The 72,089-nt window shown below is 31.0% G+C and overlaps 4 protein-coding genes across 6 annotated transcripts; 1 reads left to right on the forward strand and 3 right to left on the reverse strand.

The window, feature by feature from the left end:
* Positions 1-8,089: 8,089 nt before the first annotated feature.
* Positions 8,090-9,818, reverse strand: LOC123197298 (protein C2-DOMAIN ABA-RELATED 2). Its single transcript, XM_044611521.1, has 3 exons — positions 9,461-9,818; positions 9,149-9,244; positions 8,090-8,768 (listed from the first exon to the last, which is right to left on the reverse strand). The coding sequence occupies exons 1-3, from the start codon at positions 9,569-9,571 to the stop codon at positions 8,478-8,480; spliced, it is 498 nt and encodes a 165-aa protein (XP_044467456.1). The 5' UTR covers positions 9,572-9,818; the 3' UTR covers positions 8,090-8,477.
* A 20,394-nt stretch (positions 9,819-30,212) lies between these two features.
* On the reverse strand, positions 30,213-32,359 carry LOC123198343 (DELLA protein GAI). The gene has a single exon (XM_044613035.1). It carries the CDS (start codon positions 32,140-32,142, stop codon positions 30,424-30,426), a length of 1,719 nt encoding a protein of 572 aa, XP_044468970.1. The 5' UTR covers positions 32,143-32,359; the 3' UTR covers positions 30,213-30,423.
* Positions 32,360-41,831: 9,472 nt separating this feature from the next.
* Positions 41,832-42,305, forward strand: LOC123198410 (polcalcin Ole e 3-like). Its single transcript, XM_044613116.1, has one exon. The coding sequence runs from the start codon at positions 41,971-41,973 to the stop codon at positions 42,223-42,225; it is 255 nt and encodes an 84-aa protein (XP_044469051.1). The 5' UTR covers positions 41,832-41,970; the 3' UTR covers positions 42,226-42,305.
* A 3,437-nt stretch (positions 42,306-45,742) lies between these two features.
* On the reverse strand, positions 45,743-48,719 carry LOC123198340 (probable serine/threonine-protein kinase PBL7). 3 transcript variants are annotated; one of them, XM_044613031.1, is made up of 6 exons: positions 47,875-48,706; positions 47,542-47,799; positions 47,286-47,458; positions 47,084-47,163; positions 46,840-46,987; positions 45,743-46,324 (listed from the first exon to the last, which is right to left on the reverse strand). In XM_044613031.1, the coding sequence occupies exons 1-6, from the start codon at positions 48,452-48,454 to the stop codon at positions 45,965-45,967; spliced, it is 1,599 nt and encodes a 532-aa protein (XP_044468966.1). In that variant the 5' UTR covers positions 48,455-48,706; the 3' UTR covers positions 45,743-45,964. The 3 variants fall into 3 exon arrangements, with proteins under 3 accessions (XP_044468966.1, XP_044468967.1, XP_044468968.1); XM_044613032.1 differs by having other exon boundaries at positions 47,902-48,701; XM_044613033.1 differs by having other exon boundaries at positions 46,255-46,324; positions 46,836-46,987; positions 47,875-48,719.
* Positions 48,720-72,089: the final 23,370 nt, after the last annotated feature.

Consider the following 72,089-nt stretch of genomic DNA (forward strand, 5'->3'; position numbering starts at 1 on the left):
GGATGTTGTTGTCATCACCTTTTGTGTAACATGCGGGTAAAGTATAAATGAAACTCAAAAGTAAAGTGTTTAAACAAGTATTAAAATTTTAAAATGTTTATCTTTTTTATACATTTTGATTATAAAGTTCTCATATTTTTTACCACCTTACAGGTTGCAGGTGCATATTGGAAAGCCTTAGAATGTCAATAATCAAAAAATAGTTTAAAAATCTAGAAAATATGAGTCGATATATCTTAAAAGAGCATAAATCAAAAAAACGAAACTGAAATTTGAATTCTAAACATTGAAATACCCTAGAATGTCAATAATCAAAAAATCATTCAAAAATCTGGAAAATACGAGTCGATATATCCTAAAACTGTGAAATTCAAAAAAACGAAAATGAAATTCGAATTCTATATGTTAAAATACCCTAAAATGTTAACAATCGAAAAATCAGTCGAAAATCTGAAAATATGAATCGATATATCTTGAAATGATGAAAATAAAAAAAACAAAACTGAAATTTGAATTCTATACTTCGAAATACCTTAAAATGTCAATAATCAAAAAATCGTTTGGAAATCTTTAAAATACGAGTCAATATATCATAAAATGGTGAAATTCGAAAAAAACATAACTGAAATTCGAACTCTAAACGTTGAAATACCCTAAAAAGTCAATAATCAAAAAATTGTTCGATCGGGGCTGGAAAATACGAGTCGATATACCTGAAAGAGCGCAAATCAAAAAAATAAAACTGAAATTCGAATGCTAAACGTTGAAATACCCTAGAATGTCAACGACCAAAAAATCGTTCGAAATTCTGAAAAATACTAGTCGATATATCTTAAAACGGTGAAATTCAAAAAAACAAAAATAAAATTCGAATTCTATACATTGAAATACCCTAGAATGTTAACAATCAAAAAATCAGTCGAAAATATGAAAATATGAATCGATATATCTTGAAAGGATGAAAATTGAAAAAACAAAACTGAAATTTCAATTCTATACGTTGAAATACCCTAGACTGTTAACAATAAAAAAATCAGTCGAAAATCTGAAAATATGATTTGATATATCTTGAAAGGATGAAAATTGCAAAAACAAAACAGAAATTTGAATTATATACTTTGAAATACCTTAAAATGTCAATAATCGAAAAATCATTCGAAAATCTTCAAAATACGAGTTGATATATCATAAAACGGTGAAATTCAAAAAAACGAAACTGAAATTTGAATTCTAAACATTGAAATACCCTAGAATGTTAACAATCGAAAAATCATTTGAAAATTTGAAAGATATGTGTCGATATATCATAAAACGACGAAATTTAAAAAAACGAATATGAAATTCGAATTTTATACGTTGAAATATCATAGAATGTGAACAATAAAAAATCGTTAGAAAATCTGAAAAAAAATACTCGATTTATCCTAAAACTGTGAAAATCGAAAAAATGAAATTGAAATTCGAACTCTATCAGTTGAAATACGTAAGAATGTCACTAATTGAAAAATTGTTCGAAAATCTGAAAAATACGAGTTGATATATCATAAAACGGCGAAATTCAAAAATACGAATCGATATATCCTATAAACAAAAAAACCAAAATATTGAGCTGAAATTGCGTCATCACATCGTAAAATATACCAAAAAAGCACAAAAATTGAAAAATCGAATCTCAAATTCAAAAACTACATATTGAAAACCCCTAAAACAGAAAAAACGGATATAAAATTCGAAAACTACATATCGAGAAACCCTAGATATGAAAAATATCAATTTACCCCCTGAGAAATTTTTCACTACAAACAGGTCTAATATTTACCCTTACCCCCTCAGTAATTTTCTAATCTATTGGCACCCCTACAGTTTCAAAAAAGTAAATTTTCCCCCCAACCCACAGTATTCACGGCATCAGTCCACTGTCACATGACAAATTTTAGAAACACCCACCGTGGACTAACCGCTCTTAGCCAACGCCCAAATGTTTTGAAAACACTACTTAACCCCTTAACCCACGGTCAATCTCTCCTGACCGTGGGATACACTGTTCCCACAGTCAAACTGTCGATCGCTTCAGATGCATTTTTCGTCCAAAAATTCGTTGTTTCGGCCTTCAATTTCAACACAAATCAAATCTACATAAACTATAATACAAAACCCCTCAACAAAAACAACCAAGAATCAAAACATTTTAAGAATTGTTCAAAATCGAAACTCTAAAGTTTCAAACTGCAAAATCTCACTCAAATCTCAATAATATGAATAATAACTTGATTCAAACAAGATTTGAAAAGATATACTAACTTTCTTTGCCATTTTCGATCATCGAAAAGCACTAAAATTGTCGAAAATCTCTTCAACCATGGGATGATTGTGGAGCGTGATTTTTCTTTAAATTTGCATAGTGAAATCGTGGAAGATTACCGTAGGAAATAAGAAAATTTTCTTTGTTTATATATAGGGGTAGTTTGGTCATTTCACAAAAATTAGGTATTTTTGTTTTAACTTGATTATTTTGGATAATTTTGTTTAAACCTCTTAATTTTGGCCATTTATTATAATTTTCCTTAAAGAAATATATTAAGGGGATTTAGAGGGTATTAATAAGACAAGCCATCTAATCTACAGACCACTATTACGCACTTGCCAATCAGATGCATTATTATCAGAGTATTGTTTTATATATATATATATATATATATATATATATATATATATATATATATATATATATATATTTCAATATATAAATAAATATATAGGTGATATATTATTTTATATTTAGATATTATTTTATATTTAATTTAAAATCACTTAATCACAAATTATATATTTTTTGTGTATTTAATTATATATTTAAAAATATATATATATAATTTTATTGTTATACTTAATAATAGATTTAAACTGAATTAAACTTAAATTGGACCAATATTTTAAGCTTATTAAAATCCAGAAGCTCTGCTTAGCGGTGTTTAGAACTTTTTTTTTTTGGTAAGTAGCGGTTAAAACTTTTCGTTGCCCTCTAAATTTAAAAAACTAACTTTTCTCCCCTAAGCCAAGTTTGAAAAGGTCACATTTCCCCCCTTAGGGTTTAGTTTCCAAACCCCTTTACTTTCTCCGGTGTCATCGTCGGCCGTCTCTCCCTCCCGACGGTTTCTCTTCCACTCACGACCCTTCTCAACTCCACCCCAATCCATCAGGCATTGAGAGATGTCGTCTGAGAAGAGAAATCGCCTTCCCAGACTACGAAGACGAGATCGATTGATCTCGTCTTCGTAGTGTGGGAAGACGATTTCTCTTCCTAGACGTCTTTTAACGCCTGATGGGTTGGGGTGGAGTTGAGGAGGGTCGTCGGTGGAAGAGAAACCTTCGGGAGGGAGAGACGGTCGACGATGGTGCCGGAGAAAGTGAAAGGAGTTTGGAAACTAAACCCTAGGGGGGAAATGTGATCTTTTCAAACTTGGCTTAGGGGAGAAAAGTTAGTTTTTAAACTTTTAGGGGGAGAAATAAGATTAAATTTTCAGGGGTTAAGGTTCCATTAAATTTAACTTGTCATGAGTGGGTAAACGATATTTCCATAGTTAATGAGGGGAACTTTGAGAATTCAGCATAGTTTAGGTGAGATATAGTCCTTTGACCTTAAAATTAACGAAACCCTGACCCCTGAAAAATTTATCTCATTTTCCCCCCGAAACCCTAAAAACTAACAATTTCTCTTAACCCAAGTTTTAAAAAATACATTTCCCCCCTAGGGTTTTCAATTTTTCAGAGTTAGTTTTTCGACGTCGTTTCTTCCTCTCCGATGACCTCCAGGTGACGCTTCTTCCTCTCCGATACAACCTCCTTTCGATGGTTGTCCTAGGCACGATCATCGAGTCTCGACTTCTCATCTTCGTCAAGATGAAGACAGGTCTTCATTAAGACAAAGACGCGTCTTCGTCTCTAAAGAAGACGAGGTCTTCATTGACGATGAAGAGTCTTCATCAACAAGGAGTCTTCGTCGTCGATGAAGACCTCGTCTTTGTCCAGAGATGAAGACGAGGAGTCTTCATCTCGACGACCGTGCCCAAGACAACTATCAAAAGGAAGTTGTGTTGGAGACGAAGAAGTGTCACCTGGAGGTCACTAGAGAGGAAGAAACAATGCCGAAAAACTAACTCCCAAAAATTGAAAATCCTAGGGGGAAAAATGCTATTTTTTAAAACTTGGGTTAAGAAAAATTATTAGTTTTGAGGGTTTAAGGGAGAAAATAAAATAAAATTTTATTTTTAATAATACAGAAAAAAATGATGATTTTACCCTTGAAACTATTAATTTTAACCAATCACGAATGGATAAATAATATTTTCAAAGTTAACAGAGAAAATTTTGAGAAAACAGGATACCTTTGGTGGGAAATAGTCCTTCGGCCGCTAAAAATTAACTCTGTATAAAACTTGAAAGAAAATTATTGATCTGCACTCGTGGCTTGCTGGACTAGGTGGTTAATGGACAATGAGCCCATTAGGTTGGCATTTGGGTCGACCATCATCAGAGTGGTTCAGTTTTTACATAGTAGGACAAGGGCCAAGTAGTCCATGAGTTATAGAAATTGGATTGCCAATTGAAGACAATCATCAAATGTACACAATTAAAGAAGTCTAATTGGTTATGTCCAACTCAACTTTGGTGAAAGAACAAATTTTCACCTTTTAAGTTTTATAAAACTAAATTCTTATTTGTTATCTATTTTTTTAGTAAATTTTATTTGATTTTCTTAGAAATTATTATTTTACTCTTTTATTATAATTACAAAATTGTCATTAGTATTTTATATAAATATCAAATTGCAAACATATTTTCAACTGTCCTAAAAGATTAAAACTCAAATCAATTTTAAATTTGTTTATTTTTTCCAGTTTTTTAAAGTTATAATTATCATTTTTTAAACTATTAAGGGCATGTTAAAACTTTAGAAATTTTAAACACCTCTGAACTTTTCTTGAAATTCAAAAAACTATAAAATTTTTCATTAACACCCCTAACATTTCCAAAATTATAGTTCATCCTCCAAACTTTTGAAAAAGGAAAATTGAAAAAATATGGGAGAATGGAAAAATATAAAGAAAAGGGAAAATTGAAAAAAAAAATTAGAGAAAAGAAAAATATAATGAATAAGGGAGAAAAGAAAAGGAGAAATAGAATAATCTATACAAAATAATCTTTCTATCATTTTATTTAATGAAATTCACTAATGGAAGTGGATGATAAATGAGATTCTGACTTTCTGAAACTTAAAATATGAGAATTTGTCATTTTAGCAAACCTTGGGTGGGAAATAGTTTTTTGGCTGTTAAAGAAATATGGTAATTGGATTGGAGTCTTATATAAATACTATTGTCTAAAAAAGATATTGTAAATAGTACCTTCTATAGGAATTAGTGAGTTAGAACTATCTATTCAAAAACCACCATTACACATTTACTAATATGATGCATTATAATCAAGGGTAAATTCAAGTTAAATTGAAATAAAGGTTAGTTTGAACTTAGTTAGAATCCAAAATGAGCAGCTCGAGTGTGAGCTTGGCCCACTCAGGTTGGTTGTTTAATGATATCAAAAATTTAAAAAAAACTTTACCGAAAAAAAAAATTATCAAAGAAGAAGGAAAATAGTTTGAGGAAAAAAGGAAAAATCTTCAGTGAAGTGAAATCAAATATGTGTTGGTGAGATGTTAATCTCAAGGCAAGTTTGAATTTGATTCATTTGAGTCAAATAACATTTGAGCCTAAGATTGAGCATACTCGAATCATATCCCCCAAAGATAATGTATATGCTCTTTTTCATGGGCATATATATATATATACTTATTTTAGATACATAAATATATGTTATCATTTGATTATATGATTTTAAATTAAAAATAAAATAACATCTAATCATGTAATAACATATAAATATGTATATATATTTATATACTCAAAATAGATTTATATAGTATTACTCTATATATATTGCATGTAAGATTAACAAGTGGAAGAAACGAATTCACATATTTTTTTTAGTTTTATTATTTCCAAAAAAAATAAAAATTCTAGAGGCATGAAACTTCCAATATTTTACTTTTATGCGTGCATTGCGAGTCTCGATCCTCTGGATACACAAATGGCTGATTTCAGACTTTGATTATGATTTACTAATTAAGACAATTTCTATAAATATTATTATTAAGAAGGTTGATGTTGAAAGCCACCTCTAGAGGAAGACTAGGGCGACTTTGGAGGTTGATATCTAGAAGAGAAGACTCTATATATCTCCTTGGAATTTAAGAAATGATAACAATTTTTTAGTTATTATTTATAAAATACAAAATTGAAAGGTGTCATATGATTTTTAAATTGAAAAATGATCCCAAACAATTTGTTAAATCCAAAAATAATAAAAAAAAAAACTTCATATATGGTAAAAAATGTGTTAATGTATAATTCAGAAAAATTTTACATGGGCATAATGTCATTATATTGTAAAGGTCCAATACACTTCATATATGGTTAATTAATTAGGGTTTGTAAGTATGAGTTTACTAAAATTTAAAATTTATTAGGCTTGTTATTGGAGGATTTAAATAAAGTTACTATAAATTAAGGGTTAGGTTTCATTTCCATAACATATAAGCGATAACAACTCTATCCCAAAAGGTCACCCTATTTTAGTGAATAATATTGGAAAAGGGGACTGGTTCTCCAAATTGACAATGGATCAATTCCAATGGTGAATTATGTATCAAATGACTAAATCTCTAAAGTTTATATTACAGTATTTTGTAATCGTATGTATGTGGATGTAAGGATTTGTTTTGAGATTAATTGAATAGATAATTGTGTGATTGTGTTAGTAAATTATTTAACAGAGTGAATTACATTTATTTCCCACCCAAAGTTTAACCTTAAAACACCTTTTCATCCTTAATTGACATAAATAATATTTTTTTTATTTAAAATTAAGTGTAAATAACACTTTCATATTCAAAATTAAACTCTATTAACGAAACAATAGTGTAAGGAAGTGAAATTACAATTTTATTCTTACTATTTTTTTTCAAAATTATTATATAATCCTAAATTAACAAAAATTAAAAATAACATTTGGAATATCCAAATTATATTTAAAAAAAAAAAAACCTTTTATTTTCCTTTCTTTTCACCTTCACCTATTTTTCCTCTCTTCTTATAGATAAAGGTGTTTTTATTGTATAATCATGTATTAGGGGTAAACTGTAATTTTTTAAATTATTGGGGCTCTTTATGAATTTTTAGGGGTTTTATTGGAAATTTAGAAAATTTGGAGATCTTCTGGAAACTTTTGAAATTAAAAAATGACAATTATGCCTGCCCCAAAAAAATTGAATAAAATACAACAAATTATAAGTATAAATATCATATTATAACAATTAAGACCATATAGTAGTTTCAAAATATTTGGAGTGTATGAAAAGATTTCAAAGATTGATTATTAAATTTTTAAACCTTTTTAAGGATTAAATTGTCATGTTCAAAATATTTGAGTTTGATTGAAAGTTGTTGTATTTTTTATTTTTTATTTTCAAAATTAATGAATGATAAAATTGTTATTTTGCTTTTGCACCGTTAGGATTTTTACGTAAAGTTTGATTTTATGTGATAAAGTATTATCTATGTCAATTAAGGGTGGAAAAGTGTTTTTAGACCAAACCTTGCTAACATAATCATGTTCAACGTTTGTATACAAAGAAACACTTAGCTATAACTACCCCTAGCACCTCCTTTTAGACTAGAAAGCTCCATTTTTTATTTTAACAACCATTCCTTAATCCATGTTTTGGCATTGCATCAAGAGTTAAGGTTTTCCAATCGTGATAGAAATCAAACCCGTGTTTTCACTATAAAAGCTCTAATACTTTACCAGTTCTGTTAATCTTTGAGTTCTATATACCTATAATTTCCCTTTCAAATAGATTTCTACTAGACAGTATACCATATTTGCGTTATGTCATATTCAAACTAGATTTTCGCAATGCATTATAGCTCCTCATCTTTTGAATTGAAAACATTATCTTCTATCTTCATACACATCACTTAATTATCAGCCTTCCTATTAATCAAGCTCTGAAAGTAGAGGACATTGCAAAGTCACTGATCAATAACAAGAAGCCTTAATTTATTCACCGATCAGTTATGGTGGTCGCTGGGGGAGCCCAGCGCTAATACACCTATATAACCACCATGTTTGAGCATCTAAAAACTAGTTCAAAACCTTGCATTGCTCAAAACCTTCTATAAACTCAGCTTCTAACCAAATCAAATTATATAAACTTATATATAAAAACTGAAGTGATAACATCTTATCAGGTGATTTTGAAGAGAGAAAAAAAGTTGATAATCTTATCAACAATTACAAGATGTTACTTCAGTTTTTATAGATAAATTTGTACAATTTGTTTTCACGCATAGTTTTATTCATTATAAACCCCTGGAACCAGGTATGTCAATCCACTGCAACTGAATTTCTATTTCACCACGCTCGACATTTCGCAGTCTAAGAAACATGTTTTGCACAACTTTCCCATTATCCCAGACAATGCGACTCTCTTCGGCTAAGCAGTTTTCCCTGCTTGGCTGAACTTTTGTGATTATGGTTCCACTTGGGAGGCCTTCCAAACGCATCCTTAGAGCTTGTAAAAAATCAGTGATATGAAATTCTGCATCCCCCATTTTGTCATCTAAACTGAACGTGTCTTTATCATACACTAACTGCATATAACAATGAGCAAGAATTTTCATGAGAACAGTTTGGTTCAACAAATCAGGAGACTCATTGTAGAAATCTCTCTAACATATGCAATATATTAAGTTTTCATCACTAACACATCCTTTATGGAACTCCACAGCAAAATCTATAGTGTTAAAAGTTTGAATGCAATTCTCTACAAGCAAAATTCTATAATGTGAATTAAGTAGCTTGATTCCACGATCCTGGGCTAAAACGCCCAGCAACCTTCTTAGCAATAACTACAGATTTCTATCAAGCCAAAAGAAGCAGAGAGCCATGGTTGAAAAGCATAAAAACACATCATAATTTCATTCCTTTTGTGATATTATAACAGTATTCAAGTGGGAATTCCAGTACTTACAAGCTTGATTGGGAGATGAGGGTCTGCAATAGATAGGGTCAAATCTTCATCCCACTGGGGATTCACATTCTGCTCCACTACACGAGTCTTCAACTTCTGCATCAGATAACTTTCATATTAAACCCATCAATAACATGAAAGAGAATGAGTTCTTTCGAATATCGTTCACACATACAGCACAAAGTCAACAAAGAGAGAAGCAACTAAACACAATCAATATACAAAATCCATCAAAGATCAACACACCCAGAAACCAAACTGCAACAAGAACCGGAAAAACTTAACAGAAAACACAAATAGCAATGAAATTACCTGTCTGCCCATCCTGATAATAACATAAGGATCACTGCTTCTGATATCTCTGATCGCAAGATTAACCCCTTTGATCACATGAATTCTGAGCAAGCCCATCAAATTCTCCATTGGAAATGAGCTTTCAAAGTTGAAAAATTCTTGCTTGGATGTCTTTCAAGTAGAGAGTTGAAGTTGTCGAGTGGGTAACGATGCCTTTTTTCTGACAAGGCCAGTGCGACTGTCCTATCTATATACCCCCAACTGACAAAAGGTCAAAGAGAAAGAAAATTTAAACTGAAATGTATTTCTTTATCAAAATTCCTCTCTGTAAAACGCAAAAAGTGAATGAGAACAATTAAGCCGGCGGCGATGGAGAGAAGAGGTAAAAGGGTGGGATGTTTCGAGGTAGTTGGGCGGCGGCTGGGTATTTATGAAGTTGGCGAGAACGTTGACGTTGACTGGGAGGTGACCTGTGGCCTGCCATTAATTGTTTAAGAAAAGGCCAAACGACTATGTCCCATCCAAGGTTTAACGTTTTCTCAAATGTCTCCCCTTTAACTATAGAAACATCAAACACTTACCCATGATCAGTTAAATTTAACAAAATACTAACGGTGATAAGGGTGAAATCGTCATTTTTGCTATAATATTAAAAATAAACTAAAATAGATTATTTTTGCCCCCCCTAAACTTTAAAAACTAAAATTTTCTCCCAGCCTAAGTTTTAAAAAATTACAGTTTCACCCTAGGGTTTGGTTTTGAAATCTCCGATGACCTCTCCGGCTCCGTTGCCGACGGCCTCTCCCTCCCGAAGCAACCTCTCTTTTCAGCGATCTCTTTCCTCCCATTTGAAGGTCCGATCGGCGTCGGAGACTCCTTAGGGAGACGAAGACGAAGTCGTCGTCTTCCCAGAAGAAGACCTCTGGGAAGACAACCGTCTTCCCAAACGAAGACGACGGCTTCGTCTTCGTCTGGGAAGACGAAGAACTTTGTCTCATCTCCCAAGACGTCTCCGACGTCGATCGGACCTCCAAATGGGAGGAAAGAGATCGCCAAAAGGAGAGGTTGCTTCGAGAGGGAGAGGTCGTCAGAGATTTCAAAACCAAACCCTAGGGTAAAATTGCGATTTTTTAAAACTTAGGCTAAGGGAAAATGTTAGTTTTTAAAATTTAGGGGGGCAAAAAGAGATAAAATTTTTAGGCGTTAGGGTTCTGTTAAATCTAATCGGTTATAGATGGGTATTTGGTATTTCTATAGTTAAATGGGGGATATTTGAGAAAACGCTAAACCTTGGGTCGGAAATAGTTGTTTGGCCTTAAGAAAATGGCATTTTGAAGCTTCAACGAAGCAATCAGCAAAGGATCCATTTTAAAAGTTTTTTTTTTTCACTTCTTCTGAAAACAACCAATAAACGTCACTGATAAGCACTTCCTAATTAGTAAAAGTAAAATAAAACTGCCAAAAAGTTAGATCCAAAAGACTGATTGATTATTGGTCAATTAAAAAGCAACGTACAATATTCCTAACTATCAAAATATATATTATATTCATTTCGGACCTTTGGTTAGCTCTTTAATAGGCAATTTGAATTGGTTAACCCTATGCTATATGGTTTAATCAATTCAATCGATTAAATTTAATTTAAGCTTTTATAATTAAATAAATAATGATAAGAGATTAAATTAACAATTCATAATAATATACAATTATTAAATTAATTAATATGAGTATCATCTCGCAAAGATTCTCAAATTTATTAGAACCAAAATAGATTTGAATCTGTTTATTAATTTAGAATATAAATAATTCACATATTTTATATTTGATCCATCATGAATACTTAACTCCAAATTTTAATAACATAAACTCTTTGGTATTTAGAGTTAACTATGTATAACAATTCTCGTATATTAAAGTATCTATACAAATTTTGATTAGGCTTGATCAATTTTTTAATTGATCTATGATTACATGAAAATCAGATCAGATTATAGATTGGTTTTTGGTTTAACAACTCAAACCAATCAATTTAGTTCAATTTTTAAAACAATGTTAAAACGTCATCTGAATGAATTGGTCACCTGGATGAATTGGTGTATAGGTTGTTCTAATTTTTAATTCAATCTGTTTTGACCATGTGATCTTATCAGTTGAAATAAATTACTCAAACTAATTGCTTGATTTAGTAAAGGTCTAATCTGATTCTAGAAATATTTAGTAAATGAAGAGTTTGGCTACCAAACATATTTTTATAAACCAATTCAAGTATCCATTTGATTAATTATTAATTTCTGAATTATTAACAAAATGAGGAAAATTAAAAAATACAACGGAAGTCAAACTTGAATAGGTTAGTTTACTAAGATTATTGATCGTTGTAAATATGATTGAATGAATCGGAAAGAGAGAAATTTAAATGTATCAAAGGAAACAGAAGCCTAAAGGCTTTATAAATACAAAGCAAGAAGCAAAATTACTTGGTAGAAGAACATGCAAAGTTTCAGTAAGGAGTGGTGTATCAACAAATGAAATGGGGGTTAGTATTTACAATAAAATTATGTGCACTAACAATGTGTATAATTTTATACACAAACAATGATATATCATCATGTGATTGAATGTTGTTTTATCTATAATGTAAAACTACATAATCATATAGTGACATGTCATTATTTATATACAAAGTTATGTACATAGCACTACTTTAGTATTTATAGTATTCCATGGATAACGAGGTTTGCCTACAACTTCAAGGATTACTCTCCTTGACACCAAATTCCCAAATTTTGAGCATGCTAATCTTGGAACAGCCCAAATGACACTTAATGTTGGAACTGTGATGGTAACATTATTCCTAAATTTTTGCATGTCTCTAAGAGATCGATAATTGTGCACAACTCTCAAGTTCCAGGTATAAGTTATTGGTGTGGTCCCACAAGGCCAAACTCTCATGGCTACAACTCATTATCAACTGGCCCACCGAGTTCAGAATCATGCTCTTGATATGGCCACTCCTCAAGGAACACATGATACAATATTTCTTAATATAGAGTCTAATCAAGTTCCTAGTTGTATTCTTGTACCAAAACAAATGGCAAAAGATAAGGTAGATGAGCTTATTCCAAAAAGATAGCACACAACATATGAATAGCTCTATGAAGCATCATCTTCAGCACAACCTATCCAATCAACAGGGCCACTTTATGCAAGGACAAATAGTGGAAGATTATCCATTTCTTTATAGTCTTTAAATGAAGCTTCAACTCCTTCATGCTTTCCTACAAAATTCACTTATGAAAAGGTTTTCCAAAAAGAAGACATTCCTCAAAAAGAAGTATGTGGTTTCACACTTGAAAGACAGACCATCTATCTATTCCAGCCCCATGATCCAAATAATCCAAAGTGAAAATGTGTCTTTTGCACAGCAGAATCTAATGCTTTTAGAGAAGACATAAAAGATATTGTTTCTCCCTTACAAAAAAGAAACAAAAAAATTTGCAACATGTTTTCTATGAACGATATAAGGTAAAAGTTCTCGGTTACGATTTGCTAGGAGAACCTTCTAGCAAATATGACTTTGTTGTTTATTATGGTAAAAGGGATCCACTTGTTGATCTTTTTATTACTCCCCCAATTGGACGACCAAATGATTATAACAGGTCAGATGACTATGATGATCCTCCCACTCCCAAAAGACAAACACTAATCATCAAAATTCAAACGCCAAGGTCCAAAATTCCAAGAAAATGTTCATTACAATGGCAGAAAAAACAACTCGGGGAACTTATAAAGTTTCCTATGATAGCCATGTTTCAACCCATGGATTTCCCTCCACTAGAACAAACACTTAATCTAGTGACAAAAGCAAGACAAGTATGGAAAATCAAACCACAAGCAATTAGACCTAATGGAACTCAAGAGCCCGTCAGTTCAATAGAAACAATCTTAAATTGGCAATCCCAGAATGTCGTTGTTCAAAATCAAGTCCTTATGAATATTGACCAAGCAGCAAAAAAGATAAAGCAAAGGCTTGAACCTCAGACACAAGCCATTATACAGCTAATAGACACTCTTAGAGTCAGAATACATCAAGTTCATAATGATATTATGACTTGTATTTCAATGCAACTTCCTTTTTAGTCTCAAGAAAAGGAAAATAAATTTCTTGAGGCCCAACTTCAAAGCCTAAAGTATATGATGAAAAAAATGCCAACTATGCAATCAAACCATGCATTTCCTTTTGGCCCATACTATTCCACACCTCCGTCTCTTCTGCCAAAAGAAATACAAAATTTGCCAACATCCTAGTTTGAAGATTACCAACGTCTCGTTGGTAATTCTTAGCTTTTCACCACAATGGAAACCACTCAACAAATAAAAAACAACACTCAAAAACCCAAAAAGATAAAGGAAATACAATCATAGTTTCATCTACTTTTATTATAACATCAATCCTTGAGTCCCCTATTTTTTAACCATCGAAAACTCAATATGTTCCATCAGAACCCTATCCTACCCAACATGTTATTTTTTATAATCTTTTTAGCGATTATCTTACCTCTCAAGTCACACAACCTAGATCTAAAGACTCAGACAATTCTGATAGTGAAAAGGATTTTGACAACATCTTTGATAAAACAAGTGTTTAGAATTTTCCTCAACATCTTCGGTAAATTCTCTCCAACATCCTAGATCACTTGAAGAATTTCATCACACTCCACCCTAGTTTTTATGAAGAAAGTAATTTTGATCCATTATCTGACGTTTATGGGTCAATACCATAACAATATTTTACCAGGCATTATCCAAGTGAAACGTTAGACAAAGTCTTAAAAAATGCCCCTTAAAACCTTTTGAAGAAGAAGTTTATTCTAACATGGACCAAGAACCTTACCATAACAACCCTTGAAGAAATAGGCCTACATCTGTTCCAAATAGGAGTTCAAAATTTCAATACTTCACTTTTGATGAAGTTTCTATAGCTTAACAAAGAAACCACATTCACAAGATAATAGCTTAGCTTAATGTAAACATGTTTAAGCCTAATATTACCATCTGCCAAGTTTTATGCAATTTTGTTGTCCATTTTATGAGTGACTTACGAGAATGGTGGATCACTCTCAATGAATATTGACAGTTACAACTATTAGGAATCCTTGATATGGACTAATTCATGTTCCATATCTACACTGAATTTTTGGGAAGCCCAAAACATATAATAGATCAAGCTCGAGAAGAATTCTTTACGTTGAAATGTCACTCTTTCAAGCCCAAAAACTTAGAAAGACATTTCAAGAAAGTTTGAGCTTGATTTTACATACTCAAAAGAGTCAATGATCCAAATTTAAAGCAAGCATATCTTAACCAACTTCCAAATCCTTTTGGTAGTGAAGCACTCAAATATCTTGAATTTTTGGGTAAATCTTTAGCCCAAACCTTTCTTGAAGATCTATAACAGCTTAGTCTTGGGTAACTATAGACATTATGCAACAAGTCCAAATTCTTACAGAATATAGAAAAATTGGGAAAAACTTGTGATCACCTAGATTTACGAATCAAATGCTCTCACAAAGACTCATACTATGATTGCACATTTAAGAAAAGAAAACACCATCGAAGATATAGACCTAGAGTTTCACACCATAAGTGAAAGCCCTATAGGTCTCACTAAAAAAGATTTTGCAGAAGAAAGAGATAGACGCATATACACAGTAGATGTTTTATCTACAATAAGAAGGGTTATTTTTTCAAAAAATTGCCCATAAAAGAAAAGGAAGAATATGGTAAACCAGATTTTAGAAATTGTTGATTTAAAATCTCATGATGTGAAATCTCTCTTTTTTGAAACTGAATCAAAACATTTGATCTTGATTTTACTCTATAAGAATTAGATTCAAACACTAATCCAAAAAAGTCATATAGAGTTACAAAACTCCCTATTCCATATAGATAACCTGACCTTTGGTTGAGTTAAAGCTTTTTGCACACTAATATGATTGACCAATCAAAGTTGTAACACTTATTGACACTGGTGTTGCCTCATCAATCCCTACACTCACATCAACATGCTAGAAACTTTATAAGAAATTCTTCAAAGCTGCTAATAGAGAAATATTTTCTATCAATGCAATCAACAAAACAATCAAGATCCAAGTCTTTTCTAATGTGTTTTTATCATACAAATTTCTTACCTCAAATTTGACAAGAGAAGATGTTATTATGGGATTCAGTCTGATCCAAATATTTTTGGAGAAAAAGATTTTCTTACAATCAGACAGTCTACAATATTCTCACACTTCCTTTCATAAAGCCAAATACCAAATTATTTTGTGATTTCTCTAATCTAGGTTATCTAGTAACAGATCATTGAAGAATCATATACCCAATCGCATTTAGAATTTCTACTCAATTATTCACAACCATTGTGAACCAGACCAAAATTTTTTGTGACTCCCATTCAAAAGAAATGAATATGTCAATCGTACCAAAGCTAGTCACAAAGGATTAAATCCTGACCTATTCAAATAAGTTGAAGCAGAACTACGTTAGCTTTAAGATAAGAAACTTATTGAGCATACCCAATCCCATTAGGCATGTACTATTTTTTATGTCAACAAAAGAGCTGAATAGATCAGAAGAAAAATGAGGCTTGTTATCAATTACAAACCTCTAAATTTTGTCTTGTAAGATGACAAGTTTCCCCTTCAAAATAAGCAATTGTTCTTTGCTAACCTCGAAAACGCAAAGGTCTTATCAAAATTTGACCTTAAGGCAAGATTTTAGCAACTACAGGTCTATCCTCAAACCAGGACATCATTATCAATGGACAATAATGTCATTTGGACTCAAAATTGCTCCATCTTTGTTTCAGAAAGTAACGACTAAAGTTTTCCAACCCATTCTTGATAATGTTTTAATCTTCATTGATGACATTTTCTTATTCTCAAACAAAGAAGTAAAACATTTGCATCATCTCTAACAATTCCATCAGATTGTCAAAAATCATGGAATTATGCTTTTTGAGAAAAAGATGATAATTGGAATAAATTCCATTGAATTTCTTAGAACGAAGATTTTACAAGAAACTTATGTTCCCTAGCCTCACATTGCTATTCATTTGCTCAAGTTTCCTGATTCAAACATTTCCCACAAACAATTCTTAAAAATAGTAAATTATGTCTCTGAATTTGTTCAAAATCTTAGTGATATCACTAAACCCCTTTATCATATGCTAAAGAAAAATCCCCCAGTTTGGTTAAAGTCATAGACCAATGTTGTAACAACTTAATCCCAAAAATACCTCCCCTTTATAGTCCATCTATAGGAACAAGAATTTTATAAACTAATGTAATTAAAGAATTTTGGTCAGTAGTATTAATTGAAGATCTTAGTGGAATGACAAAAATTTGTCTATAAAAGTGGACAATTTAAACCATCGGAAAAAAATTACCATTTCACTTTCAAGGAAATTTTGGTAGGAAAAAGAATAATTGAAATTTTCAATTTTCATTTGGTTGGTCATCATTTCATTGTAGAAATAGATATGACGACGTTCCCAAATATGCTAGAACCAAAATCCATGAGTCTTTCTAATTCTCAATTGATTGGGTGAAGTCAGTGGCTCCCTCAATACTCATTCCACGTCTAACACATTAAAGGATGAAATAACATCATCCCTGACTTTCTCTCTTAACCACCAAAACTCTTTGTGAATACTAGCCAAAAACCTCCCAAGTTAATCACCTTCTCATTCTTTATTATTTTTATAATGGGTGAAACTCCCCCTCCTTTTTACTTGACACTACTGCCTACAACTCCAAAATTACCCCCCCCCCCCCAAGTTCCTAGCCTTTGTCAGCAACTTCTTCATGATGACACAAACATTTCACCAATTAATGCTCTAGTACCAAAAAAAACTATTGAAGAGCATGGAATGTTTTATGGTTTTTATGGTATTTACTGTCAAATTATACTATTGTCATAGAATTTTTGTCCCAGACATGATCAAATAAATGGCTTAGACAAGTTGGAACAAGTCCATACTCCTTAGTGTTGCTTCTATTCTAGGTATTTAGCAATGTCAGTTAAAACATCAATACCTTTGAAGAACTCAAAAGGAACTATATTTAATTTTGTTTTTTACCAAAAAGGTATGAGTTCTCATATCTCATTACAAGATCCTGTTCGAGACAAATGTACAAAGATATGCTCATTTTCCTTACAATCTTTAAAAGTCTAGAGCAACTTTTTCTTCGAAATATCAAAATTTTGAAAAAAAAAAATCTTAAAAGTGAATGCAATTATTCCTCCACAAATATGGCAAGCTTTAAAAGATGACACCTTATGAGAAGTTTATCCATCAAATACAATCAAAATATCAATTCTATAAAAAACAAGTTTTTTAAGAAAATCAATATGTAGAATAGACCTAAAGGACAAGTTTTTCAAACCAATGAAGATAAGGATGTTATACTTCAAAAGAAGATAAGCTCCTCATTTTCCTCATGGTTATCTTAAGGATCAACTAGTCAGCAGACCCAAGATCATCCTTCCACTATTGAAGATTCTAATTTCCCTGCTTTTTCTACATATGAGGCCCCTTAAACTCCATAGTTGTACAATTTCTTTCAAGAGTCCTAAGACCTGTACTCTCTAGACCTAGATTTTGAAAAAAATCTTAATGAAATCCTCTAGCAAGCTAAAATAGACGAATATTATGCAGAGCGTAGATCTCATAGTGGAGGATCCAATGCATTATCGCCCTTATCACTTTAAGCATTCTGTCTGCCAACTTCACTACGCAGTTAGAAATAATTGTCCTTTAAAATTATATAATTGTCTTATTTATCTGTATGATTATCCTCTAGTTTGTATTATTGTCCCCTATGTTTTAAAGTTTGTATAATTATGTTTGTAAATGATGATTGTGATGGTGTGATTAGATGAGATATGTTTTGTATCTATAAATGTGGCCTTCCCTTCCATAAGAAGGCAAATCGAGAAAAAATCAATAAAGTACCACTTCAAAAATGTCTCTCTCCTTGTATAAGTATATCTTCATTATTTGGCAGAATAAACTATGTCCTAGCAATGGTTAACCATCTAATATAATCTCTGATTCAGAAGTATGCTTTGTGTTTGCCTTAAATGTCTACCAAACTTATTAAATACAAATAGAGGAAAGTCCAAATTTCACTGTTTAGGGTTGAGGGTTAATTCTCTATAAAGTGGCGTTGGACGTGCTTAAATTGTCTTATTAAAAACTTTTCTAAGAAAACTTAGTGGGACAAAATCTAGTGAAAGGAAAAATAATACAACACACATTTTATCCAATAATGCTACATGTTTTACAAATTTTCTCCCCTTTCTGTAGTGAGATTAATTTTGTTACTTGTTGAGTTAGTGCATATTGATGTCATATATTAACTTTTCAAATATTAATCTTAGTGAATAAGTCTGCAAGGTTGTCATTAGTTCTTATTTGTTTGACATCAATTTTTTAACTTTGTTAAAGCTCATGAGTGTGAAAGAACTTCAATGAAGTATATTTGGTTTTGTGTCTTTTAATGTGTCCTCCTCTAATTTGGGAAATATATATTGCATTATTCTCATAAAATATGGAAGGAGTGTATATAGTGGAAAGAAGTTTACATGTATTTCGTATGTGATAAATGAAAAACTGTAACCATATGCATTCTTGCGTCACTTTATAGAAAGCTAAAATCTTTGAATGATTTAAAGATATTGCAACCAAAGTCTACTTAGTGGTGCGTTATGATATTGTTGTGTCATTATAAGTAAAAATATATCAACAAATGAAAGAGGGTTAGTATTTATAATTTAAAAGTCCAAATTACACACACACACAGAGGTCTTTTGATAGAAATTGATCATCTTCTACTAAAGATATTCAACACAAACACACACACACAGAGGCCTTTTGATAGAAATTGATCATCTTCTACTGAAGATATTCAACGCACACACAAAAACACACAACACACACAAAAGCCTTTTAATAGAAATTGATCATCTTCTACTAAAGATTTTCAACACAGACAGAGAGATAGACATTTTGATAGAAATTGATCATCTTTTACTAAAGATATTCAATCTAATATAATAACTCTTTGTGGAAACACATACACACATACACACATAGGCCTTTTGATGGAAATTGATATCTTCCACTAAAGATATTCAATCTAATATAATAACTCTTTTTGGATGACTTATAAAAAACTATTTGTAGTTTATTTATTTTTTTTCGTTAGTGTGTTATAAGTACTACTAATAGGGATGTTTAAAAATATCCGATAAACTGAATTGAATTGATTTTTTAATTGAAAACAAAACTAAAAATAGGTTATTTAAAAAACTAGTTCAAGAATATTTAAAAAATTGATTTTTTAATTTGATTACCGGCTTATCAATGTTTTGAAACCAATTAACCAAATCGAACTAATTTAAAAAGGTTGAATAAGAAGCTAATAAAATATTGAACCTATTTCAAAAAAGATTGGAAAAAAAAACAATAAAATAAGACAATTCATTACAATTCAATTCAAAACTGATTAATCAAAAATTTAATTCGGTTCAAAATAGGTTAATATTTAAATCAGTTCAGTTTCAGTTTATGATTTTTTCCAAGCCAAAAGTTTGGTTCAATTTGAAAAATTGTAAAACCAATTTGGTTAACTGGTTTTGAACACTTCTAACTACTAATTTGAACTTATTATGTTTGGTGTGTCATATTCATATACTTGTTAATAGTTTTAGTATTTATGACAATAACATTCATAATATGGATTGAAAATTGAATTTCTTAAATATTTGACAAGTTAATCTCATTGATTATCGATAACATTATTTTAAAGTTGAAGTTGTAGACTTATTCGAGTTCTTAATTGTGATTTTTTTTTGTCCTTCTAATTGATCATATAAAGAAACAATAAACAAACTATTAATATTACCCTAAAATAGGGCAAATTTGATTAGACAAAATGTCATTTTATGTTAAGATGTTTTTTTATGTTTTTTTTTTTTTTTTTTTTGGTGAGAATCCTATCATTCCATGACATATTATAAAGTATATTGTTGTATAAGAAATTATATTGTTACATATTGTATTCTGACACAACTTTTTCTATTACATAGTTTGAGTTAATTCAGGTTGGATCAAGGTTTAAAGTCTTCAACCCAAAATCTAAATTGACACGATATAAACACAATCTGATAATATGAACTACCAAGTCTTACATCTAATGTAAAGTGCAAGGGACAAGTGCAATATATGTCATATATCCAACGTCCGATAAGATGTTTCAACTAGGCATGTATTCACCATTGGATCATGGCCTTCACCTCTTGATTGTACGAACAAAGGGAAGGAGAAAGGCAAGGGATCCATTTTTTATCATCGAAACTTATTTTAATCTTCTCCTAGATCTTTTTCATAACCTTTTTGCCTCACCAACTATTGGAAAGATAGAATGATAACAAAAAAGTCGTAGGTTTTGTTTTGATAATTGAATTATCTAAAAACATTTCATCTAGCTGCATTGCATTATACTTCCATAGACATTTATTCAATGTTTCATTTTACCCATGTTTCTTACCAGTGTCAGACCTAGTGATACAATATAGAGATTAAAATTGAATAAAAGTAAAATAAAGAGGATTAATGTAACATCCCAGGTCCAATAACCCGGCCCACTCTCAAGATATTGTCCACTTTGGACACACAGTCCATCATGGGTTTGCTAATGGGCTTTGCAACCCAAAACGCGTCTTAACAATTAAGGAGCTTACAGACTATTTAACCAATCAAATTCTCCTACCATTAACCAATGTGGGATACATAGACAGACCCAGTATCTCTCCCGTGCTTTGTCGATGTGGGATTCACCTAAGGGTATCACATACACCCCCCCTTACGGGACTCAGCGTCATCGCTGAGGTTTGCCCCATCATCGTTCAAGAGGATGCGCGGAGTTGCTCTGATACCATTTGTAACATCTCAGGTCCAATAACCCGGCCCACTTTTAAGATATTGTCCACTTTGGACACACAGTCCATCATGGGTTTGCTAATAGGCTTTACAACCCAAAACGCGTCTTGACAGTTAAGGAGCTCACAAGCTATTTAACCACTCAAATTCTCTCACCACTAACCAATATGGGATACATAGACAGACCCAACATCTCTCTCGTATTGTCGATATGGGATTTGCCTAAAGGCATCACATACACCCCCCCTTACGGGACTCAGCATCCTCGCTGAGGTTTGCCCTACCATCATTCAAGAGGACATGTGGAGTTGCTCTGATACCATTTGTAACAACTCTGGTCCAATAACCCGGTCCACTGTCAAGATATTATCCACTTTGAACACACAGTCCATCATGGGTTTGCTAATGGGCTTTGCAACCCAAAACGCGTCTTGACAGTTAATGAGCTCACAGGCTATTTAACCACTCAAATTCTCCCACCACTAACCAATGTGGGATACATAGACAGACCCAGCATCTCTCCCATGCTTTGTCGATGTGGGATTCGCCTAAGGGTATCACATACACCCCCCCTTATGGGATTTAGGGTCCTCGCTGAAGTTTTCCCCACCATCATTCAAGAGGACACGCGGAGTTGCTCTAATACCATTTGTAACATCCCAGGTCCAATAACCCGACCTACTCTCAAGATATTGTCTACTTTAGACGCACAATCTATCATGGGTTTGCTAATGGGCTTTGCAACCCAAAACGCGTCTTAATAGTTAAGGAGCTCACAGACTATTTAACCAATCAAATTCTCCCACCACTAACCAATGTGGGATACATAGACAGACCCAGTATCTCTCATGTGCTTTGTCGATGTGGGATTCGCCTAAGGGTATCACAATTAATTAAAAAAGATGAAATATAAGAAGGGTTAGTGAGAAATTTTAATATTTTAAATATATTAAACTAGTAATTTTTCAAGTCTAAATATATATTAAATACTTATTTTAATACCAAATAAAGGTAATTTACATTTTTTAAACCCAAGGGGTCAGTCGCCCCTATTTCCTACATAATATCCTCAAATTATTAGGCCATATTTGTCATCCAAAATTTCACATCAACACCAATCTTTATTAACATATCGCAACAAATTATATTCAACTTTCATATTTCCATTTCACGGTCTTCAATTGAAATCAAGGCTTAGAAAGTGCAAGTAATTAGTAAACTAAATAAAAACAATTAGTTGAATTGATCAATGAAACTTTAATTTCACGTTGCCAACAATAATAAACAAAAAAAATTTCAATATATAGTTAACAGTAATTGGAAAGATTAGAAAGGACAAAGGACTATCTCCCAAGTTTTAAACTCAATCTCAAAATTATATTTACGACAGTTGAAAAACTCAAACTCTCACCCATGACCCAACTGTCTTTAAATTTTTCTGTTAGAAGTAAGGGTAAAATCGTTATTTTATTATTAATATTAAAAAGATATAAAATTCATTATATTTTCTTTCTAGGTTTTAAAAACTAACAATTTCAACTCTACCTAAAGTTTTTAAACTTTGAAAAGTAAGATTCCCCCCCCCCCCCCTCCCCCCCAAACCTAGGGTTTTTATATTTTTTAAATTGTAGTTGCCCCCAGAACTTTCAAAAACAACAGTTTCACCCCACTCTTGAACTTTACTTTTGGCATTCTTCTAATATCCTCTCTGACATTCACTGATGCCTGAGTCAATGGTAAACACTAGTGTGACGAAAAGACAAAGATCTCTTCGTTGCACGATGGTGCGACGAAGAGATGTCTCTTCATCTCATGGTGGTGTTACAAAAAGACTCTTTGTCGCACAATGTGATGAAGACATATTTGCCTCTTCATCGCATGGTGGTGTGATGAAGAAATCTATGTTTCTTCATCGTACATCTTTTTCCGTCAGCTCAAGCGAAGAAGGAGGCCAAAGATGACATTAGAAGGGATGTCAAAAGTTAAAGTTGAAGAGTGAGGGTGAAACTACTATTTTTGAAAGTTCTAGGGGTTGGTTGCAATTTGAAAAAGATGAAAACCCTAGGTTTGGTGCAGGGGGGGGGGAGGGAATGTTACTTTTCGAAGTTTGAAAAATTTAAGCTTGGATGAAATTGTTGGTTTTTAAAACCTTGGGGGGAATGTAAAGAATTTTATATATTTTTAATATTAACAATAAAATAACAATTTTACCATTATCTCTAACAGAAAAATTTAACAGCAATTGAGTCATGGGTGAGTGTTTGGATTTTTCAACTGTCATGGGTGTATTTTTTAGATTAAGCTAAAACTTGGGTGGAAAATTGTCCTTTGCCCAATCAAAAAACTATCAATAAAAGATGAGCAATGTTACTTGCATTCAATTTTAAGTACTCAAATAAGATATCATCATATAATTTAGGAGTGTACGTAGTCCGATTTATTGTGGTTTGAGAGTTTTTTAAAAGCCGAACTAAAAAGTAATTTGAAAAATTTTCAAACCAAACTAGAAAAATATAATTTGGTTTAATTTAGATTACGGTTTGACCTTATTAAAATTATTCACTTCTAAATATATATTATTTAATAAAATTAATTAAATTATAATTTTCAATAATATAATATAAACAGGTAAAATAAATATAAAATATATATAAATTATACATGTGAAAAAACAAAATAAATATGAATAGAACAAGTTATATACGTAATTGCTTCTTGAAGAATTGTGTCAAATATAATTTTATATATATATATATATATATATATATATATATATATATATATATATATTAAAAGAAATACATTTATGATTTGATTCAGTTTAACGTTTACCCAAATCACAACCCAAACTAAAAATAATTTTTAAAAAATTTATTAACTTAAAATAAATTATTTTACAAACAAAACCGTAATTATTAAATAATTTAGTCTTTTTTTTACGGTTTAAACCAAATTATGTACCCCTAATATAATTATTATCTAATCACATAATAACATATCATCTAAACATTTAATTGGATGTCCAAAACTGTGTGAACATAATTTTTCATGGATAAAAGATGGGCAGTGCTGATCTTCAAAATCACCTGCCTTTAATCTTTGGCACCTCGAGGCTCATTGGGCTTGTTTGTTTTTGTTTTTTTTAAGTTGTACAGTGTAAATAAGAATAGTGCAACTAAGATGCAATGTTTTTATAAATTGATAGAAAAAAGGGTACAAAGTTTCAAATTTATCGCCACCATGGCGTTCTTGCCTTTGTGGCTTTTCGGAGCCTTGACGCACCGTTGCAACGGTCTTGCATTTTCTTGGGGCGGTTGGGTTTTTTTCTCTTATCTGGTTCTTTTTGGGTTTGCTTGAGTTTCTTTTTTATTTTGATAAAAATTGGTTAGTATTTAGATTCAATTTAACTTTGAAGCATTGTTTCATACCCTAACTTGGTGTTCATCTAGTGAAAATACTAGTTTGGGTCAGCCGATGATCATACCAATTAGCTGATGGTTGACTGACATGCTATTTTGGGGTGATTTTGTAATTTTCTTTTATATAAGGACCACAATAATATTTGTTGGAAGGGTTATAAAATAAAGGTGAAATGTCTTATAAAAACCAAATCTTAGTCGTTAGTCTCCTCCTCCTAACATCAATCTTGTCATTTCCGAACTCCTTTTGGCTTCGATTTTGTCATTTCCAACGTCCTCCTTGCATGGATCTCCTCATCCTTTTGACATTTTTCTTCTCATTTCCAACTTCATTCTTATCAATCTCTTCTCTAACAACATCGATCTTATCATTTTCAACTTCTTTTAACTTGTTACATTCAAAGATTTTATTATTGTAATTTATACAGTAGTTTAATTCGTGACCTAACGTGCTTTCCTAAATGAACCATGGTTCACACCAGCCTAATGGCTTTAGCCATTGAGTCATCACTCAAAGTTGTTATTATCTACGCATCATAGTCATATAGGTTAAATTGGACTATTCAATAATCTACTAATTGTGGAGTAGCTCCGACTCTGCTATTCCAGTTATACTTATAAGTATAGAGCAACCTGCATTTTCAGTATGAGCTTCTTTCACTTAAACTATTCCTCCTATTTTCTTTCTAATCTGCTTAATCCCCATTACAGTGTTGCCGGTTTTGTTCCATACACGTCTCACCTTGACTTTGTATTATAACTTTCATAGGGATTTCCACTGCATAGCTTGCAAACATAGATAGCATCTTCCAAATGGTGTCCATCTAGGTTTTGATTTTTCTAAAACTATATATAAACACTTTTGAGTTACAACTAAATACACAGATGATATATCATCAAATGATTAGATAATTTTAAATTAAAGATAAAATAACATTCAATTACATATTGACAAATTATTTATTTAACTAACTGTATAGTTAAAAGTATGTACATATAGTATTGCTCCTAATTTTTATATTGTTCTCCAACTTGTGATGTTTTTGTGAGTACTTGAAATTCAAGGTTGATCCTATCCTACTTGAAATTTTATGGGGCAAATGAGGGTCCATATATGGAGTCCTTGTTAATCCATTTTTCCTATCCTATGTTCCCTCGCGAAAAGAGAAAAATAATGAGTCATCTCAATAACTTATTAAATTTTTTTGCCAACAGCACAACGTTTTGAAACTTGGATCGGTCAGTTTAACTGAAACTTGGGGGCTAGCTTGGCAGGGAAATTTGGGATTGGTAGTTTGATCACCATGGGCCATAGTCAAACTGGGTGAATTAGACGTGTAGACCCCCTTTTTTGGCCCAGCCTATGGGGCACGATCTATATTGTAGCGGGCATGCCTGAGCTGTGAAGTTTGGCCTAGTATGGTACTGTTTGCAATTTTTTAAAAAATTTTATTAATTATTTATTTTTACATTGGAAATTCAAAAATATTTATTAATATTAAAGAGAATTAAAAAGTAATAATAAATTATTATTAATGTTATGGAAAAACCAAAATATTAATGTGGAGAATCTAAACTTATTAATTATTTATTATTAATGTTATAAGGAAAACCAAAAAATTAGTTTGAGAAATCCAAAAGATATAATAAAAAAAATAAAAATTTGAAAATATATATGAAATTAAGGGGCAGCTTGTTAAGGGCACGGCATAACCCACTTTAGCATGGGTTGTGTTGCGAGCTATACTTTTTGTATGGGTCTGTTTGAACTATAAGTAGGGGGGATTTGGGCCGAGTCAAGCCCAAACACCCCTTGGCTCTAATGTAGCTTGCATTAAAGAACAAGTCAAATCTTTCAACCTTAATTCGATTCGAATTTTAATCAAACGAATTTGAGTCAAATTAAATCGAGCTAAATCAACTTTCAAGACCAAGTCGACTTATTTTATGTCTAGACCATATTAAAAATTAAAAATCATCTCATCTTTACGTCTACTTGGAACATTCCAAAAAAGATTTCCCTATTAGAGAATGGTAAGACATAAATAAACTCTAGATAATATGAAAATGTGAAAAACATGTTTGAAAATAATTTGATGAAGTTTTTACTGTGGTGATAACTGAGTCTCTTACCACTAGAGCAAGAGTATCTGCACAAGAAACTACACCAAGATATTTTTCAATCGAGCTAAATTCGAACTGAATCGAGTCAAACATCCTTTGGCTTAAGTTCAACTCTAATTAAAAAACGAACCAAATCTTTTGACTCAAGTTTGATTTGAATTTTAATCAAATAAATTTGATTCGAGTTAAATCAAGCTAAATTGACTTTCAAGATCGAATCGACTCAGGTCATATCCAAGCCTTACTCTAGGGCTCATTATTATGTAGGTTTTAGCTTGAGACAACCTACAAGTAGAGTGAGCCACATCAAAGGCTGTCTGACCTGACCCATCACAACCCATTACCACATCTAAATCATCCCAACTCAACCATCAAGCTAATTTCAACAGAAAAATATTGCAAGGCATGCAATGCCTCTCTCTCTCTCTCTCTCTCCCTGTATATATATATATTAACCTGCTTGTAAAGTTTTTTCTTTCAAATTTTTCAATTGTTGAAACTCGAATTTGGCATGGTCTAGTCTTTTTAATTTTAAAAAATTATCAAAAACATACGGATGGCCAATGCTTCTCCAATGGTCAAGTAATCATTGCCAACGACAACTTCAATTTTTTTATATTACTTCTAAACTTTTTCTATAAATACTGCTTTAATTTTATTTAATTCTTTAAATAATCATTCAACTCTCAATCAAGTCCATATAAAGGTGACAATTTCAATCTAAACTTAAGGTCTCTAACCTATCCTTACTCTAACAAAAAAGGGATTTCTTGATAGAAATATGGAAGAAGATGAGACAAGATGAAAAAATGTTCTTGGAATTAGGGATAGAGATACATATGTTCCCTCCTTGGCTCACTATGCCCTGCCCTATCATGCCTCATCTTTGTCAATTTATATTAATATATTTACTTAAAATATTAACATATTTTTATAATTTTAAATCATTTATATATTTCAAATTTATTTTTTTTTACATATTAAGATGATTAGTATATATTATTTGTAGCATTTAAAATAGTATGTTAGTTTTAGTTTTAGTTATTTTTATTATTTGATATGTTTATATTATGTTTAAAGGATACGGATAAAGGATTTTTTTCTACAAGTACATGGATAGAGAGGAGATTTTTTCCTATGAGAAAGGGACAGGAAAAAGATTTTTTTCCCACGGTTAAGGAATAGAGAAAAGATTTTTTCCTCCGGATAAAAGACATTGAATTTTTGTCATCCTCGTAACGGGTCTAGGATTGATACCCCTATAAGGACAAGGACGAAAAATACGGTCTTCAGCCCAGCTCCTCCCCATTGTCATCCCTAAGCTCACATAATCTCTCAATTTCTCTATTGTTTTTATTTTATTTTTTAATCAATTTAGTCAATTATATTTCTTTTTTTTCAAATTCATTTCAAAATAAATTTAAATTCAAATGAATGTAATCCTTTAAATTATTTTGATAGAAAATTCATATGCTCATAAAGAATCATATTCACAATTCTCATCGTTAGAAAAAAACAAAAGTCAACTGTTTGAGAGTATTTTAGTTATATGAAAAAAAAATTATTGACGACAAAATGGTTCAACACCCATTGTGGAAATATTATAGTTCTAGATTAATATGTGTGAATTTAGGTGGCATTACACATATTTGTAAGTATATCAACGAGCATTGCCCAAAAAAAAAGCAAAAAATCACAACACATACAAAGGACAATAAGAAATTTTGTTCATAAGGTCAAAGTCACTATACAAGTCCTCTTATGTTGGCTCCTCCACTTTTGTAACAGGTCAGATATTTAACTTCCAAAGCCACGAGGAAATAAGCTAATTAGCCCCACAACCTATTAGTTTTTTAATAAAATTATATATATCTATTTTACGTATATAAATAAATATATATTTATATATGTTATTATATTACATTTTGAGATTTTGATTGACGTATCAATTTATAAAGTTAGTTGAAAGTATTTACAAAGTCACAAAGAAATAAGCTAATTAGTCTTATAACCCATTAGTCTTTTAATAAAATTATGTATATTCACTTTAACTATATAAACAAATATTATCCTTCGTCTTCTCCCATAAGTCAACTCTTTGTAAACATTTTGTTGTTGAACAGTAAATCCTGTCACGTGCATTTGATAGCCAAATTAGGAAAATAAACATTCAAAGCTTAGAAATAGAGTTTGAATTTGCTACGAGCAGTATAAACGTGTTGAATAAATAAAAAATTAGATAAAGGAAAAGGGACAGCTATGCGATGTGATGCGATGCGAGTGAGTCCATGAAATAATCTTAGCCACTGAAACTTGCTTGCAAGATAAAACTAGGCTTTTTATTTTTCCAATGCCTAGATACTACTAGGGAAGGGAGGGTGTCGGCAAAACTTTGGCATTTGAAAAACGGATGAATTGAAATGATTAAAAACTTTCCAATATCAGAGGAAATGAAGATTAATTATAGACTGCCACTCGTTGATCAAAGGTGGTGGTGAAGGAAGGGAGAAAGTGCTTTTGAAAAGTACGTCCACTTGAATGTGTCTTTGCCAAGAAGCTCTCATCTCATTGCCACTGCTTCCTTTCCTAGTGGGCATTTTCAACATCATCAATTATCTTTTTCTATTACATACATCATTACGCGTATACAGAATCACGATTTTAAGAATATATTAAATATATAAATATTTATGATGTTATCTTTATTATTACTAATATAATATGATCTATTTTTATAAATGACAAGAAGATATGTCAAACGTGTTCAAGATCCGTTTGGAAATAGAAAATTCTAGAGGCGATAGTCAATTCTTTAGTTTATCAGACAAATGGTGATGGCCTGGCCAATGAATTAGTGGGAAGGAAGATTAAGATCAGATTAAGAAAAAATTAAATAAATAAATGAAAATGACGTTTATTTATTTATTTATTTATTTATTTATTTTTGGTTGGAAAGAAAATGGTTATTGTCAGTCATAGAAGAGAGTAATAACTTTTGTTACTTATCAAAATCCACCTTTGAGACTTGGTTAATAATCATAAGTAGGAGTGAAGTGGGTTCAGGTAATCTTTAATATCTATCGCTAAAATATTATTTATAATTATTATATTTAATTAAATATAAGATTAGATTAAGGTAAAATTAAATAATTGATAGATAAATATTTAAATTTGAGAATAGATTAAACCTGAGTGGGAATAAGTATTTTGGCCAAAATAAAACTAATGAAACCTTTATTCTCAACTGAACTCATCCTATTTATTGAAAATAGATTCTCAATCCATCGGATTTTAAAAATAAAAAAAAAAAAATACCGAAATTACACACTACGATCGGTTCTTCAGTTCAGGTCAATTCAACCTCCATTATCACTCGCTCACTTACACTAAACAGTACTAAACATTCCATTCCTGATTGGACTCGGACTTTAACGCTGTACCCACTCACTAGAACTCAGTTTCCACGCCGACGTGGCGATGAGTGGCCGAGTGTGCCACGCCAGCAGTAAACAACCGTTGTTCTCCTCCACCCTGTACCCGTCGCCACCTGCAAACAACGCCAACAACATGCTCGCCTGTTTGAACGCATTAGAACCCAGATGAACCGGGTCAAACCCAGCTGAAGTCAACCGAGTTCGCCACTGAGTCAACGTCTCGTGTCTCTCTGTTCTATCACAGCCTTCACACGCCACAATATTGCAAATTTGTCTCCCTAAATACACCTCCGACATCAACAAATCTTGACTCGCCAGGGCCACGGAAGACCCTTCCAACGAGTCAAACAAACTCGAGTAATAATGTAAAGCTTCAGTGAACCGATCCAAAAAAAGGGGACTGTTGTGATTAGCTTCCTGTTCAACAATTGTGATAATGTTAGGCTTCATCGCTTTAATCGATGACACAACCTTTTCGATCCCACCGGGACGAGCCAAAAGACGGTGAAGTTCAAAGACGGAATTAACAGCAATGGTTTCAACTTCAGGCCGAATATCGAGCATTTCAGGTTCAAGATCGGCAAGGCTATTGGTAACGAATCCGCGGAATTCAAATTCAACACCAACGGTTTCAGCTAATTGGGCTAATTTCCAGCCGACCTCTCGCAAAGCGTCGGTGTTGTCGGGCTGAGGCGGGCCGATGCCGGTTAAACGGAAGGCGGGGGGGCCACCGGGCCTTAATGCAAGAGCTTGTATTAAAGCGGGCCATTGCATACCTTGCTTAAGACTGAAATCAATGACGTGCACTCGATTAGCAGTGGCAAAGGCTTCAAGAATAGCTTGATTAGCGGTGAAATGAGCAAACTTTAGATACGGGCAAGTCTCATAGAAGTGCATCTGAAGGATGTCGTTGTAAGACGATTCAAGAGCCTCTTTAGGGTATATTCGATAGATTCTTCTTGCTAAACCTTGGGCGAAATAAGTGGCAACTTTTCTCATGGCACCCGCTTGCGATGCAGCAAGTATACCTATGTGCTTCACCAGCGCATCAGCCAGTTTCAAATTATCTTGCTGAATTGCTTCTGCACAAGCCAAAAGTGTGTGGACGAGTTGAATCCCCGCTTCTTGCGAATCAACCACCACCACGGGACGTGTTGACTCAGTAATTGAACCAGTTCCTCCGCTACCTGATGCCCCACTAGGACTAATCTCAGTTTTAATCTTTTTGCGGTTGTTTTCAGCCTCTGTATCCGGTTGCGGGTACGCTGCAACGCCGGGGATTGCTCTGAGATCATACTCGGAATCATCGTTGAAAATTCTTGACGGCTTGAAGGAGGAAGATTCGGCAGGATGTTGAATTGGGCGAGGTTGAGTATCGAAAGTGTTGTTGTTGTTCAATTCGGAAAGCATACTCTCGACCCAAGCAGAGAGATCAGAGGGATTGTAGTGAACAGTGTCAGTGGCGAGATGCGAAATCCCATCTTCTTGAGCAGTACCCATAACCATCTCCAACTGTTCCAGCTTCTGAGCCACATCAGCCATGTCTGAAGTCCGTACCTTGTAACCCAAAACCTCCATTAACTCATCCATGCCGCCTGCATCTTGCTCATCTTCCCGCATCTTCGCCTTCGATAGATTTTCACATTTCATATCGCTTTCCCCAGCACCGCAGCCCGCGCCGCCACCACAATTTTCTTGACGATTCCTCTTCATGATTATCCAAGATTCTTGATTCTAAGAGGAACTGGTTAGGTTTTGGACATAGAAGTTGATGATTAAGGTTGAATTGGTAGAAATTTGAGTATATTATTCTTGGGAGAAATTGTGATAAAGAAATAGAGAAGCCATGGTTGGAAGGTCCAATGAAGGAATAGGTAGATATGAGAATGGCAGAGATAAGGAACATTGGAGGCCATAATAATGGAACATTTTAATTTTTTTCCTACGCTTTAAAAAATAAATAAATAAATGAAAATTTGTTTTAATGAAAGATAAAAAAATAATAATAATAAATATAAATCTGATCCGCTAAGTATTTAAAAGCGTCAAAAGAGAGAATCGTAGCAGCACCGCAATGCTACGCTAAAAAAGATGCCGTTGCTGCAGAAGTTGATTATGTACAGTGCAGCTGCAGCTACAGCTTGTGCAGATCAATGACTTACATCTCATATTACAAAATCGGACGGTGAGTATGAACCGTGGGCTCCATCTGTCAATCACATTTACAACTTTCTAATTCACTCGCTCTTTCTGCCTCTGTCCTTACACGCTCTCCTCTGTCCCTTTATTTTACTAGGGTTATTTTAATTTATTAATCCAATGAATTCATTTTATATAATATAAATTTTGATTTTTATATTTATAAATTTAACATATTTTTATATTAAAATTATATAATAGATAAATATTTTAAATTAATTTATTTTATATAATTTTGATTATATAATTAAATATATAAAATATATATTATTTAATTTTATTTAATTTTTAATTTAAAATTATTCTATTAAATATTAATTATATATTTAAAATTATATAAATATAATTTTATTGTTCCCTGTACATATAATTTCGCAACTGTCACTGATGCTCGTACGATTCAAGTGGGCTTAACTGTTTTGCTTCTTACATGGCCACATGGTGCAAGATCATGGTCAACTTTAGATTTGAACGCGCGACGATGGATGTAAAAATCCGACGCCACAGTGATGAAGCTTGGTGTCCGTCAGAAGACATGTGGTTCCTTTATCAAAGCGTCTGTCCTTCACGCGCTACAGAGTCAGAACAGAGAAACCTGAAAACTCAAGGAACTGGGACCCACCCAATGGGTGAAGTGAAGGTGAGATCAAAGGGGGGAGATTCAGACGTCAACATCTGTTTTAGGACAATCATAACATCCTTGTGGGACCCCATCTAAAAAGTCACAGAAAATAGATACACACCGTTAAGATTAACGGCAAATAAAAGGCCGTTAGTTTCATCAGTTTAGTAACTTCAGCCTTTGCCCCTTCACGGCAGTTTATTGTTGACCTTACCAAATTTAGTAATTTAAAATAAAATGAATTCAATTTCTTTATGATAAATAAATATTGAAGCACCTGAGAATATGAATTTTCTATAGACATTTTTACCCCCGCAATCTTTTATACGTCACTTTATGCTGTTGAGAGCATAAAGGGATCTTTATAAGCATATTACCTTGATGTTAAAAATATTTATGATTAATTTCAAATATATTTTGATAGATTGACGTTATCGTATAATTTAAAAAAAAAAAAAAAAGGTAAAACAGAGGCAAAAGCCATAGTATTGGCACAATGACACCTCCTTTCACATTGATCCAATCACCACGTGGATACGCCACGTTGCACAGATTCCCTAATCTCGTGGTCCCCGACAACTAGATTTATAATTTTCATTTTATTATTAAAAAAAAATAAAAAGTAGTGATTAAGTGCTTCTCGGGTGCACAGGAATTTTGATTGGAAAACGAGAAGAATCGTTCTCTGATGCCGGAGGGACAGACTCTCGACGCTCTCTTGGGCACGTGGTTGGTTTGGTTTGGTTTGGTTTGGTTCTCTCATTTTCTTCTCAATTACAAATATCGTATACATTAGATAAAAATAGTAAATTTAACTTATATGATATTTAATTTGATTTAATTTAATTTGAATTTATATAATTTCAATTTCAATTAAATTTAAATAAAAAGCTTTAATTTATTTAAAATTGAATTAAACTCTAATTTGATTCATAATTTAATTATAATTATATTAAATAATATTATTTTATTAATAAATTATAAATTTTAATTATAAATATGAGTTATATATCTGAATCATAAATTTAAATTATAAATTCAAATAAAATTATTTTTATTTAAATTATTTTTAATATTAATTTAATAAATTTAAATTAAATTATTTTTTGTTTAATCAAATTCGAAAAAAAAAAAAGGTGTTTGGGGTCGGGTGAGCTATGACAAATAATAATGCGTTTGTCAATTAGTAAGTACTGTTAATCCGACCCCATCTATCATTAGTGCCGTAATAATTGGGTTTATTGCAGAAAACATGATTCTGTTTGTACAAAAATAGCATCAATTTTAGTACAAATCCAACGGTAAACGAACAAGTTTTGACCTCAATTGGCCGGTTTAAATTCTGAGATCCTTTTATAAATTTATCAATTTTTTTAATTGCTGTAATTTTCAGATTCGAAATTTAAAATTGATTGGGAAGAAGCTGGTCAAAATATGGAGACACAAAATCTGTAGCTTCACATGGTTGTCTGTATTCCCCAATTATAATTTTATTTTGCTCTTCTTCCATTTGTCATTGCATCTTGATACAATACAAGCACTCCTCGTTCAAAGAAGATTCCTTAATTATTTTAATTAACATCCTAATTAAATTGATTAAGAAATACCATTACGTACAATCTAATAATTATGAAAATGCCAATCTCGATGCTAACAGTGATTATGATCCTATTCGTAAAACCTTTGTCTGGACAATAAAGACATTGTCCAAACAAAGATGAAGATGAATCTCAGACGAATCATTTTTATCTTTATCTAGATGATGATAAATTATTCAAATGAAGATGATTTATTTAAACGACATCTATGTCATTCAGACACGGTTGGTCATATTAATTTTTTAAACTCTAGAAGAAAAATTATAATTTTTTAAAACTTAATTTTGAAAAAAATAATCATTTTTTTAAACTAAAAAAATGATATAAACTTTTAAGGGTTAGTGATAAAATAATAATTTTATTTTTAATTTTTATATAAATTAAATAATGAATAAATTTTTAAAATTTGGTAAATAAGAATACGTATTTGCTCTAAACCTTGGTAGGATTAAGTCTGTCGGCCCCTCTTAATTAATTATAAATCTCTTCGATTATTGTTCCTTAAGTAATGACGCCGGCAAGTGGCTAAGATTAATATCTTAAGTACCATTATTTCAAATTAATGATTAATTATACACAAATTGCCACGTCGAATCAACGAGTCACTGAGTTCTACTGAGTAAGTAACTTATTAACTCGTAATTAATTTGTGGATTAGCCCCTCGTGTGCATTATTAAGCATTAGCAGACACACCCAATGTCTCCATCTATTTTCCAAATTAATGGTAATTAATTAATTATAGACTAATCTGATTTTATAATTAATCTTAAAATGTGCAAAGCATTGGTGGGATCAACACTAAGGGGAAAATGGTGTCAAATCAAAGTGGTCTCATCTGACTGGAGCACCACCGATTTTATGGTGGACCCCATCTTTATGACCGTCATCCGTACATCAGGACCCTCCGATATTAGCATGATGATGATGATCGGCCTGGCACGCATGTGATTTATCAACTGTAGGTGTTTTTAGACATGGCCATGTGTTGGACTAATTGTGGGTTGTGATATAAAAGGTTGGATCCGATGCGTGATTTCGACTTCTGTTTTGGTGATAAAATAAAAAATGAAAGGCGTTGCCATGTTCAATGATAAAATTTGGAGAAGCAGAACTCCGTTCGGAAGTAAATTTTAGTGACAGCGAGGTATCCTTATCTTCTCTCTTGTGGAATTTTAATCACTTTCATCCCTGAGGTTTTGACAAAGGACGTTTGGTATAGTAAAAACTTAAAAATGTATATTATATCCCAATTTGTTTATTGAGGATAATTAATATAGAATTGAAAAAGGTAAAACTTTTGGGATTATTAGGATAGAATGACAATGAAATAAAATAATAAGAATAGAATTTGTAAAAGAATTATGAACATTTTCACAATTAAAATTGAAGACAAAATAAAAACCCCTTTTTTTTTTTTTTAAATCTCACATCAAAATTTATAATCCTTTGTTATTTTTACTTTGTCACTAAATTTTATTTTGTACTTTATCAATTAAATTTTTTATTTTTAATTTGATGTTATTAACATATAAATCTAAAATGTCAATCGTACCCTTATACGATTTAAAATTGAGTAATACTACATATACAAACAAATTATATAAACTTACCCTTAAAGGGTAGCTTGAGTGGTAAAAGAGGAGATTTTATGTATAAGAGAATATGAGTCCAAGTCTCTTTTGATAACATATCAAGATCAAACTTTAATTTAACTGTATTAATCATTACGAGGTCGTTCACTAAACCTAAGATTTGTCCTACTCAGTCATTGTAGGGTCGTTCATTTAACCTATGATTTATCCTACTTAATGTAGTTGGTTTGGTCTAAAAGGGGTGGTCTAATTCGAATAGAGTTCCTTATTACAAAAAAATAAATAAATAAATTTATATGTACAAATGATGAGATGATTTTGAAGTGAAAGAAAAAATAAACAGTCACATCACTTAAAAACAAGTTGTCACCTCAGTCTGTATAAACAAATTTATATAATTTATTTATATGTATAATTTTATTCCTAAAATTCTATTACTCTTGGAATCTAAGAGGGATTATAACAAATTTTCAGATTTCAGTGGACCAAAGTGATACAATAAAATGTGCTTCACGCCTCTCTTAAGTGGATGGTAGGACCAATTTGAAAAGAAAATGAAGGAACAAAAGCCCTCTCTCTTTCTTTCCCATGTGCAATAACATAATCTTCGTCCCCAAACATCAACTCAAATCTCCAACTCATTTATGTTATTTGCAATGTCAAGTAGCTTTTGGAGAGGAAGAGCTTCATGCATTTTCTCACATGAATGGAGCAAAAGCGATAAATAGAGACGGTGGGTGGGCTCATTCACAAGGGCGTTTGTCTGTGTTTATTGAAAACAGCCATGTGATTTTGGACCATGGATGGATGTCCCAGCTACTTGAATTCTTCATTGTTCATGAAAAACTTTGATCAAGACTTCACGCTCCATCCACTTTTACCTTCTAATCATCGGTGCTTCATACTTTTAACCCTCTCGAGAGTAAAAAAGTTGTTTCGGACGAGGCTATACACATACTTTTGAATATATAATTAGATATATATATTATGTGTCATTATATGATTGAGTATTATTTTATGTTTAATTCAAAATCATATACTCATATAATGACAAATCATTTGTATAGTTAATTATATACTCAAAGTAATGTGTATATAGTTTTATTTTTAAATTTATATACAATTTAGGTACACAGATTATGTGTCATCATATGATTAAATAATTTTGAATTAAAAATAAAATAACATTCAATCACATGATGACATATTATCTATATGAGTAATGTTATGTCTACTCACATTAGTTACACAATTGTGTACACACTTATATATGTTATCACATGATTTAATATTATTTTATCTTTAATTCAAAATCTCCTAATTATATGAGACACATATAAGTGTATACACATTTGTATATAAAAAATATGTACATATAGTAATACTATAATTAAGTTGAATTATATGTATATATTTTTTATATACATTTTTAATACATAAATTATATATCATTATGTTGAATAATTTTAAATTAAAGATAAAAAACATTTAATTATATAATAATATATTATCTGTATACTTAAATTATATATTAAAAATATATACAAATAACAATATTGTCTTAACAATTAGTTTATTTATTAAAAGAGTTTTAGTTTATTTATGTTTTTGTATTTTTTAAGTGCCTTATTAAGCAATCCTATTAAACACGGAAATAAAAAAAAAATCGTCATTGAGGTTTTGATCTAAGTAACCTCTCGTTTTCTCTGAAAAATGTCAACTCCAACCGATAACGACAATGAGTGGGGGATCTCGTCATCCCCTTTTCTTGTTCTTGGCACGATCCTTGCTTTCAATGAGCAAGGATTGCATTGGATTGGAATTAAGATTCCCCAAAAATGAAGTAAATCGTCACCTCGACTTAAATTCTTTATTTTTTTAAATAAAATAATATAAAAAGTAATTAATTTGATTAACCCATATAAGGGTTTGTACGAAGTAATTTAATCACACGGATTTAATCAGAAAATTAAGTTTTGACGAATTTAGCTCAACTCAATATATAAAGAATATTTGGTCAGTATTGATTATATTCAGACTTCATCTACCAATAAACTGTGACTATTTTCAGCAAAAAGATATTAAAACTCTTCTTGAAATTTTACCTAAAATGGGTTCAAATGTTTGTGTGAAGTGGTTAAATCATTTATTTTAAAGTTTTTTTTTTTTGGGATTTGTGTGATATTTTCAAAGTTGAGTTTGTGTTTTGCGTTTCTATTTAAGGCTTAGGAAATTTTTTTTTTATTATGAACGTTGTGTTTTCTAAGCGATGATTGGGTTTTTAGTTGACGAAAAAAATATTTTAAGAAGTCTATGGTATCATTATTTCTTGAAACTCTAAATTTTATAATCAAATCAGTGATTTTCTTATTGATATGAATGAATTACCTGGTTAACAAGCAAATCACACCTAGAGGTGATGGTGGATTGCACCAACTTTAGCCAAACACATAGGTTAAATTGGGTCTAAAACCCACATAATTGTTAGTCTTATAAGTCAGGGTAGACCATAGAAAATATAAGACTTATGACTTGACTCTAAATATATAGGATCGAATTGAGGAGAGTCGTACAATAATGAGTCGATTTGTTAATTTTAATAAAAAATATTTTTTATAATATAATTATTAATTAATTAATTTTTAAATAATTATGAAAACAGTAATGGGTTGCTCCACGAGCCTTGTGTCTAGGCTCAAGCCTGACCTGCTACAGTAGTGAGCAGGGCCTTTATGGACTAAGCCATTTTTTCATGTTTTGGGTTAGGTTATGGCCCAACACAATCTATTTAACACTTCTAATCACACGTATCTATACTATTCAATGAAAGGATATTATCCAAATCAAACACACCATTAATGTTAAATATCAATTAACCTATATGAAGTGCAATACCTAGTAACATATTATATTACCCTCAAAAAAACATTTACCAAAAAATGACATTCTTTTGTCCTTTCTTTAAATAGTATGGATAGGTGTGATTAGAGGTATTAAATGGATTATGTCGGCCCACGACCCGACCCAAAACACAAGAAAATGGCTTAGCTCGTAAAGGCCCTACCCAATATTGTAGTAGGTCAGACCTTCAGCCTAGATGCAAGACCCGTAGAGTAGCCATTACTGTTTTCATAATTATTTAAAAATTAATTAATTAATAATTATAATATATAAAATTATTTTTTATTAAAATTAACAAATCTTCCCATTATTGTAGGGTTCGCTTTGTTTTGATCTTATGTATATAAGGTCAAGTCATAGGCTTTATACTCTCTATAGGGCAACCTGACCTATAAGGCTAGCAATTGTGCAAGCCTTAAGCCCGGCTTAGCCTATGGGCTTGGCTAGAGCTAGCCTAACCCACCATCACGTCCAAATGTGATATGTTTGTCAATTAGGGAATTCATGTGTATTGATGAAAAATCAATTATTTGATTATATAATTTAGAGTTTCAAGAAAAAAAACCATAGACTTGTCAAAATATTTTTTCATCAACTAAAAACCAATTATAGCTTAGAAAACACAACATTCATAATAATAATAAAAAAAAATCTTAAACCTTAAATAGAAATGCAAAACACAAACTCATCTTTGAAAACATCGCACAAATCCCAAAAAAAAAGAACTTTAAAATAAATGATTTAACCACTTCATACAAACATTTGAACGCATTTTAAGTAAAATTTCAAGAAGAGTTTTAATATTTTTTTGCTGAAAATAGTCACGGTTTATTGGTAGATGAAGTTTGAAGATAGTCAATAGTGATAAAATATTCTTTATATATTGAGCTAAATTCATCAAAACTTATTTTTCTGATTATATCCATATAATATATTGTGTGTAATTAAATTAATTCGTACAAATCCTTATATGGGTTAATCAAATTAATTATTTTTATATTATTTTATTTAAAAAATAAAGAATGCAATCTATGCATAACTCTACCATGAGAAGTGAAAGAGCCCAGTTTCTTCATTTCACTGGCACTAGAAAAAGGATAGAATTAAGTTTCTTGATATATGAACATATTTCTAGAAAAGGGATGATAAAGAGCAAGTTGAAAGTCTTCCCTTTTCCATGTTTGATACATTAGATGACAATTTCTACTCTTCCTAAGCCAATTTCGAATGAAGTGAATTTGAAAATTAAAAGAGTCATAAAAAAAAACATTGAAATTTCTCTCTGCAGCGCCTACACCAAAATCTAAACCACTCAACACCGAGAATGAGTGTGTATTTAAGCCAATCTATTGGCATATGAAATTGTTTGATAATGTCAATGGAATGTGTGCAATTATGACTTTCTCAGAAACAAGGGTAAAGACAATTGATAAAATTGTTGTTTAAAGAGTGGTGAATAAAGTTGTGATTGATGAACAAGAAGGTGTTAATTAAAGCCACCAAAGAAGTTGGTAAAGAACCAGTCTCATGAGATGAGAGTCCTGAAAACACTCCAGAAGAGAAAAATGAAGAACCACCAAAGGCTACCCAACTCATAGAACCTGTGCCGGAAGATGAGTCTATTGAATCATCCTCCACTGACCCTATTTCTCATTTTTATTCTTCTCCTATTTTATGCTAACAAATTTTGTGTCCACATAGAATGCATTTTGTGATCACTTTTTCTGATATGTTATCTATTTAACACATAACATTATGTTGTTATGATTTAAACCTGGAAAAGTTTACTCTTTTCTTTTAGCCTATTGAGAATAATAATTTATCTATGTTCACTTTTTTCTTTTTAGTTTAATAAACTGGATGGATTTTTTTCCCCGAATGTGCATGCTAATATTCTCTTTGCATTTAATCTTGCAGAAAGAAGACCAGCTGAGATCTGCTCCGAGGCTTGCCAACGCCTGTGGTGCTCTGACTATGATGGAGAGAGAGGTGCAATTTCAGCATTGCCGACTAGAGAATGTGTGTTGAATGCACCCCAAGGTGACTTGAATGGTAAAAAAGTGTTACTACAAGATATAGAGCATGAGTTTAAATCTCCTACGACATACAGAGACTACATCCTTGACTGATTTGATATAATAATTATAAAGTCAGTCATTTGATTTGAAATTTTACTTAGATTCCTCGTTATCAAAATAAAAAGCCTTGTGTTGAATGCCATTCAAACTTCCTAATCATAGAATCTTGCTCCAAATGTTGTTTCAGCCTGGCGCGTCGCTGCTGTTTTCATAGGAGCCTATTTGCTTGGTCGAATAATTTGAACGTCCCTTTCATGCTGTTTTTAACCTCGTCATTATTTTATGCGCATTAAAAAAATAACAATAATTAAAACCATAAGAAAGTAGCATATTTAGCTTATAATACATGCAAATTTTTTCGTGCTTCCACTTGTCTTGCTATTGCCTCAATCTCGTATATGTAGTTCTTAAGGTGATCCGGACAAAATGCTCAACCTCTAACTCCTCCCAATTTGCATGGCCTTGTCAACAAATTCTTTCTTTAAGAAGCAAAGCTGATGGTTCAATCACAATCAAACTGTCCCAGGAAAAATTCAGGTTAAGAATCAATATGGCTGATGATGCACAGGCTCAGGCTGATCGCGAGCGAATTTTCAAGCGTTTCGACTTGAATGGCGACGGCCGAATCTCAGCAACGGAGTTGGGGGATTGCTTGAAGACACTGGGGTCAGTCTCCGCCGATGAAGTTAAATACATGATGGATGAAATTGACACTGATGGTGATGGATACATTTCCTACGAGGAATTCACAGTTTTTGCTCTTGCCAACCGTGGCCTAATAAAGGATGTTGCCAAAATATTTTAAAATTTTCTCTCTCTATTCATTCATTCGAATGACTGCCAAGTTTTTTGTTTGATTTAATAGAATCATTCATTTATTTTTTTTGGAATGTGTCCGATAGGACCGGTAGGAAACACGCCTAAATAGTTGATTTTTTATTCTCTTTCTGGTATATAAATACATAGATAAAAGTCTTCTAAATAATACGTAAAGTTATAAACATTAGCCACGCTAGGTTTGGCTATTGTTTGTAATTATGGAGATATGATTATCATTATTCCCAAGTTCAATATTTTTGTCTTACTGGCGGATGGGCATAGAAAAGTCAAAATATTCATCTTTTGTGTATGTATTTGAAGAAGCCAAAAGGAGATTGAAACTAGAGGGCTGAAGTATGGTAGAATAAGGTGATAGAAGTTGAGTCATATTATGTATATCTATTTTGAATATATAAATATATATATATATATATATTTATATGTGTCATTATATAATTAAATATTATTTTATTTTTAATTCAAAATCACTGAATCGTATGATGACATATATAAGTTTATATATATTTATATACTTAAAATAAGTACATATAGTTTTATGGATTGAAATTAGAGAGTTGAAATATAGTAGACTAAAAAAAAAAAACTTTCAAAGTTCTTTTTCTTTATCTAGTACCAAGCAAAACAAACCACCTATCTTAAAAAGAAGAGGGGTGGGGTGGCTATTTATAGACTTGTTCCCCGCAGCTTCAATTAGCGAAATCCTTATATATAGTAACTCAATGTTCGACCCTCTTTTTTTTTTTTCATTACCTTAGAAGAATATTTGATATAAATTCACTGAATTGTTGTGGGTACGACAAGTAAATGATCAATAACCTTTACCATCACATTTAAAATATTTATTTTTATTATTTTATGATTTGATTGCGATATTCTTCATCTTTCTTGATTTATTTTAGTGTTCATCTCTTTTTGGAAATTTTCTATTATAATCACTTTTAAATTGGAAATTAATTCGTCAACAATCTCATCCATGCCCATAATAACTATTAATTAGGAAATTTTAATGGTTTTTTAATAATAATTTATTGTTTTATTAAATAATGAATCAGTAGTAAATTAATTTAGAATATTTTTTTAAAATTTCATTTCTAATATTGTAGATGAGAAGTACATTTTGAGGGATAAAAAGTGAAAAATATCTTTCTAATAAATTTTCTTCAAATATTTTCTCTTCACATTACCTCAAAAGGGAAATGCTTTTAAATAAAACAGAATTTTACTCACAGATGTATAATCTTATAAAAATAATTAGGTCTATTCGAGTTGAGTCATTGTGACTATTATTGATTTATAATGTTTAAATCTCTCTTTGAAATTTCTCTATGATTCTAGTAGATTCATTATATCCACATGCTTAGTTCGCAATCATTTGTAGATGTAAAACCAAAAAAAAATAGTAGCACTGAATTTATCCTACTGGGATGCTTTTATTTACTTGTTTTATTACTTCTCTAAGACTCATAAATTTCAATTGGAGAGCAGTGTCAAGAGTCTATTCTATATAATTTTATCCGTCCAATCTAGGGCAAGGCATTAGGATTAATTTTTTAAATTTCAAGTTTAGAAATCATCTCATATTCGTAAACTTTTGATATTGTGATTAACATCAATAACTTTGAGTTTGAAATTGCAGTATTTAAAATCTTAGTTTAAATAATATTTAGAACATCATATCCATATTTTTTCACAATTTTGCAAACTTTAGGTTACATATATTATATATTTATAATTAGAATTAGAATAAATATCTATAATTTGCATTTGCAAATGGAAAATAAATACAGCAAAGAACATAAATATAAATATATGTAATTTACTATTTTAAAAGCAAAAACAGTTATAATAAGAACATAAAGATGTATTTGGTTTCGATAATATTTTATTACAAAAAAATCCAAGATTTCCATAAAGATAAATAGCGTAGAAGATTATTATGTATAAATTATTACTGTATTTGATTATATATATATATATATATATATATATATATATATATATATATATATATATATATATATAATTATTATGTTTAATTGAAGGCAATAAAAAAAATACTAATATGTTATTTTAATTAAATATTTTTTAGAATAATAATTTTAAAATATTTTTCATATTACTTGAATATGAATGAATTTGTGTCTTAAAAAATTCAATAAGGATATAATTAATGTAATTTTTTAATGTCTGAAGTGAAAATAATAATTAAATGATCTTTTATATTACATATTACATTATCATTGGTAATAAAAAAATTTTACTTAATAAACTATATAAAATAATGTCAATAATAAAATATAGATTACCAGACTAATATTTGTATACCCTCAATCATACACCTCTAAAAGTAAATGTTCATAATTTGCATTTTGCAAAAAGGAAAACGACAAGTGTTTGCAATTTGTATTTGTAAGAGGGAAAAAAATTATAATTAAAAAAAACAATTTAAATTAAATGCATATAATAAATTGAATATTTTATAACAATCATTTTGCAATATACTTTACAATTTATATTGCTAACATGTTGCATATGTAATAAAAGAAATAAAAAAATTAAAATTAAAATTAAAGCGTTGATATATAAGTTAATCTTATCATTGTGTGATATGATATAAAAGTCCTACCTATCTATATATGTAATCTTATCAATAATTTTGAGCTTACATTAGCTTCAAGATAGCTCAACTACCATTTATCTAAAGCAATTTTTTTTATTATAGTGTCTAAGCTTGTTGTGACACAAGTTACATTAGGTTATTTATTATGATGTCAGGTCAATTTTAGTGTGGCCTATTGGATCCACGTATTATGATAAATAAATAAAAATATAAGATTTGAGACAATATTCAAGACTTTTAGGGTCGTGAATTTATGAGCCCTTAATGACGTACTTTGTCTCTTTTTGTGAGCCACTCTAATAAATTATAATTTTTAATTTTTATTAATATTTAATTAAATTTTTTAAAATATAATTTTTAAATTTTTTTAACAGACTATATCAAACCAACCTGCAAGCCTGATAGACATCGTCTATTTTTACCAGATACCAAAATTATAGCCTGCTACCGAACCCTTTGACACCTCTAAATGTAAAATAGAGAACCCTTTGACTCTCTTAACTAATTTTTTGTTATGATAGGAAAAAAAAAGTAATATTAACCGCTAGTATCATAACAAAACCAACTGCCCATAACAACCTTTAACGATCTTGAAGAAATTTAAGTGAAAAAAAAGTGTATAAACTGATATCTTATATTATTTATGCTGATTTTAGATTATGGCCCCTGGAAAATGTTTATCGTACAATAATTTCTACTAAAACATGTGATTTTTCTTTAACAGCCAAATTGAGAAGATTCAGAATATGCATAGCTTTATCAAAAAGTCAGTTCAACATACTTCATGAAAATGAAACCCTACAAACGAAAACCATTACACTTTTCACATAGGGATAGGTAAATGAAAATTATGTACACCCAATAAACTAATCTGCACGCACTTTTGAATATTCAACTGGGTACATAGATAATAATATCTAATCATATGATGACACATCATCTAGTTAACCAATTATGTACTCTAAATTAGATACATATAACATTACTTTTTCTTAAAAGAATTCCTTCTTATATACAAAATCCCTAGCACTTTTCCTTCCAAACAAGCGACAAAATAATGGAGAAAAATAAATTAGATGGTTGTTCATTCTGTTATGTTTCCATGACAATGAAGATGATCATCGACTTCAGGCTCTGGAACTCCTAGCATTGCCAAGGCTAAGTGACTCTTCATTTCACTTTTTGTTTGTTGTAATTGTGTATAACAATCGATATATTCGGAAAATTTGTGTTTTTCCCAAGTAGAGTAAATTGATTCTTCTTCGCCTTTAAGTGTCGCTACAATTTCATCAATTCCTGGCCTTTGAGACTCTTCACTGCTTACACAGGCAGATGCAGCTTGAATCATCCGGGATATCTGAGTTGAATTTTTTGAAGTGCATTTGAGCTGTGGATCAAGCAACTCTTCAACAGCTGCCATTCCTTTATGTAAGAGGGGTTTTGCCTGCAAAAGAAACATAGATTTCGATCAGAATTTGAAGTTTCCAACTATGTTAAGCTGACAGCCCTGGACAGGACATAATCAACTGGAAAAGAAAATATCCCATTTTATGAACTAATGACCATAGGAAACACTGGCAATGACTTCAGCATTTCAAGGCCAAAGCTCGTCTTTTACAACACTAAATGGAATTCGATTGGTGACAATAAATCTAAAATTGAGTAATTGGGACTATCATATTCTTGCGAAGAATCAAATTAACAGCAGATTCCCATGGCAAAATCTACTGCACTTTCTATTTTAAGTTTCATTTTCAACAAAATCTCAGTAGTACCATCTGATGGTTCACAAACAATTGTAGCATTAGTAGCGTAACCCAGAAAATTTTTCATTGACCAAATTATCATAACTAACATGCGGTTTAGGATTTTTGCTATTGTCAATATCAAGGAAATAGATTAAATATCATTTAGTCAAAGCAAAGATGGAAAGTTTAAGCGTTCAGTACAACAACCTACCCATAGGACCAAATTCTCTTCTCCTGGTGGCCCTCCAGCTTCATATGGCTTTCTCCCCGTGAGCAGTTCCAGTAGGACCACCCCAAATGCATAAACATCGGTCTTATCAGATACTTTTCCATGTTGAAAATACTCCGGAGCCAAGTAACTGCAAATTCAGATATAATTTCATCAAATGGAATAAACTTTATATGTTATTTCACTGAGGATCAAAGAAAAGAATTCATATCTTCTAAAATCATACCCAAATGTTCCTTTGACAGTTTTGCAGAGAAAAGGAACTGAAGGTGCAGAAGTCCAAGTAGCTAACCCAAAATCACATAACTGTAATCAACAGTGTCAAAATCTAATTGATAATTAATTGGATGAAAGACTATATTGAGAAGAACATATTTTCCCTAGAATTACTAGACCCTAGAGTCTGATTATGGAGCTAAATTCCTCACCTTAGGTGTCTTTTTGGAAGAAAGGAGAATATTTGAGGGTTTAATGTCTCTGTGAACAACACATCTTTCTGTTCCATTATGCAAGTATGCAATTGCCTCTGCAATTTTAAGGGCAACTTGATATCTATCAGACCAAGTTAGTGCTGAAGAACCCTTCACTCTTTTCCTCTTCTCTGCAAATCAATACAACATGAATCACTCAAACTCATACAAAATGAAACCAAGTTCAAACAAAAAGAGCGATTAAACAACATACCATGCAAATGGCGCTCTAAGCTACCCCCAGAGACATACTTGTACACCAGGAACAAACCCTCCTCTGGATCAATACAGAAACCCACAAGGGGAACAATATTTGAATGGTGGAGAGAACTAGCAATCATCAGTTCTCTACAAAATGCCTTAGAAGACTCCTTGTCTTCCTTGTCTAATTTCTTTATAGCCACAGAAGTCCTTAAAAACCCCACTTTACCTCTAAAAACAAAGCTCAAGGCTCCTCTTCCTAGAACTCTCCCTTCCCATCACAACAAAATCAATTACAATCATGGATAGATAAAAAACCTAAATCAAAACAAAATTGACACTTTACCTATCATATAAAGTCCATTACAAATACCTTTAGAAAAATTACGAGTGGCCGCAAGAATTTCACCATAGCTAAGTCTTCTCAAAGAATTAGCCACTGGAGATATACTCCTCTCAAGAGACTGAATCCTTCTCCGTTTGAGTTGGTCTTGAGTGTGCGTGTCAAATAACCCATTGTCCAAATTCACCATTAACACAGTGGCAGAAACGGGAGAGCTCATATTCATGGACTCAAGCTCAACCTGAGAGCAGAAACTGAACCTGAAAGAAGAGTGAACAGATTGTAGATCATTATTTGTCAACTCTGCTCCTCCACAGCCACTAGACTCAGCAAGCAACCACGCCTTGTTATGCTCCACGTTGTCACCTTTATTACTGTTGCTATTTCCATTCTTGTCTTTGTCACGAAGAAGAGGCAAAAAACAAGATAAACCGAAATCCCAAATCATCTTTCTCAAGGCTTTTCTAATCTTGAGCTCATTATGGTGTTTGTAGTCACAGCAGTGATCTGTAACAATAATAGTGTTTAGAGCATTCTGTTGTGGGCTCTTAGAATAAGTACAAGTGTCTCGGGAAAAAACCATATTTTGATGATAGATCTCAATGAATGCACAGAAACCCAGAAGCAGCAACCAAAAAGAAAGAAAGAAGAGAGCCAAAGAGAATTAAATAAAGTGAAAGTCGGGTCCTTTGCTTAAAGGGTGGGAGAGAATTTGTAAAAGAAAGAAAGAGAAAGATAATGTGAGCCAATTACTCAATTATAATATTAGATTAGAAAGAGAAGGTGAAAAAACATGAAGATAGTCTTTTGCTCGTATTATAAACCAAAAGAAAACTTGGAAAAATATGAAATAGAAAAGAGATTCTTATTGCTCAGGCTGGAGGGGACAACATGATCCCACAAGAGGAGATGCTGAGCATCTTATGCATAATTGGGATGAGCAGGAAGAATCCCAGCTCCAGCGACCAACCTCATAAATCAAGAAAGTTTCCTTATATGTTATCTTTTGCAATTTGAATTGAGTTTGGTAACCATCCAAAACCTTCCACCTCCAACAAATTTTGCTGTTATCTTTGCCATCTTTCTTCATCTTAAGCAAGTCACATAAGACATTCAAAGAAATGTTTGAATTTGTAAATGACATGGATCTGTCTGTTATTTAGTCAAAGGGAAGCAAAGGGTCGTCAAATTTTGCTAACGATTTGTAATATCGAAATGTAAATAAAGATGAAACACAGCATTTGAGTTTGAATTTTGGTGGACAACTCAAATCTTTTTGCACTTATACAGATAGTGCTTATCTCCTTAGTATGACAAATTGAAATGGAGGAATCTGAATCAATTTCTAATAGTAAAAGGCAGTCATAATTTAAGCTGGATTTTGAGAACAAATTTTAAAAATTCTCAAATTGGTATCCAAAATGTTTATAGGATGAATAAAACTATGTGTATAAATATATAAACTAAAATGATAATATATGATTATTCATTTATTATTTTATTTTAAAATTATTTAATTATATATTATTAAATCAAATTATATAAATAAGTTAATAAAATTTGTTATGGGGTATAATTAGCCAAATGTTAAAATTCTTGAAGGGGAGGGAAGGAGTCCTGAAATCAAAAAGTGGGCCTCTGTAATCTTAGACGCTAGCATAAAATAAAATCATAAAATTATTAATGATTATCTCATTAAGCAAATAGGAGGGGAAGCATCTTTCTACCAAGGAAATATTAAGATTTGACCAAACTTGCGTCAGTAATAATAATATCACCCAAAATTCTTGTTAGACTCTTTCATATATTTGGTGCTTTCCAAATATATTAAAACAATAAATATTTGGGAAAGAGACTATTTTCCACGTAAATTTTAGTCTAATTTTAAAATTATATTTATAATAGATAAAAAATTTAAATATTTATTTATAGATTAACTATCATTTAAATTTTTAGTTAAAAATAGGATAAAATCGTTATTTTATCTATAAACCTTAAAACTTTGAAATTTATATTATTTTTTCTTAAAATTTTAAAAACTAACACTTCAACCAATTTTTAAAGTTTAAAAAGTTTATATATCACTCTTAGAATTTGTTTCCTTCTTTGACTACTATCATTCCAACTAACAACTAACACTTTTCACCAATCTTCTAGATTGGCCTACAAAGGACGATAAAGGACAGTCGTCCAAACGCGATGACGAAGTATTGTCCTTCATTAAGTCTTTTCGATCTGGATGATGCTTCGTCATCCAGATTTAGACTACCAAAGGTCGTCCTTTATCAGAGAAAACCTTCGCTTCTTCTTGATCGCCAACTAGTTTCCTAAGCCATCGGAGATGAAACCTAAAAAGTGGGAAAAGTGAATTTTTCAAAGTTTAATCATAAGGGGTAAATGTGAGTTTTCTAAATTAAAGGAGGGAAATGATATAAATTTTTTAGATTTTAGGGTTTATAGATAAAATAATGATTTTATCCCTACTTTTAACTGAAAATTTGGATGATCATTAGCTCATGGATAAGTGTTTGAGTTTTTCATCTGTTGTGAGTATAATTTTGAATTTGAACTAAAACTTGAGTGGGAAATTGTCCTTTTCTCTAAATATTTGGGTAACTCATTAATTATTTGGTAGTGGATTAAAGACTTAGGTTAGATGACAATGTGCTTTTTTTTTTGAATAAATGTGTATATTGAAAAAAAATAAGGTTCGATAGAGAGGGTTCAAAATAACTTAAGTTTGTCTTATCTTAAATAAAGAGGCGTTGTCAAACAAGCAAAAATCTAAAAGACCTACATCAAAGAGCATAACAAGAACAACAAAGAAAAAGACTTATTATCCTATTATGAAGATAGGCTCTAAGAGAGGAGGAATAATTGAAATTATAATTCTTATCTTTATAATCAAAGGAGTAGGATCGATATGGAAGAAAAAATTATATAAAAAGATATTTAAGAAATTGCATAAAAATATGTCAAGAGCATCAAATTTCTGATTATCTAAGGTGTTTGAATCAATACGGAGCTTCCTTGAAGAGACTCCATAGCCACGAGAGAAAGAGCAAAAGTGGGATGAGACGTACACCTCCAGATTTCCAGAGAAGGAGATGGCTGTGGCACCAGAAATGAACATGTGAACAGGAACAAATCTATGGAGGGACATCAAGGAGGGGAGATGCATTATGCAGACAAGACCAAGTGAACAGGAACAAGTCTATGGAGGGACAATATGTATTTATTACTAGGACGACTAGGCATCATATTTATTGTCTTGGACAGTAGACGGATGTCTACATAAAAGTCTCATTCCTTTGTGTTTTGATATACCCACTGTTCACTTATTATTGAAATTTTCCTCCGTTTCTTATGCCTAATGTTTCTTAATTTATATTTCAATGTTTAGTTGATTTTCACGACAATTTATCAACACAGTCTGTTTAAATATATCTTAATACTACTGATATTTTAATTATATTATTATTTTATTTGTGTAATATAAATATAGATATTTTAATTATGATATTATCCTGTTTACAAATTACAAACAATGAATGTTTAAATTATTATTATTATTATTCCATTTAATTTTTTCACTATATATATATATATATATTTGAATAAAAAAATTGTAGTTATTAATATTTATGTTATTTTTATAATTATTTTACATATGTAAATACACATTATAATTGTATTTCACTTGTAATCTGAAATTTGAAAAATCATGAAAAATATAGATCCGAAATCCTAAATATAATCAAAACTAAGATTTTAAATATTATAACTTAAAACTTAATCATCTGAATATTTACAAAACTTGAAGCTTTTTGAATATGAGATAAATATGAAACTAAAGTTCTAACACAACAATTTTTATTTTTAAATAATACATTCCTCATCCTAGTATTAATTTTGTTATTTTCATCGACATATAGTTTGTAAAAATGTTGAATCTCGTAAAGTTTCAATCTATTGCTCTAAGGTTGGATGAAAAAAAGTATATTGAATGGGTTATTGACACGGTTCTTCATTTATAATCAATAAACCTTGGAGAAGTAATTAAAGAAGGAAATGAAGCATCCGCACAAGATAGATCCAAGGGCACTATTTTCCTTTGGCATCACATCCATGAAGGATTGTGAGTCGAATATATGGATATAATAGATCAACTAAAATTATGGAAAAGTTTGAAAGATAGATTTGAACATAAAAAATCAAATGTGCTCTCAATGACACAATACAAAAGATTATAAATTTGTAAGTAAATACAACTCTGTCTTGTTTAAAATAGTTTTTCAAATCAGATTATGTGGAGAAAATTTTTAAAGAAAATATATTAGAAAAGATATTTTCCACATTTCACCCATCAAATATGCTCTTATAACAACAATATTTGGAAAGGAATTTAAAAAAACTATTCTGAATTAATATCGTGTTTGCTTGTGGCTGAACAAAATAATAAATTTTTAGTGAAAAATCATCAAAACTATCCTACTAGCACTACACCATTCCCTAAAGTAAACACAACTACCACTATTAGTTCTCGTGGGTGTGGACAAGGTTGTGGGCAAACTAATTTTCGACCCAGAGTTGGTCATAGTAAGAAATCTCACAAAAAAAAAAAAAAGGATCAGGGATGAACCAAAATAGGAAAGAAAGAGAGAAATATAAAGCAAACCACAAAATAATGAAAATAAGTGTCACAGATGTGTTTCTAAAGGCTATTGGTCACTTACCTATTGTACATCCAGACATTTGGTGGGTCTATATCAAACATTTGTGCAAAAATAATAAAAAGAAGATAGAATCAAATTTTATTGATAATTTAGATTCTATCAATCTAGCGAATCTTAATGTTACAAACTTTTTTCTAGAGTAATAATATAAGACACTTGATAGTAACATGAACGCCCAAGATTCTCAAGATTAAAAGTCCATCTCAATTTTTTGTTTTGAAGTTAATGAGTCATGTACATTATTTTGTGTGCATATTACCATGTACTCCTTCTTTTAATTCTTTTGCATACGTAATAATTAATGTAATTTTTAAAGGTCAAAGGACTATTTCCCACCCAAAGTATGCTGCTTTCTCAAGTTTCCCTCTGTTAACTTTGAAAATCTCATCTATCCACTCATGGGCAATTAAAATTAACAATTTCAAAGGCAAAATCGTCATTTTATCTGTAATATTAAAAATAAGCTTAAATTTGATTTTATTTTTCTCCTCTAAACCTTAAAAACTAAAAATTTCTTCCAACCTAAGTTTTCAAAAATAACATTTTTGCCCTAGGATTTCCAAGTTTTCAGATTCAATTTTTCGATGATGTTTCTTCTACTCCGGTGACCTCCAGGCAACCCCTCCTTCTCTCTGATGTGGCCTCCTTCCTACAGTTCTCCTTGGAGTCATAGTCAACAAAGATGACTTATCTTCATCAAGACAAAGACGAACCGTTTTCATCGACAAAGATGAGTCATCTTTGTTAATGACGATGTCGAGGAGGATCATGGGAAGGAGGTCGCACCAAAGAGAAAGAGACGTTCCTTGGTGGTCATTAGAGAGGAAGAAACATCATCAAAAAATTGAATATGAAAACTTGGAAACCCTAGGGGGAAAATGTTGTTTTTGAAAACTTGGGTTAGGGGAAAATTATTAATTTTTAGAGTTTAGGGGGGAAATGATATAACTAACAGACTCAGTTAATTTTAACTACTCATGGGTGGGTAAATGAGATTTTCAAAATTAACAGAGGAAAACTTAAGAAAGCAACATATTTTGGGTGGGAAATAGTCCTTTGGCTATTTTTAAATGAAAGGATATGAATTTCAAAATTGAAGTTTGATGCCAAAAGATGATGATGCAAACATGTATATAGTAGATAGTGTAGCAACACACATAATTCTTAAAGAAAATTTTTTTTCTTAACTTTATCATCAATTGAAACTAAAATAAACATTATTTCAGGGTGGGTCAACAAACCTAATTGAGGGCTCCAAAAGAGCTACAATTCTATTGGAAAATGGGATCAATTTAAGCATTAATAATGCATTACATTCAAATAAGCATAAAAGAAATATATTTAGTTTCAGAAAGATAAGAAGTAATGGCTATCATATTGAAATCATGAGTGAAAACGATACATAATTCCTTTGTAGAACTTGTAATGCATATGGTCAAAGGTGTGTATTTGAAAAATTGTCTGTTTTATCACTTAGATTGTATTATGTAACCATATACACAATTAAAATCTATGTAGTATCAAATTGAAAGTTCTCAGATCCAAAGATTTTTATGTTTTGGTATGATCGTCTAGGTCACTTAAGATATACAATGATGTATAGAATTATTAAAAATTCACATGGCATGCACTAAATACTCATAAAATTCTATTATCTAGTGAGAAATTATGTATCATCTGCTCAAAAGGAAAATCACTGATAAAACCATCTTCCTCCAAGGTTGGAGTCGAATCTCCATTATTCCTACATAGGATTTAAGATGATATATGTGGACTTATTCATCCACCAAGTGAGTTATTTCATTATTTTGTAGTCCTAATTGATATATCTACACGATAGTCCATATTTGTTTATTACCGACTTGGAATGTTGTCTTTACTAAATTATTAACACAAATTATCAAATTGAAGTTGCATTTTTCATATTATCCGATCAAGTCAATACGACTAGACAATGTTGGTGAATTTACATCTAAAACATTTGATGATTATTGCATGTTTATAGAGATTGATGTTAAGTATTCAATCCTACATGTATATTCTCAAAATGGATTAGTTGAGTCTTTTATCAAACAACTTCAGGTAATTGCATGTACTTTATTACTAAGAACTCAATTACCAACTTTTATGTGGAGACATGTTATATTTTATGTAACAACGTTAACTTGCTTACGATTTTCTTCATATCATCAATATTCTTTTTTATAATTGGTTCACCAACCTAATATATCATATTTGAGGATATTTGGTTGCTTTATATATGTCCCTATTATGTCTACTCAACACATAAAAATGAGAGTCAAATGTTGTTGGACAATTTATGTTAGATATAATTCACCTTTTATTATCAAATATTTTGAACCATTGATAGGAGATTTTTTTACTGCATGTTTTGCAGATTGTTACTTTGATGAGATAACATTCTTACCTTTAAGGGAAAAGAAAATATCTCTTGAAGTTAGACATGAACTCATTGGCACTTAACTACCATGTCTTATCTAGATCTTCACATCTCCAAAAGTGAAACTAAAATACTATTTACAAATTATTGTCAACCAAGTGTTTGATGCATTTTTGGACATAACAAAAGTGACAAGATCACACATATCAGCTACCAATACACAAACAAGAATTAATATGACTACTGAATAGTTCATTTGTGTTGTCACTGATCAATCTATTGTAGGCTAGAAACATGGTAGACCTGTTGGAGCAAAAAATATTATTCTTTGAAAACAAAAAACAAAGAATTAAACAGATATCAATCATGAAGATCCTAAAATGATTGAAAAATCCACATGTGCTAATATTTTTCTAGAAAGATTATAGTCCTTGAAGTTACTAGAGCCTTTGAAATGGAACAAACTCTTGAAAATAGAAAAATAAGAATATAGAAACCTTTATAAATTATGCTCATACAAGAAAGACGTAGAACCGTAAAACGGTTAATATTGATGATATATTCTCATTTGTAGTAGCTATTAAAATTATGAATGGTAATAATTATGAACTGTGTACTATGGACAAATATAGACAAAGGTATGATCAACCTAAACAGGAAGAAGTAATTAAGGTAGAATTAACTTCTCAAACAAAACGTCAAGTGTTTAGGCTTATAATCCAAACAACTAAAGACATCCAACTTGTTCTATATAAATGAATATTAGTAAGAAAAATAAACGAGAAAAATGAGATTGTAAGATATAAAACAAAACTTGTGGCCCATGGCATTTCCCAAAGGTTGAGCATATACTTTAATGAAATATACACCTCTATGATGGATATAATCATATTTAGATATTTAATCAACTTAACAATCTCTGAAGGATTAGATATGTGTCTAATAGATGTAATTACTACTCACGTATGGATACTTGGATACTCAAATCTATATAAAACTCTTTAAAGGATTTAAATTCCCTTAAGCAAAATGGGTCAATCCAAGATGCATGTACTTAATCGAGTCACAAAGATCATTGTACAAATTGAAACAATCTGAAAGAATATGATACAATCATCTTAATAAATATTTGATAAAAGAGGGTTATATGAATGACTTTATATGTTTATATGTTTTTATAAAAAGGTCAGAATTAAGATTTACCATTGTAGTGATATATGTTGACAAGATTAATTTAATTGAGACTTATGAATAACTCATAAAAATTGTTGAATACCTGAAAAGGAAACTTGAGATAAATGATTTAGGGAAAACAAAATATTATCTTGACATACAAATTGAGCACAATTCAAATGAAATATTTATCTATCAATCAACACTTTAATATGAATGAAACTTATCTTTTAAGCACCCTAAAGGTTGTTCGATCTCTTGACCTAAAAATGACCCATTTTGTCTTAAAGAAGAAGATAAAAAGATATTCAATACCATATCTTAATGTTATTGATGTCTTATTATATTTGGCCTAATACACTAGACTAGATATATTATTTGCAATGAGTTTATTGCCACGATTTAGCTATGCACCAACCTGTCGTCACTAGAATAGATCAAACATATACTTCATTACCTATATGAAACTAAAGATTTGAGATTATTTTGTTCTGTTAAATTTTCTAAAAAACATAGTTTGGTTTGATGTAGAAATATTGGTTATCTTTCTAACTATCATGAGGTCTGCTCATAGATGAGATATGTTTTTACTTATAATGACACAACAATATTTTAATGTTCCACCAAACAAACCTTGGTTACGATATCTACGAATCATGCAGAGATTCTAGCTCGCCATGAAGTGAGCCAAAAATGTATATGGTCACGATTTATTATCCATCACATTCTAAATACATGTAGTTTTTCTTTTATGATAGACACTTCTTTTATATTATATAATAATAATGTAGCATGTTTTACCCAAATTAAAGGAGGATATATTAAAAGAAACATAACTAAACATATCTCACCAAAACACTTTTACACTCATGAGCTCTAACAAAGACAATAGATTAATATTAAGTAAATACAATCTAATGACGATATTGTAGACTTATTCACCAAAACACTATTAATATTAATATTTGAAAAGTTAGTGTATAACATCGATATATAATCGTTTAACAAACGACAAAATTAATTTTACTACAAAGAGAGGGAACATTCATTAAGAGAGCAAATTTTTTAAATATGTCATATATTGGAGAAAATATACTTTGTACTTTTTTTTTCATTAGATTTTATCTCATTAGGTCTTTCTAATAAGGTTTTTAATGAAATAGTTTAAACACATCTAATTTTACTTTATAGAATATTAAATAATTATGTTTTTTTGTTTTGATTTTTTATCTTAATAAAATTTTTTAATAAGATTAATATAATTATTTATAAATGATAGAAATTCAAGAAAAAATGTTATATATAAGATGCTTTTCGAAGTGTGAGACCGATAAATGTTTGAATGACTCATTAACTACTTAGAGGCATATTAAAGACTTGGATGAAATATGCACTTATTACTTTGATAGCAGCATTTATTGCATGCCTTGGGAGGCACAATTAGGCAATATATTCATTGGTGTCGGCAGTGGGCGGATGCACATATAAAGCACCTCATTCCTTTATATTTCAATATGAGATATTGAAATTGTTACTACTATTTTATTTTGTGTATATAAAAATATTATCTATCCTAAAGTTTTAATAAATATACCACAACAGTAATCAACTTTTTCAAAATACCCTTCTTTAATCTTTCATGCAGATGTTCTCTCTCTTCTTCTCTGTAATTTTTTTCTCTCTTCTTTCAAAATGATAAATGAATCACTCTTCCAAAAATAAATTATTAATGGAAGAAAACACATGATTAAACAATAAAATCTGTGAGAAAACCATTATAAAAGATTCAACTTAGACACAAGGAAGGGAGAGACGAAAAATTTAATTTTATTATGAGTTCATGTTGTTAGATTGTTTAATATTATTATTTTATGTTATTTTTATTGTTTAAAGTTGTTATAATATTGTTTAATGTTATAATGATGGTTATAAAATACCAAAATACAAGTTAGAAAAAATTTCAGATGAAGAACGGGTTGGCGTTAACGTCAACCCTTAGCGTTAACGCCAACCCCCCGAGTACAGTGAATTTATTTATTTTTTGTTTTTTTAATTGCATTCAATTCTTTTTATTTTTTATGCTTCCGTATTCCAATTCGGTGCTCGTATGTGTATTATTTTTCTTGTCATGATAGAGAGTTACATAAAAAATTATAAAATTATCAATATCATTTTTTTCTGTTTTTTATTACATTAATTTAAATTTGAATCAAATTTCAAATTAATCCAATCAAATCTAATTAATTTAAATTTGGATTAAATTAAAATTTAATTTAGAAAAATTATAAAGGGTGGGCATTCATATTTTTTAAACAAAAAAAATTAATTAAAATAAAATAAAAAAGGTTGGCGTCTAAAGAAAAAAAATTTAATTAAAAAAAAAATGGGTTGGCGTCCTGCCAACCCTTTTTATTTTTTTTAATTAAATTTTTTTTTGTTTAAAAAATATGAACAGTCCACTCTTTTTAAATTTTTTAAAATTAAATTTTAATTTAATCTAAATTTAAATTAATTTGATTTTAAATTAATTTAATTTAATTAGATTAATTTGAAATTTGATCTAAATTTAAATTAATGCAATAAAAAACAAAAAAAAAATGATACTAATAATTTTATAATTTTTTATGTAACTTTTTATCATGAGAAGAAAAACAATACACATACGAGCACCGGATTGGAATACGGAAGTATAAAAAATAAAAAGAATTGAATGCAATAAAAAAACAAAAAATAAATAAATTCATTGTACCCGGGGGGTTGGCATTAACGCCAACCCGTTCTTCATCTGAAATTTTTTCTAACTTGCATTTTGATATTTTATAACCATCATTATAACATTAAACAATATTATAACAACTTTAAACAATAGAAACAACATAAAATAATAGTATTAAACAATCTAACAACATGAAATCATAATAAAATTAAATTTTTCGTCTCTCCCTCCCTTGTGTCTAAGTTGAATCTTTTATAATAGTTTTCTCACAGATTTTATTGTTTAATCATATGTCTTCTTTCATTAATAATTTATTTTTGGAAGAGTGATTCCTTTATCACTTTGAAAAAAGAGGAAGAAGAGAGAAAAAAGTTGCAGAGAAGAAGAGAGAGAATATCTGCATGAAAGATTAAAGAAAGGTATTTTAGGAAAGTTGATTACTGTTGTGGTATACTTATTAAAGCTTTAGGATATGTGACATTTTTGTATACACAAAATAAAATAGTGGTAAAAATTTCAATATCCCTTTAGATATACTCATCCTTCACTTCACTTACTATTGAAAATTTCCTCCGTTTCTTGTACTTATCTTTCTCATTTTATATTTTAACTTCCAGCTAACTTTCACAACAGAATCCTAATTATAATGAAACTTTAAAAGAAAAATTAAATTACATATACACCAACCTTCAGCCCAGAAATGGTTCACACGGATGCAGAGCTTCTTCCAAAATAAACTTCCCAACTCAGGCAGCCCACACAACAAGAGTTACGAATGTAACACAACAGAAATGAATGTAACAGTTAATGTCCACCACCCTACAACTATTCGAGAGGCTGCCTCTCCCAATTTCCTTTCTCCCCTTCCTTAATTGCCTTCCCCCTCTTGTCTCCCCTCTCCAGGTCTATAAGCTGCTGTCCCTTTTCTGATACTTGCTTTGCTCTGCCACTCGTGTTGCCAACTCATCTTCTGCAGTCATGATGGTCCCCGGGATCTGCTGCATACTTCTAGCCTCTGTTTCCTGCCGAATTTGACTTGTTGCCATTTCTTTGCCTGCTAGGTTAACAATTCTTTTTTCTGCAGTCATGGAGGACCCAATTTGGTTTATTCACCTAAGAGATATGAAGTGACGCTCACTTAGACAATTTACAAATTGGGTTCATGTACGGTTGCTCACTTTTCAACTGGTCCAATTATTATTTGTCGTTTATATATCTGGACTTGGATGATTAAGAACGAGGCAGTGCCTAATTGGTCCCCACCATTTAACTTAGGAGTTATTTTAAACTTTTTTTAAAATAATTTGTGGAATAATTAACTTATTACCATAATTAATAAAATTATAAAATTCTTAGTGTAAGTGCCATAGAGTCAATAAGATTGATCATTGATGTATTGAACTCTATTGTATCATTATTTTATATATATAAAACGTCATTTTATATTTGTAAATCATGTCAAAGTATATGTATGATATATGTCTTTATGATGGTAGAACTATGATAAAAGTATTAATGTATATGATTAATTGTGAGGAACTTTTTGAGCATATAGGGGACATTTGATTTGGATAATGTTTTATTATCAAAATAAAAAGATTACCTTGAAAATAGATTACTTAAAAATGACTACATATAAATAATTACTATATTTGATAAAATTTGATAGGTATAAATAATTATTGTCTTTAGTTAAAGGTAATAAAAGAATACTAGTATATTATTTTACTTAAATGTTCTTAAATATAATTATTTTTAAATATTTTTTATATTATTTGTTATATTAATTAAAAATAAATTTATTTTTGTCTCAAAAAATTAATCAATAATAATATAATTATAATAAAATCAAGATTACCTTGGTAATCTTTTAATGTCTAAGGTGAATGTGGTAATCAAATTACTATCTATGTTACCTATCACGTCAATATTAATAATAGAATATTATTGTAATATTTTATTACTGATAAACTAAACAAGATAATAAAATATATATTATCAAAGTAATCTTTAAATCTTGGAACCAAATGACTCCATATAATGATCATTCTAAACATGTCATATATCTCTTATATTATTTTGATTTAGGGCATACATACTACGGTAAGACCATCATTGTGTTAAATGACTTGTCAAGGTTATTTAATGACAACCTGGTACAATGCATGGGTGCTTATTGACTATAAGTTCACTAGACAAACCTACTAAATGATTCCATTTAGATGGTAATTTTAGTGTTCATAAAATATATCTTCTATTAAATGGTAATGCATATGATCCTTAGACTTGAGTTCATAAGATCTTCTTATGTGTAGATCAACTTAGTTTGACACTAACATAACGTAGTCTCTTTTGAAGTTGTCAATATGGTAGTGATTAACTATTTCGAGAAACGTATCAAGGCTATATGGATCAACATAGGATTCACCACTTTTGGGTATAGGAAAATGTATCTCATGCATAGTTTGGCTATGACATGTACTATAAGTATATGACAACAATAGAAATTAGTTTCACTCAATCCAGTTTACATCCAATCATTGTTTGATTAACCAAACACTTATATTAAAGATTGATTTGGAGTGGATATTACTTTTGTGCTTCAACCTTGAAGAGATAAAGATGGTAAAAAGATTAACATTACACAATGACCGTACTATTGACAAGTAAATTCATTTTCAATTGAATATTATTTCGGTGGTCATGATGCTAGAAGTTGTATAACAATCTCTATCATCCTTATTACATGTATATAAAGCCCTTGATCCTAATGGAAATGTATTTCGTGTGAAAAAAAAAAATTAATTTTTCTCTGCCATTACGTTCTTTGATCTGATTTAAGCGCAATATTATGTGTATATACTTTTGAGTATATAAATGAATACATACATGATATGTTATCATGTGATTAGGTGTTACTATATCATTAATTCAAAATCACTCAATCATATGATGACACATCATATATATACCCATTTGTGTGCACACACTTTTATTAGTCATTTAATTCCATGAAAAACCCTATAATTTGCTACAACGACAAACAAACATATGCTCTTGTTGATCTGTGTGGAAAGTCATAGTGGAACTCATCTTTAACATGCTTTCCTTTTAGGGAATACTTAACTTTGAACTTTCCTCTTCCATTATAGTCGGAAGAAGACATTAACTATCACCTGAATAAAGAGTACAAAACATGTCAGAATCAATGCTACAAAAAACTCTCAAAATTAAGTAACTCACCATCTAATGGGTTGATGATGATGTTCTTGCAATCGATCAAAGGACCTTCTAATGACATATGGAAACCTCTATGAATAATAAATAAAGAAGATTTTGTGCAATGTAAGTAGTTTAGATATCTCATCTTCCTTTTATAGCCAAAACAAAGGAGTGAAGTAAAGCTTATCCTAGTCATTCAATCTTACCCTTAGACATGTACGTGTCAATTATCTCGAGATGCAAACACTACATGACTAATCATATTCAATAAGAAAAATGGAACAACAAGATGGATACGTAACTTGAAATGTATTGGGTCATTATGAAGCCAACTTGCACATCTCTATTGAGAAGATATGATAAATTCTATGTGGCAAAACCCCATTTTAGGTGGAAAAATCTTGAATTTCTTGAAGTCTTCCATGCATGCACTCAAGAACTAGGGGCAATTGTTATAAGGTATTTTCAGCCTGTGGAATTTCTATCCAAGGTGTACTCCTTTGCAAGCCCAAGTTATCAAGAGTAGTAACAGAATCCTAACTAGTGACTAGCTAGCTTTTAGCTTTCTTTTATCCGATGGCTTGTATCTGACACAAGTAAACTTTCCAACTCAAGATAACAAATAAACATTTGTTAAATGAGGAATTTATCCAAAATCATTCAAATATTCTCTTATTTTATATCTATAACAACTATAATATATCTTTACCTTCTTGATTGGGATATCTTTAAAACTGTGAATATTCCCCTTTAGTTCTATTGATATTGAAACATATTTTTGGAATCTCATTAGGACAAGAAATCCTAGGTTATCCTAATTTGAATGTAAGTTCTCCTTTGTAGTTCTATAATTATGAAGGATTATTTTGGAAGAGATAATGGTAAGATTAGCAGAGATAATCATGAGATTAGTAAGGAGATAGTAGATATACCTTTCTTGGTCATATGCATTGTATTTACCTTCAACATTATACATATTAGCTAATAGCTACATCGTGGACATAGACATTAAGATCATCGTGTTGAACCATGTAAATTCCCTTTATTGATTTATTTTTCTCCTGCATTACCATTACACAGTATTAAAATACTCATAGCTACCTTAGTCTATATTGTGTATGCAAGTTGATGATGGAAAATCACATCAACACCCCTAAATATGATTGATTAAATGTTAAAAAATTGAACTAAATCTTGGATTGAAATTGTAGTTTAAGAATATCAACTAATTCAATGATAATAAATAGATAAGACACTATATTTTTAACATAATTCAGTCTGATAATTGAAATATCTACATTCATGATGTAGTGATTAACTAAAAAGTATTGCTTAGGAATACCATATGACAAAATATCTCTTGTTTATACTTAATTTTTCTCCTTGCTTTTTTTTTGGGTTAATTAAAAAATATATTGACAAAACAAGTGCGGCTTAAAGAAGCTACAAGAAACAACCTAAGCTCGTCCTACCAAAGCAGAACAAAACATGCACCACAGACCCAAGAAAGTACCTACAACATGGACAAAAGGAAAAACTCTTCTTGAAGGCCTATTAGAATTCCTACAATGATATAATTCAAGAGAAGGTGCAACCTACTACCATACGAGTTTCCTAAACAATAACAGGTGTCATCAATCCAAAAATTCTCAGAAAATCTATACAGACTACAAGTATACACTGGAGCTACATTAGGGGCTTTTGGATTGTTGACTCCAGTATGTACCAATCAGTACTAGCTGAAGCCTCATCATGGCTCCTTAACTGAAGGAAAATAGGAGCAAGGACAAAAATAGACAGCCCACTCCAAACTGCCCTCTGGAAAAATGCAGAATTTTATTAGATTGGATGCTAGGAGAATGGCTGGGGAGCTTACAGGGGAAGGCCATTTGCTAACTGGAAACTGCATTATGTGCTTGCTGGAACCCTAGTGGATGGGGCTGTTGTGTTTCATGTGACAGGTTTTGGGAGGTGACCAAGCCCAAGCTGATATGTAGAAGAAAGTCCAGCCAATAGAGGAAAAAGGTATGCTATTTTTGCTACAATTAGAAGCTATCCTCTCGGACCAATAGAAAAGATTCCAGGGGTACTTCTTTATTGAAGTCACAACATAGGAAACACATAAGAAGTTTGGCTATTGATTGGAGGGGTGATGACCTCCACCACTTACTTTGCAAGCTATGCTTGGAGCAAGTGTCCATGCGATTTAGAGAGAAAGAAACAATAAAAGTTTTTCCTCCAACATGCTCACAGCTTGGATACGTTGTTAAACTTGTTATACAACAGAGGGAGAAAATCAATGTTCTTATCTTGTGTTATATGAACATGTGAGCTTACAAGTAATTTTCTAGCACGCTTTAGTGTAACTTGTAGCTTGAAGTGTGTTAATAATTGTGTATTGTTACACTTGTAGGTACAGATTTGCAGCCGCCTTAAATTTGAATTTGAGGTTACAGTTTAATAGTTCACTCCACAGTTTAAAATCATTCACCTGTAATTTGATTTTATTGGGAAAGCTATTTCTTTATGTTTTCCATTTTAGCTTCTTGAATCCTTAGCTATCGCATAACTGTTGCATTACGGATATAAATGAATAGACTTAATTCTAAGGACAAGAGAAACACCATTAATGATTTTGTGACTTGGTATGCGATTACATCTTCTGGGTGTTAAATTTATACATGTTACCACCTCCGTGCTTCATTGATGATTTGCTCAGAGTGTTTCATTGTCTACGACTGAAACGCCTGCAAGCAGAGTTTCTTTGTAGCACTGAATATGGAACTGCTTGACCCTGGAACTAGACAAAATTTTTCACAACCTTTTGAATGTCCGAAAGTTTTTTGACATACCTAAAGTTCTTGAATTATCTTGATAACAAGGTTTGGTGTAGTGAGGAAGTTGATGCTCTTTGTTTTTGTCCGAGGGAAGCATTACCTTTTGAATAATTTTCTTCGACTCTTTAGTGGAAATTTTACCTTGAAGGGCTTTAATGGTTGTTTATGATTACACTGGTAAGTGCAAATCTACTGCTTGCTTTCCTGTTTTAAGCAATCTAATCCTTATTAACAAGGGCCTTAACTAATAAAATAATTTTCTTATTCCGCAAGTTTAAGGAAAATTTAAGTTGCCTTAATAGATTAGAAAAAGACTTCCTGTTCCTATTAAACAACTGGGTTGGCCTGATATTTATATATTAACCCCTCACTTCCTTGCACATAATCGCGGGTTTCAATTTGAGTCTTTCAGTTGGGAATAATCAAATATGTCAAGATCAAATTTTATGAATTTTGTAGATAGAAATTTGTGTACCCAGATTAATTTTTCATGAAGCTTTTTTGAATACGATGCAAGGTATTAACGTTAGTCTATTTCTACGATGTCATTTGCCTACGAACTGATTTCCATTTGGGAGACAAGATTTGTGCATTGGTTTTGCAAAAAAAGAGAGGAGAGAATTTTTCTCTGGTGAAAACACAATAGCGTTCTCTGTTTTAGAAAGGTAATTAGGATTATTGTCAATTATTAACCACCAATAACTGTCCTTTGGCAGTTAAGAAAACCAGATTGGGTCGACCTATCATGGGTGGACCCGTATCCAATATCTCTCACTCACACATGACAGAAGGCCCAAACCAAACGTTTAGCCATAGAAATCCTATACAACAATACGTTTTATGCTTACAAATGTGTCATGCGACCTCGTGTGCAACATGCACTTAGAAGCTAAATACTATGTATCTATTAGGAATAACATAGCCACTTCAATCCGAATAAAACAAAATAAAGCGTTAGGCTTGCAGCACCCCAGACTTATTCGATAACATTAGCTTCCTTTAATCTCTCATTTATCATTGTGTTTTTTTCTTATATATCCATGATCAAGTCCAATCTCTATATGAGTGACATGATTGGTCGGCCAATAGACACATATAACATGTAAGTCTTTCTCTTCTATTCGAAATTCTCGATTTAAACTTAGTTGTTTTTCTAGTCATGTTCCATAAACCGAATCATGCATGGCCATAGGTTCCAAACTAAGATAGCAACACTAAGAGTAAATATCAAACAATAGTAAAGAGTCAAAGAGTATTAATATGAGGTAATTCTCATAAAGTCTCACACAATGAGGAAGCAAGGATTCATCCTCTCACTGCTTTAACCGGTCGTCTTACATATGCACACACGTTATGAATTATGTGCTACAGTGTATATTTTCTTTTCAAATATCATTCATAATACTGTACAGATCTTAGTTCAGTCGTTATATCCAGTGTCTAACCTAAGTTCTTAATCATTTTCACACTTACAAGTATTTATCTATATTAAAAACTCACATTTGACATTCACAAGTTATTTGGACGTGGGGAATCCAAATCAATTATTTTCAAATGTATCTATTCATGACCTCATCTTAATTAATCATCAAGGCGACATTTTTAACTTCAATAAATCTTTTCTTAAGAAATTTTTCTCTCATTGGTATGTTTTCTCAACATCACATTTCTCAAAAATGATATCTTATATTTGCTTGTTCTCTCAGCACCAAAGACGATTGCTCGTGTGAATGAGCCAATCTCTAACTTGTGTGATATTATAATCTTGTTAAGCTAAAAAAACGATGTGTATACAATGAAAACCCAAGAATTTCGGAATGCAAGTTTAAAACATAAAATGAACTTGAATTCATAGTTTTCGACATTGTGTCATTAGTACAATATATAAGCTTAACACTTATCAATTATAATCTATGCAATCCGAGATATTTAATATGTACAAGATATACTTTTCTTAGAACAATCTCGGTCAAAAGATTAGTGACCATATAATGCATAGAATTATATTGTACGTTCATTTTCCTCATGGAAATGAAGTCTCTTATTACATTGTATCTAGTGTTGATACATTTGGTTATCTTATAAAAATTCAGAATCTTTTATTTCAACAGACAATTATTGCTTCGACAATATCGTCCTGTTTACTCAGTTTCATGAAGAATCTTCTTAACTAAACAGTTTCTTGCATATTTACTAAACAAACTATAAATTAGGCTTCCAATATGGATACGACTACGCATCTTTGTTTCTTATCGCTCTAAGATATGGGCCCTTCTGGAGTAAAAAAAACATAGTCGTAATTTAATTTGTGTTGGTTTAAATACTTCACAAACTGGGATCTCAATAGTCAATCAAACATAAATTCGATTCTTAATCACATAAAAATAATTTATAGAGCTTTTAAAAATATCAAAAGTCTACATAAAGTCTTCCAGTGCTCTTTTCAACATTTACTTAAATCAACCAACCAGCCCAACAACAAAAATAAATATCTAGGCATGCACGCACCATAGCATATATAATACATCTAATGACATTTGAATAAGTAACCATTGACATATCTCTGATTCTATCTTAAGCTTTGAGACATATCTCTTTTGACTCAATAACTTATCATTTGACACAGGAATATCAACGGGTTCACAGTATACCATATTGGATTGTTCTATAATCTTTTGAATATTGTGCTCTTATGACAGAGTTAAAAGTTTGTTTGAACAATTCCTTTAGATTTAAATTCACAATATGTAATATGTTTTCCTACATCCTGTTAGTCAAAAAAAATATGGATAACCATCATTTGATGATTATCACTTATTTCAAATCATTTCTAGCTATTTATACATCATCACTCATATTGATAGAATTATAAATTTGTCATCAAACTTTGTCACATAGGCATGATAGTCTTGATTAATCATTTCAAAATCACAAGGTATTAACATTTATAAAATTTCAAGTACCAGTATTTAGATGACAGTTTTAGGTCATTCAACGTTCTTGAAGCTCGCACACTCTATGCTTTAGATCTATAACAATGAGAGTTATATCTCGTTTTATGCAGATTTCTTTGTCAAGTTTTTCACTAAGAAAAATTGTCTTGATATACATCTGGTGTAATTTTAAATTTAAATGTGTTACTACAACTAAAATCAAACATATTGAAGTAAATCTTATAAATGATGAAAACATCCTTCTACATAATTTATACCTTCTCATTAAGTATAGGATTTTCGCTATAAAACAAAATTATATCTATTTATTAAGTCATCTGTCTTATAACTAATTCAGAAAAATGATTCATTCCAAATGAATTTTCAATCTGGTGGTAAGTCAATCAAAACCTAGAATTGGTTTATTTTCTTTGTATTTCCTTTTTTCTTACAATGCACTTCAAAATTTTCATATTAAGGGATAAGACAATTTCTTTTATTATTTCAAGTTTTTCATCATCTTGGGGAGTGGTTATAAAAATCTTGTTTTCACTTCAAAACGTCATTTGAATACTTTTGGACATCCACTCCTATGCAAATGAGAATTAATATTCTCACTATCCGAAATAGATTAAAGTTTAATCTCATGCTCCTACTAGATTAAGTTGAATGAAGCAAACAATTGATGATCATTATTTCCACTATTCGAAATAGGTTGGAGCTTAATTGTATTTGCTCCCATTATCTAGAACAAGTACAGGTTTTCTTTCTTAAGGCTCAACTAAGGGTTGCTAAGATATATTCATCTTCATTCTTTTCTCGTCTCATTCAAATGAAACATGTTATCAATATCATCCCTATTAAGAAAAATATCATTTATAAATGTAGTATCTCATAATACAAGTTCAGTTAATCTTCCAACAAAATGCTTCCTAATGAATACATACCCTTTAGAGTGCTCAGCGTATCTGATAAAGATACATTTATTTATTCTCAGTCCTAATTGTTCAAACTTATGGGAAAAGTTATGGATAAACATTGCTAACCACTAAAGTTACAATCAATTAACTTAGGTTTTCTACCTAACCATAACTCATAGAGAGTGGAAGCAATTGGTTTAGTAGGCAATCGGTTAAGTACACAAACAACAGTAAATATCATATCATCATAAAGTGACTTGACGTTTTGTTTGTGCCTTCATTGACTTAACCATTTCCAATAGAGTTCAATTACTCTTCTCCATTACACTGGTTTATTGCGAAGTTTTTGGAATTACTATTTACCATACTATTTCTTTTTCATTACTCAGTTTCTTGAACTTTTTTAGATAAATGCTCAAAATCTCGGGGAGTTTCGAAAACTTTTATCTATCTTGTCTAATTGATTTTCAACCTCAATTATATATACATAATGTCTAAAACAGTCTATTGATTCTGACTTATGAGAGATCAAGTAGACAAGATCGAATCGAGTATTGTTATCGACACTAGTAATGAAATATGAGATACATTCTCAAACTTTACATTCATAGGAAAATATATACCTACGTATATAAATTGTAAAGGAAGTCAAGCTCTTACAGCTTTGTCGAAATGGTTTTCTAGAAGTTTTTCCAGCTAAGCAATGTCCAATTGTGAATAGTTTTATTTATGTGAAAGTTCTTAATAAACTTTCAAAGACCAATTTATTCAACCCATCTTGGTCAATGTGCCCTAATTTAGCATATCATATATTTACATTCATATCCATACACATAGAAGAAGCAAATAATAAAAAACTTAACATTATTAAAATATACAGTGATGAACACCATTCAACTAACAAACCAAATCTATAGAAGTCAATTTTATCACATTTTAATAAAAACACTCAGAGAAATTCAAATTATATCCTAATTTAAGAAGAACAAGTATTTTGACCAAGATTCATTGAATATTTGGAGCATATTGAATTTTGTGTAGGTATAGGATTTAACCACCTTGCAAAACTCATTTGCTCTTGTTTATTCCTCTTACTACAACTCTTGTGTTGTTACCTACATTTATCCAATTCACTTTATTCATAGTTCAACAGAAATTTACTAAAGATCTTCTATCATAAGCTACTTGGTCAGTGGCTTCTGAGTTCATAATCCATGTAAGATAATACTCAGTTAATATCGTAGTACTAGAAAATAAAGTTTCATTACTTTATGTTGAACAAGACTATCATTTTCAGCTCTATTCATTCACAGACGATATAATTTTTGTTGCTTCTTTTGCAACTATTAATCTTATTTCCATCTCTTCTTCTAGTATTTCTGCCACTCTTTTATTTCAATTCTTTGTTCTTATTTTTTGAGTATTATACGACCTTTTTCCCTTAATTAGACTTATGTCACTCACTTTTGAAACTCGACTTTGCAGTGTATGCATGAGTACTAAATCCAACTACCTCAAAGGCGCTTATCCTTTAGTTCTATGTGGCAAAAACAATTAACCAAAGTCTTTCCATTTTCATTGTGGGTCATATGTACCTTCATATACTCTCACTATCTAAAAAAGATCGCTTTTCAAAATGAACTTACTGTTTATGTGTCAGGTTACGCTTAGTTGACTTCAGTTCCATAATCAGATTTGATATTCAATTAAATTCAACAATCAACTGTCTTTATTTGGGGACTGTAGTTCCTCCAAACTCTTCATTTAAAACTATACTTATGGCATATGCAATTGAACATTACTGGTACTCATATACCAGATTATTATTCATGAAATTGATTAAGATATCACACGAAGTGAGGCTTGCTTCTTACATGCATGATGTGCATCCATATCATGTTTGTGTAAGACATTCATTTGGGTTTCTATCCTTCAGTCAGCCAAAACTCTATCTTAACCTGATCTACAGCCTCTAAAGTCTTTTGCTCATCTAGGATATTGTGCATGTTAAATGCCACAAATTGAAATTCTCCCTATTCAAAATCATCATTATTCAAATCAGCCATCATTTTTTAAGATGTTATGATTAACTAAATCACAGAGACATATATATCAGACACAACATTATCAACGCAATCAAATACACATTAATTGTCATAACTATGCATTAAAATTTAAAATATCTCACATAAGATACAGAATCAAAAGTTCACTATGTTCCCAATCATCTTCTCTAACACAAATGTTTAATATTTAAAACTTTAATCTAATTATGCCAATATTAATTCTGGATGAGAATTTCACTAAATTCTATCAATCTCAGAGTTCCCACATTTAACAAATATATAATATGACACAACAAATGCATCATTTATTTTGACTAAGACCATTTCATCAACCCATATTGATCTCAAAGTCACTTTATCTAGATAAAGTTTCTATGAAATTTGCGATAGATCAAATACCTCACATTTCATTAATTTTGGAAATAATGTTAAAGTAGTGGATATCTCTTTGTACATTACTAAACATTGCTCTATAACAAGCTATAATGAATCCACCTATCCCAAAGATTTCGTCCTGAATTTGATCATTGATTTCGGGGTTCATATTCGTGCATGGATATTATCTCTTTTCCAATTAAGAGAATTCAACAAATTATTGATAGTTTTGATATGCAATGTGATGGTCCCTAGTCAACAAAATTACATGAAGTGAAAACATGTATTTCGAAACACTAATAGTGTTTTTAGGAGTCAAAATAAGGTATTACATGTTTTTATGTGTCGTAAGACCCATGGAACAATCTCATATACAGATCCAAGCATTACACAACTTCTAATGACCGAAAAATAGTTGCATGCGCTAAAACGCACTGGAAAAGGGTGTTCACACGCCAAAATAAGTCTATACGCTCCTTCAAGTGTTGAGTCGATGTCGCACATGCCTCCACGAGCTATAAAGAGTTTGCAACACGCCTTCATACACCAGAAATGAGTGGAACACGTAGTCACGTGCCAACTAATTGCCATCACGCTCTTGTACGCGCTGCTACGCACTAGAATAAAGTTGTCACGTGCCACCACGCACCGAATGCAATTTGTCACGCTCCTAAATACGTGCACATACGTCGATCAACAATATGATCAAATTTTTTACTATTGACCGGTCAACTGACCTGATGGGCATTGACCGATTTGGGTTGAACCTAGTTGACTCAACAAGTTGACCTATTAATCGACGAGTCTTGACCAACCTGTTGACTAAAGGGTCGGGTAAT

Source organism: Mangifera indica, chromosome 15, assembly GCF_011075055.1.
Source record: "Mangifera indica cultivar Alphonso chromosome 15, CATAS_Mindica_2.1, whole genome shotgun sequence".
Lineage (NCBI taxonomy): Eukaryota > Viridiplantae > Streptophyta > Magnoliopsida > Sapindales > Anacardiaceae > Mangifera > Mangifera indica.

Coding starts and splice junctions, on each gene's coding strand:
- LOC123197298 (XM_044611521.1), bottom strand. CDS start 9,571: ATGGAGAATTTGATGGGCTTGCTCAGAATTCATGTGATCAAAGGGGTT. Junction 9,245..9,460: donor TTATCAGGATGGGCAGACAG/GTAATTTCATTG, acceptor TATCTGATGCAG/AAGTTGAAGACTCGTGTAGT. Junction 8,769..9,148: donor CTCATCTCCCAATCAAGCTT/GTAAGTACTGGA, acceptor TGTTATATGCAG/TTAGTGTATGATAAAGACAC.
- LOC123198343 (XM_044613035.1), bottom strand. CDS start 32,142: ATGAAGAGGAATCGTCAAGAAAATTGTGGTGGCGGCGCGGGCTGCGGT.
- LOC123198410 (XM_044613116.1), top strand. CDS start 41,971: ATGGCTGATGATGCACAGGCTCAGGCTGATCGCGAGCGAATTTTCAAG.
- LOC123198340 (XM_044613031.1), bottom strand. CDS start 48,454: ATGGTTTTTTCCCGAGACACTTGTACTTATTCTAAGAGCCCACAACAG. Junction 46,988..47,083: donor ACTGTCAAAGGAACATTTGG/GTATGATTTTAG, acceptor CTGAATTTGCAG/TTACTTGGCTCCGGAGTATT. Junction 46,325..46,839: donor AAGAGAATTTGGTCCTATGG/GTAGGTTGTTGT, acceptor TTTCTTTTGCAG/GCAAAACCCCTCTTACATAA.